A 72,089-nucleotide genomic window follows, 5' to 3' on the forward strand; every position below is an offset into this window, starting at 1 on the left:
TCTCTTATGATGGATGCTTGCAAGTTTCTAGTCTCCTTCTCAATATCTGCCATCCTTTTGTACTGACTAGTCACTAGAAAATGAATGTCAGAGACATCATGCCTCAACTCAGTAATTATCTATGTCAAAAAAAAAAATGAGGCTCCAATCCCTGATCAGTCGGTAGAGTGCCATGTGGTGACTTAGGGGCTTGCTGTCCTCGGTGGCTAGTGAAACCAAAACTCATCAATCCAGCCAGTACTTTCTCAATGACGGACTTCACTAGATCCTTATCCATCTAAAGGTTTAACTTGAGCTGCTCTGTGATATGGAGGCTAAAAATCAAAGGAAGCCATGAAGTCCTCACCTCCAAGCTCCTCTGCTAAGTGCATCTCAATGGGGGAAGGTGGCTCAATGTGCTCATTTGTAGGGGTTGCAGGCTCACTCGGTCCAGCCTCTGTAGCCTTAGCCTCACTAAATCTGTTAGCACCACCTCTTTGTACCCAATAACCGTCAATCTGAGAATAGCCCATTCAATACAGGGACCAGTCATTATAAGTGTCAGTGTGTAGTAGTGCTCTTGAGGTTTTTTCTTCAAGCACTACTCTATATTCCATGAACACTAAGGTCAAAACTAGTCATTATATTATAGTTATCAGGCGCAGAGAGGTTGACTCGCAGATTTCTAAGGTCGACTTGAGATTTTCAAAAGTTGACCCATGATCTTCAAGAATCAACTCAAGCTTGCTTCTGTTTTTATTATGCTCTGTCTTTCGTCATGATGCTTGTGGAGTCAGCTCTCTCGGTTTAGAGGTTGACTCAAGATTTCTAGGAGCTGACTTGTTTATTTCAGGGATTGATTCTTTAACAGACTAACTTTTGTTACTTTTTATCTTTCCACTGTAGCCATTCTAGGGTCGACTCTAGTTTTACTGGAGTTAGCTCGTGAACTTTATGGGTCGACTTGCTGATGCAGTAATTTTCTTAGTTCTTTCTCTCTTCTCTATGGCCATTTTGGGGTCGACTCATCTTTTTATGGGCTCGAGTCGACTCGAGTAGTTCATGGGTCGACTCGTCTATATGATGAATTCTTTGGCTTTCTGTCTATCCTTTAAGACTGTTCTAGGATCGACTTGCAGTCTGTTGGAGTCAGCGACAGTGTGTTGGGGTCAATTTATTGCAGGCTTGGGGTCGACTCTTGATGTAGCTTAGGATGCAACCTTCTGTGCTTATATGTGAGCTTCCAAGAAATATTTTTATGTCCTTTTAGAGTTTGCTTCTTGATGCGGAGCTTTAGATGGATGATCTTTTTTTGTGAGTGGCTGAAGGATTCCTTCTTATTTTATTTCTAAAATTTTATCTTTTAAACTCAAGGCAAATGGTTTAGTCAACTTTTAACTCAACTTTTGCATCATCAAAATCAACTTTTTAGGTTCAATAATCTCCCCCATTTTGATGATGATAAAATTCTTGAGTTCAAAAAGAAAATGATATAAACAATGATAACATCTTTTAGAATAGAGTATATTTACAAAATTTAGATACAAGAGAAAGCACGAATAACATCTGAATTTAAATTCACAAAATTTATAGAGTGAACGAAGAATTTTATACGCTTGATACCATTCACTCTTTATGCTTGATTGAAATTTCACCAAGTAATTTAAAAGATTAATTCATCCCCCTTTTTGATGTAATAATAGGACTATTATTTGCAAAAAAATTAGATTGATCATTCACTTTGTGCTTTGCCTTTTGCATTCCTTTAGATCAATTCTTTCTTTCTTATTTTTCTTTCTCCCCTTTTTTCTTTTCCCTTTTCTTTCTCTCCCTTTTTCTTTATCTTGCTTGCTTCTCTTGTTTTTCCTTTTAAGCTTTCATCAATTCTATCTTTCTCATATTTTCGTTCTCATTTTTCTGTCTCCATGTCTTTCTCCTTCTTTTTCTTTCTTCCCCCTTTTGTCCTTATTAAAAAGTAGGGCATAAAAGATAAGATATCATTAAAAAGTACTTAAACATCTAAATTGAGATATTCATTCCAGTATGCCACATAAATAGATAAGTATTAATCATTTCAACTTAAATATTCATCAAAAAAATTGCAAAAAATGTAAGCACAAGTACTTGAATTTAAACTGAAGATTTTTTGATGCGTTCGCAAAATTGCTCTCCCAAGTGCAGGAGAATCGCACAAGTAATAAAACTCGAAAGTCCGAGATCGAATCCTCAGAAAACGATATATGTACTATTAGCATAATTTCAGATGTAATTTTTAGTTGATTTTTAGAAATTAAGCAGATAATAATAGGTAAATAAACAAAGTTTAATAAAATAGATGGTTAAGGATCCGGAATCCTCCTTGATAATATTGCATTCAAGAAATAAATTCTTCAGTTCTTGATTAAAGATGTCAAATTAGAATAGATCTAATCATGGAATATATTTTATAGATATATGAACTCAAGTTCTAAGCATTCATCGTGCCTATTACATCAACGACAAATCAAATACTAAAGCAGTCCATGCATCAATAAACATAAACCATTAAAGAACTATCTATAAAATAATTATACAAAAATACATAACACATCAAAAATATAAATATATAAGAGTAAAGGTTCAGAATTTACTTCAAAGAAAGCAATACATCAAAGGTTCCTCCATCACCCTTCACCTAAGAAATCAGCCCTCCATTAAAACATTAGCCTCTCCCTCTCTTTTTCTTTTCTTTTCGGAAAACAGGGCATCCCCTGTTTCTTCCTCTCTTTTTTTTGAATAGCAGAGGCTTCTCTGTTTTTTTTTTCGAATGAGAGATGAGCCCCCCTCCCAGCCGAGAGATGGATATCCCTTGGACTTCGATCCCCTCTGGTTGCACGCGGTGGAGACCGGTCGGCTGAGATAAATCCTCGGGAGAAGAGGATGGATGCAGACGGCTGGATGAGGCTGTGGATGCGAAAGAATCGGACACGAAAACTTGAGATCTGGGACTCGGATGATTGCGAATCCGGGAGAGGTGGACGCATGGAACGATCGCAGTGCCTTGGATGCGGGAGAATCGCACACGGATGGCTGGGATGGATGAATCATGAACTCCAGAAGCCTTTGAAACGAGGAAAGAAGAGGATGCGGGATGCTAGGAGATGCACGCGGGCGGATCCAACGTGGAAGAGGCTAGTGGGTCGGAAGGAAGCATGGCGGTTGACACGCGGAATCCTGGATGGTGATCGCGGGAGAGGCGGAATCTGGGAGGCTCGTGGACGCTGGATGGAAGCTAAGACACGGACGGTGAGGTTTGGACGCTGAAGCGCGAGCTCCTTCAAATGGACGCCTGAGATTGTGCAAGGGAGCTGGGATGCGTGGATGAAGTCGGGATGTGCTGTGACCGTGGACGGCTGAAATCTAGAATGCTCTCCACCGTGCCAAGCGTCTGCTGATCTTTCTCTAGGCCATGGGCTGATGATGTGTAATTCTGGGATGATCTTGCCTTAGATGTTTCATTGTTCGTTCCCTCTGGATGGTCGCCAAGTGTTGCTCCAGTATGATTAGGCTTGGCTGCTACTAGTGGTTGTGAGCTTGATGAATGATAGGTTCGACCAAGCCATAGTGAGATTGGGTGCACACGACTTGGGGCTATGCATCTTTCTGAACCCAATTGTACCAAATGTGCATTTTATCTTTAGTTTATGATAACCTGTGCCAAACAAAAATATAATATTAACTCAGCGATTTTATCGTTATATGTTAGCAGTAATACTAATTTAAGCAGTGTGTAGATCGCACTTTTGTGCTTTTATCACACCCCTCAACTAGCTTATTGCTAGTCTCTAGCAATTAACGAACAAACGATAAAATGAGGGCACAAAAAATGTGGTCTAACCTATGACTTTTTATTAAAGCTAAAGATATAAAACTAAGATACGTACCCACTTTCGTAGGGTATCACGATTGCACTTAGCACGTGCAACAAGCCATTAAATCCCTAGGTTACCCTAGTGGACGAGTGTTGTCTCGTGAGGGTTTGCAGAGATGTTACCCACAAACATCATGAATGATATGACATGAGATCCTAATAAAAATGTGAAATAAATTCTAAGCTAAGACACATGTAATTAATTAATATGTATTTTCAAGTATAGCAACTATCAAAGTAAGAAAAATATTAAAGTGCAGTGTGCATAAAATAGTATGACTTTCTCAGAGTACCAATACCTTCACCACAATAGGGCACTGCCTGAGTTTTAGGTGCACTACTCAAGTTCACAAGTGTTTTCTACAATTTGTTAAAACCTGATCCATCAAATTTTCAGAATATCACATGTTGTTTAAATTTGTCTAGAATGGTTTGCATATAAAGAAAAAGCTATCAATCCTAACTAAACAACCCGGGTACACAGAGGTCCAACACAATGGAGTCAAACCAGTCATTACCATATGTCACTAGGTTTAGCCTGACCAACTCATTCATGCTTATTTTTATTTTATTTTATTTTATTTTATTTTTTTCCATTCATTTTTATTTTTTTTTAAACACATATAACGACTACAACTATCCAACCCCATTAGGCTCTAGTAAGGTCCATGTAGCGAGCTTTCAGCCAATGACTTCCGATCCAGTTGGCTCAAGACATTAGGTGAAACACCCTTCGAACTTAATTACTCGAACCAGACTACGCCACGAGGCCAAAATTATCATCATAAGGTTTTTTTTATATATATATTTTTTATTTTTGTATAATAATTATGCAAGAAAAGAGAAGGCAGATTGAACCATATAGGTATTTTTATTATATATGTGACTGCATCGTGACTATAGGTCAACCAAGGTCGGATCATAAGGCACCTATGTAATCTAGTCGGAATATTCAACCTCTATCTTTATATGAAAACCAAATCATGAACCTTATGGTACAAACAAGGATACTCGTACTTCTTTTATGGATAAGGCTAACAAAAATATAGTTAACAAATGTGAACTCCCGAGGCCTTCCTATTGTCATTAAGTACACGTGCGGGGATCTAATAATAGATCACTGATCAGTCATAGTATGCATGTGTTCCTTGCCTTAATAGTTGCACAAACTCTATATGAAAATACATGTGCCTTTGCTCAAAAAAGAAAGTAATAGCATAAATCAAATGCAAAAACAAAATCTTTTTTTTTTGGCAGAATATGTCCCTCCCCCCCAACTTAAACATTGCATTGTCCTCAATGTAATAGATACAAGAAATGATATATGAGAGACAATAAAGAAAATAATATTTGAGAGAAAAGTAATACCTGGAGCTGTTGATATCCAGAAAAGAAGACCTACAAAATAAGAAGAAAACTAGAAATAAAAGAAAAAATTAATTCTAACTAATATACACATACCTTTGCGGTCATGCTCAGTCATAAGAAGGCTCCTCCAAGGAAAAGGAGTCCTCTTCATCTGCAAAAGTCTCAAGAAAAGGTTTTAACCTATGTCCATTTACCTTGAAAGTATTACCATCCCGTGGATTCTCAATCTCAACTGCCCCATGTGAAAAAATAGTTTTTATAATGTAAGGGTCTGTCCATCTCGATAGTAACTTGCTGAGAAACAGATGTAAGCGAGAATCATATAAAAGAACTTTTTGCAAAGGTTCGAAAAACTTTTTTAAAATTGATTTGTCGTGTAAGATCTTTATTCGTTCTTTGCAAATTTTAGCATTATCATAAGCATCTCTGCGAATCTCGTTAAGCTCGTTCAATTGCAATTTTCTAGCTAGACTGGCATCATGTAAATCAAAATTCAATTTTCTAATTGCCCAATACGATTTATGCTCTATTTCTACAGGTAGATGACACGCTTTTCCGTAGACTAGCCGGTAGGAAGACATGCCAAGAATGATTTTGTATGCAATACGATAAGCCCACAATGCATCTGATAGTTTCAAGGACCAATCTTTTCGTGATGGGTTCACCGTTTTCTCTAAAATACGCTTGACCTCTCTATTGGCTAGCTCTACCTGGCCACTAGTTTGCGGATGATATGGGGTAGCAACTCTATGGGTGACACCATACTTTTTCAATAAGATCTCAAAAGGCTTATTACGAAAGTATTTTCCACCATCACTAATTATGATCTTAGGCATCCCAAATCATGAAAAAAATATTTTCTTTCAGAAATTTCAAAACAGGTTTGTGATCATTGGTTCTACAGGCAATAGCTTCTACCCATTTGGACACATACTCAACACCAACTAAAATGTACTCATATCCAAAAGACGGTGGGAATGGGCCCATGAAATCGATGCCCCAACAATCGAAAATTTCGATAATAGTAATGGGTTGAAGAGGCATCATTTGCCTACGAGTTAGACTTCCAATATGTTGACATGGATCACATGTCCTACAGAACTCGTGGGCATCTTTAAACATTGTGCCAATAAAAACCATATTGCAAGATCTTTGCAGCGGTTTTCTTAGAAGCAAAGTGTCCACCACAAGCATCAGTATGGCAAAAAGAGAGTACGCTTTGCATATCATGATCCAATATGCATCGTCTAAAGATTTGATCATTGCAATATTTAAAAAAATAGGGTTCGTCATAGTAATAATTCTTCACTTCGCGCAAGAAAGTTTTTCTATCTGTCAACCCCCAATGCTCCGGCATCCGGTTCGTGACAAGAAAGTTTACAATGTCAGCATACCATGGCATAGTAGAAAGTACAAACAACTGCTCTTTGAGGAATGAGTCCTTGATGAAAAACTGTGACACCGAATCATGAAAAACTAGCCGTGATAAATGGTCAGCAACCACATTCTCTACTCCCTTTTTATCTTTGATAGTGATGTCAAATTCTTGGAGTAAAAGTATCCATCGTATTAAGCGTGGTTTGGCCTCTTTCTTATCCAGCAAATATTTTAGCGTTGCATGGTTCGTGAAGATAACAATAGGAGCACCAAGGATATAAGAGCGAAATTTGTCTAATGCAAATACTACTGCAAGCAATTCCTTCTCGGTGATGGAGTAATTCATTTGAGCATCGTTTAAGATTTTGCTTGCATAGTAAATAACATATAGTTTATTATCCTTACGTTGTCCTAGGACAGCTCATATCGCATAGTCGCTAGTGTCGCACATGATCTCAAAAGGTAATGATCAATCGGGTGGTTGCACGATGGGTGCAGTGCTAAGCATAGACTTTAACTTTTCGAATGCCACTTGACAGGTTTCAGTCCAATTGAATGGTGTATCAAGGGATAAGAGGTTACATAATGATCGAGCTATGACACTAAAGTCCTTGATGAACCTCCTATAAAATCCGGCATGACCCAAAAATAATCTAACATCTCTAACCGTCTTGGGTGCAGGTAGCTTGGCGATTAAGTCAATTTTAGCTCTATCAACTTCCATGCCCTTCGATGAAACAATATGTCCTAGGACAATTTTCTTTGGCACCATGAAGTGGCATTTTTCTCAATTCAGTATCAAATTATTTTCCATACATCGAGCTAAAACTGCTTGTAAATGTGACAAGCAATCATCAAATCAGTCGCCAAAAATGGAGAAGTCGTCCATGAACACTTTCAAAAACTTCTCGTTCATGTCTTCAAAGATGCTGAGCATGCATCTTTGGAATGTTGCAGGCGCATTACACAACCCGAATGGCATCCGTCGGAAAGCAAATGTGCCAAAAGGATAAGTGAAGGTAGTCTTCTCTTGATTTTCTAGTGAAATCTCGATTTGGTAATATCCCGAATAGCCATCGAGAAAACAATAGAAATCGTGCCCTGCAACTCTCTCCAACACTTGGTCTAGGAAAGGTAGAGGAAAATGATCTTTTCTGGTGACCAAATTCAGTTTTCGGTAGTCGAGACACATGCGCCAACTCGTCGGGACACGAGTTGGAACTAGTTCACCTTGTTCATTTTCTACTACCGTCAAACCCGACTTCTTAGGAACAACTTGAGTAGGGCTTACCCACTTGCTATCGGAAATTGGGTAAATAATACCTACGTCAAGAAACTTGAGAACTTCTGCCTTAACCACATCTCTCATCATAGGATTCAACCTTCGTTGCATTTGGCTTGTGGTTTTGTCATTGTCCTCCAAATATATCCGGTGTGTGCAAATTAAAGGGCTAATCCCCTTCAAGTTGGCAATAGACCACACTAAGGCTTCTTTATGATTCTTTAGAACACCAAGTAATTTTCTTTCTTGGGCATGATCAAGATCAGATGAGATGATTATAGGGAAAGTGTCCTCGGGCCCAAGAAAGGCATACTTGAGTTTCTTCGATAAAGGTTTCAACTCGAGCTTAGGTGCTTGTTCATGGGATGGTACTATCTTTGCTTCTCAAGGTGGCAGCTGCTCAAAATCTTCTACTTTTGGCTTCCACCCATTGATCATCATGGCATTCGAAAACTCCACACTAAGTGTGACCAACAAATCATCTTCATCGGTGCCATGAGAACACCAATCAATTAAGCCATCGCCGGATGGGTCGTTAAATGCTTCAGCTAACAAATATTCTTCCGCGACGGTTTCAACCTAATCAACCTCCTTATTCTCTTCGTGATCATTGAGTTGCTTGCACACATTAAAAATGTTCAGTTCTAGGATCATGTTACCAAAGGAAAGCTTCATGATGCCATTCCTACAATTAATCAATGCATTAGAAGTTGCAAGGAATGGACGTCCTAAAATGACCGGAATCTGAGAGTGTGAGTTCGAAGCCGGATGTGTGTCCAATATGATAAAGTCGACAGGGAAGTAGAACTTATCTACTTGGACCAATACATCCTCGATAATCCTCCTCGGAATCTTGATTGATCTGTCAGCTAATTGCAAAGTGACGGAGGTTGGCTTCAACTCACCTAAACCAAGTTGGTCATATACAGAATATGGCAACAAATTCACACTCGCTCCTAAATCTAACAATGCTCGCTCTATCCTAAAGTCGCCTATGATGCATGAGATGGTTGGGCAACCTGGATCCTTATATTTAGGGAGGATATTGTGCTGCAAAATAGCACTCACATTTTCAGTTAAAAATGCCTTCTTCTTAACATTTAATCGGGGCTTGATAGTACACAAGTCCTTCAAAATTTGGCATATGAGGGTACTTGTTTGATTGCATCAAGAAGAGGTATGTTGATCTTTACTTGCTTAAAAAGCTCAAGAATTTTAGAATTAGATTCGAGCTTTTGCAAAGGCTTTAACCGTTGTGGAAAAGGTGGAGGAAAAGAACATTCAACTTTCTCGATAGAAGTTGAGACCTCAACTTCTTCTTTGCCCTTTTCATCAGCTTTGGACACATCAGAGTTAGAAGTGACCTGCGGTCTCAATGTGTCAGTCTGATCAATGACTTTCCCATTACGCAAAGTCATGATGCTCTTTGCATTCTCTGTATGCGAACTAGAAGGAGCCGTATTATTACTACCATGCACTTGTGGGTTAGGTTGGGGTTGAGCTGGAAGCTTATCCTTCTCTTGGGTACTTAGGACGGTAGTCAATATTGACAATTGGTTCCTTATATCTTCAAAATTTCGAGTATTTTGAGCATTAATATTGGCTTGACCTTGCATAAAAGATTGTATAGATTGCAAAGTATCCTCGATATTCAGTGTTGCCCAAGGTTACAACCCAAGAGGGGGGGTGAATTGGGTTTTTCTAAATTTTTAGTGCTTTAAAAACATCCTTAGTTGAGTGCGGTGAATGCTTTCTTAAATTACTTCAATGAATTAAACTATAGCAAAGATGAAAGATAATGCAAGAATAATCACAAGTGAATCCACAACACAAACACCACGATGTATAGTGGTTCAGTGCACCCCAAGGCACCTACATCCACTCTCCAAGCGTCCCCTTGGGAATTTTACTATAATCCCTCATATTACAGTAGGATTGTTTTTCGGGCTCACAATCCAAAACCTTTACAATTTGGTTTTTTGGGATCACCAATAATCTACGTTGGTTTTGCGGGCTCACCAACAACCTAACGTTGGTTTTACGGGCTTATCAACAACCTACGTTGGTTTTGCGGGCTCACCAACAACCTACACCGTTGGTTTTACGGGCTCACCAACAAACTTATACCGTTGGTTTTACGGGCTCACCAACAAACCTATAATGTTGGTTTTACGGGCTTATCAACAAACCTTACAACAAAAATAAAGAACAAGGAATTAAAGCTCCTAAATGAGCAAATAAAACAATTATGAGCTACAAAGAAAAGTTTAGAATATAGTTATCCCTTTAATAAGGCTCTTCTCTTCTTTGTCAAGGTTGCTTCACTCTTCAAGGGTTGGTGGAGCTCTTAATGTCTCTTGGAATCGGCTTAACCACTTTCTTTTGGCTCTTGGAATGAAGTAATTGAATGAAGCTTGCCTTGCTAGGGTTTTCTCTTGAATGCACTTGATGTCTTTTCAAAAGCTTACTTCCTCTGATGAATACTCCCTCTTAAATACTTCTCCAACCTCCAAATAGTCCTTCCTGACCGTTGGATTGAAGAAACTAGCCGTTTATAGCCGTTGGGAGTCCAAAAAGAACTTCTGCACAACTAGCTGTTATGCTTCTGCCCGTGCTTGGGTCGACCCAAACTTTCCTAGGGTCGACCCAAACCACTGTTCATCAGACTTGGGTCAGCTCAAGCTTTTCTTGGGTCGGCCCTCTCAGAAAATACAGAACCTTGTATTTCAGCCTTCCTTCACTTGGGTCGACTCAACTTTTTTTGGGTTGACTCAAGGTTGGGTCGACTCAAGGTTGGGTCGACTCAAGGTGGGGTCGACTCAAGTTCCATTGGGGTCGACCCTCTCAGGGATTTCAGAGACTTGTTTTCTTGAAGCTTGAAGATGGGGTCGACTCAACTTTCACTTGGGTCGACCCAAGTACTGTTCATCCATGCCATAAGTGCTAGAATGTGCCAGAATATTTCTAAAACGTGCCAGGGTCGACTCCATCTCTTCTAGGGTCGACTCCTACTCTGTGCCAAGTGTTCCAAAGGCGTGCCACTTCGTTTCAAGGCGTGCTAAATGTATCGGGGTCGACTCCAAACTAATTGGGGTCGACTCTAACCATGTTTTTCTGCACTTTGAAGGTTAGTTATGCACATTAAAACAACAATATGATATTTCAAGCAAATTACGATGCAAGGCACAATAGAGTTTCATACCCTTAATAGTGAAAATTACCGAATTACCCTTTTAGGTATTTTTAACGTGAAACTTTGCCAAAATGGATTCTTAAGCTTTCTACCATTCTCTATTACAAATTTTATCTCGTTTATCAATTCTTGATAGTGGTTTTGACCATATAGTCTTAATGTATCATGAGTGTATCAAGGGTGTGCCATTTATCAATGATGTATCGAGTTAATTTGCATTTCTAATTTGATATGGCCTCAATGGTTGTGTTAATCATCAAAATAACATTATCATCCTCAATCTCCCCCTTTTTGATGATTACAAAATATTGAGTGTAAGCAAATTGGCATTCATATGAAAAGTTAGATTTAATATTTATAAAGTACTTTTGGTTCAAGAGTTTCAAAGTAGTCTTATTTAGAGTTTGTATAAATGAACCAAGAGCTCCCCCTATCCTATCCAAATGGATGCCAAATGAGTTTTAGCTTTGCTCCCCCTTACTCTTGTATTTCATTAAGACAAAATTTTCAAAAGTTTGTGTCAAAGCAAGAGTTTCAAGTCATGTATCGAAGCAAGAAAAATTTCTATGATTATGTGCCAGAATTTAGATTTTCTTTTTGTCACATGTCTCCTCCTTAAGTATATAATATATACCTTTTATATTTTCTCCCCTATTATATTTTCTCCCTTATACTGTTTTTCTTATAGAATTTGCTTCTAGTTTCTCCCTTATATTTTCTCCCCCTTTTTGTTATCATCAAAAAGAATGAATAACAATGAAATGGATAGCATTGTAATGACAATCACAAAGATCATAACTCAAGAGAAACATTGTCTATGCCAAAAGCACTATGTTTTAGAGAAGAAATACAAACTACCACAAAGAGCAAATATAAGTCAAAACAAATACAAAGTCTGGGAGATACTTTAAGAACATACTTCATGATAATGCTTTAGAGTTAATCAGCTTTAACATAATCAACATATTTCAATCTAAGCTGATTTATATTCAATTCAAAACATAAAGCATTATGAGCATATACTCAGATATTTCTTTTTTTTTTGACAATATCAAAAAGATTGCAAAATAATGAAATATTAAGCACAAGGCAATATTTCATTCAATGTATGTCAAATTATTGCAAGCATATGAATCACGTAACTCAAGGCAATAATGTCAGGACAAGATAATGAGCATAGATTAGTGCCAATTAAGATAGTTTCAAAATTATGATGAGATCACATCAAATTTGATGATTTTAACATTCTTTTAAAGTTCTTTTACCTTTCTTTGAAAAAGAGTAAACCTGAAACAATTTCAGGGGTAACAGTTATCATCAAAATCAAGGATGAAAAGTTTAGCTTTAAGAATGAGACATTTAGGATGTGAGCCAGAAGTGATCTCTAAATGTAGATTCCAAAGATAGTTTTCAAATCAAGCATAGATGAAATCTTTTTCAAGTTATTTCAAAGAGTATCAAGAATAATATTCAAAGAAAGCACGAATGAAAATCCAATACCCTTTTTTTTTAAATATTAAGTATATAGCAATATGAGAGCAATCTAATTAATTTTCAGAGTATAGTATAAGAGCAGATAAAGATCAAAACTTATATACTCGAAAAACATAAGATTATGTTGAATCCTTAATTCTTAATGACTTCAAAGTTCTTTCATGATATAAAAGTATTGGGGCATAGATACCAAAATATGAATTTATGCAATGTAGGATACATAAAATTCAGGGCTTTGAAAGTTCTTTTAAAGCTCTCTTAAAGACTTTCTTTTACTCCTTTAAAGATCATAGCATCAAAATCAATTACAATGAATTGGCTCAAGATTGAAACACTAAAGTGCAAGCTAATAAGAGCTCATTAGTAGATTCCAAAGTAAATTTTCAATACTAAGACAAATGGAATCTTTTTCACTTAGTTTTCAAAACAAGTGATTTACCAATTAAGTACAGATGAAAATCCAACTTTCAAAAGATATTCAATGAAGCACAAAGTCTAATACCAAAATATGCTTCAATTGATATCAGTTTGAAACCAATTAGATATTAAAAGCATGCTAAAAGTCTTTTGCCAAATTTACATAGAGTAATCTTTAATGATTTAGCTTTAAGAAATTCATGTCTCTTTCTTGTATGTAAGGCTCTTGATATCAATTCATGCTTTGTAAGTAAAACAGTTAAATTCAGAAATTAACAAGAATGATCATGAATCAAATATGAAACATTCAAGGTATGCATCAAATGTAAGTGACTTTTGAATAAGATACAGCATGCAAAGATGTAGAATATCTAAAGCTCCCCCTCAAAAGATGCATTCTTCTTTAAACATTCTTTTCTTTTATTGAATTTCAGATTTTAATGATAAGCGTGAATAAAACTGAAATTTTGTGATATCAAGTGAGGATGATAGTGGTATTTTGATGATTAATATAATAATTAAGAGTATGTTACAAGTTAATTCGATACATCATTAATAAGTCTGTCACTCTCGATACATTAGTATAATGAGATTAAGATGTATTTCAATGATTATTAATGAGATAAAATTTGTGATAGGAAAGGGATAGTGAATTCTAAATTCTAATTTGGCAAAGTTTCAAGTGAAACATACTCTTAAGTGGACAATAGTAATTTTCATTGTTTGGAGTATGTAGCACTACCATGACATATATTCAAAATTGTTTAAAGGTTATTTCATTGATTATATGGATGAATCTAACCTTAAGTTGCAGCAAAGTGTGGATTGAGTCGACCCCAAGATTGATTGAGTCGACCCCGGTACATCAAGAAACCATCTGGCACACTTCTGCAAAAATGGCACGGATGAACAGTACTTGGGTCGACCCAAGAAAAGGATGAGTCGACCCAATCCTCAAGCCTCAAGAAAACAGTTCTCTGGAAATCCTGAGAGGGTCGACCCAAACTTGAGTCGACCCCAAGTTAACATGAGTCGACCCAAAGGCAATGACATTCAAAAATAGGTTCTCTGGAAACCCTGAGAGGGTCGACCCAAGTGGAAGTTGAGTCGACCCAAAAAGGTGTTGAGTCGACCCAAGTGAAGGAAGGCTGAAATGCAAGGTTCTGTGGTTCTGAGAGGGTCGACCCCAGTAAAAGTTGAGTCGACCCAAGTGAAAGTTGGGTCGACCCCAGTAAAAGTTGAGTCGACCCAAGCACGGGCAGAAGCATAACGGCTAGTTCTGCAGAAGTACTTTTTGACCTTCCAACAGTGAGTAATTGCTAGTTTTTGAATTCTAACCATTAAGGCTTGTCCAATGGATGAAGGAAACTATTTAAAGTGACACTATTCATCAGAGGAAACATCATTTTGCAAAAACATCAAAGCTTACACAAGAAATACAAGTGCCCTAATCTTCTTCATCCAAGTGCTTCATTCAAGAGTCAAAAAGGAAGTGGTTGAGCAGACTCCAAGAGATATCAAAAGCTCCATCTACCCTTGAAGAGTGAAGCATACTTGACAAAGAAGAGAGAAGTCTCATCAAGCGATAACTATTATCTAAACTCTTCTTTGTGGCTTATAAATGTTATATTTGCTCATCTAGGAGCTTCAACTTTCTTCTTTCTTTTTATTAATTACCTTGTAAAGGTTTGTTGGTGAGCCCGCAAAACCAACAGTGTAGGTTTATTGATGAACCCGTAAAACCAATTGTGAAGGTTCGTTGGTGAGCCCGTAAAACCAACATAGGTTTTTGGTGATCCCGAAAAACCAAAGTGTAAAGGTTTTTGGATTGTGAGCCCGGAAAACAATCCAACTGTAATCCGTGGGATTATAGTAAATTCCCAAGGGGTCGCTTGGGGAGTGGACGTAGGTGCTTAGGAGAGCACCGAACCACTATACTTCTTGTGTGTTTGTAGTGTGCATTGTTCTAATTTCACTCATTCATCAATTGACTAAAGTAAGATAGTAAAAATTAAGAGAAACCAATTCACCCCCCCTCCTCTTGGCTTGTCACCTTGGGCAACATCAAGAATATAGGGTTTTTCAAAATATATAGCAATCACTCCATTTAAACTTTCAAGAACAAATTATGCTTCCTTTTAATTTTTGAGAATATGCACTGAAGTATTAATCAGAAAATAATTCTTTTGAAGCTCAAATTTCTTTCAAAAGTAATTATATTTTCTTTCCTTTAAAAATTATTTTAGTAAGATGAAATATTTCAAGCTTTAGGATCATTCACTCTCTTCTTAAAAATAGCTTTTTCTTTTAATGATAGAAGCAATTAACTATGCAAGAAAAATATATAGAAGATCATTCAAGTGTATATTTATAAATTTCAATTTCTTAGTCATAGTTTCTCAGCAATGTATACATGAAGCACAATAAATCTTTTTAATATCAAAATAAAATCATATGTTTAGAAACATTTGTTCGCAATCAAGATTATTGAAAAATACATCATTTAGACCAATTTTAATAAACTTATAAGATAGAAAATGATATGTTTCAGATGCGTATCGGAGCAAACAATCAAGGCATCAAAATTAATTCTATTTTTCTTAAACCATAGTTTTTATCTAGGAATCATATTGAGTTATTCTCCAAAATGATGCAATCATTGAAGCATATAATGAAAGTTACAAAGATGCAACGATAGAAGCATTTTTAAATTAAGTTTAAGCTTTTATACAAAATCAGATTCTGAATTTCATAAAAATTTTCAAGAAAGCTTTTAGGATTATAATTTGAGATATGCATCTTCTACATTGTAGCTCATCTTAAATTATTAAGATTGAAAACATATATTTCAAAAACCTTAGAGCACATCCAGAATCTTTGTAATTCATATTGAGTTTTGGTACAAATTGGAGGACATTATGTACTAATGTTAGGCAAGTTGAAAGATAAATTATAATCAATTCATTCTGCCTAATTTTTTAATTTCTTTCTTTAACCACTCAATGAACATTTTGATTATCTTCATTTGTTTTTCGGTTTAACTTTTCTATGCTCTATATTCTATTTGCTCCCTATCCGATGGAGTTGGAAGGGGCACGAGGTACTACCACTAGCCTCCCTCTTGTGCCGTTCCTAATATACCCTACACCGAATAGTTGGGTCAAATAGTGTCGGGTACTACCACTAGCCTCCCCATTGGCACCATCCCTGTGATGAGCAATATAGAAAGGTTAAAATGTTCACTTCAAACTCCCCCTGTTTAAATGTAATTAATTACGGATTTTATCTCTTCCAAAAGAATGCTCACACAAGTCTCACAAATGTGCCGAATATATTATGCTTGTTTTGCTTTTTCTTAAGATTGGAGTATTTGCTTTTACTTAGCTTTTACTTCCTTTGAATAATGTTCATTTTTTTTCTTTATCTCTCTCTCTTTTTATTATTCTTAAGTAATTTACATGAAAGAGCAGAATAAAGAAATAATTTAATGTATCATATAGATGTATATCATGCAAACAACATTTTCATTATGCTCAAGAATTCATAGTTTATCACAAGTTATTTTAAATCAAAATTCAAAGCATTAACTTGTGTATTTCATGGTTATGCATTACATAGGCAAAGGTATATTTCAATTTAGGCAAACCATAAAACAATTTCCAAAAGCATAAGTTAGTCAATACATATGCAGGCATGATATCAAGAAATTAGTAATTAAAGACTTTAATCATGCCACACTCAGATTTAAGTTATTGACTTTGCTCAGTTAATTTATAAGAGAGGTATCTAAAGTTAGCAATTCATTCTGCATTCTTCAAGTCAAATACCTACTAGATTTTTTATATGTAAATTTTTGGCTGAAGAAGATCCTCTCTCTTGTTTACATGTGAATGTTTATTGTACCTTACGTAGAGGTATCCTTCAAGTTGAAATCTCTCATTTCTTGCTCATAGATCCTGCATTATTAGCAAAATCTTTTTCTTTCTTGAAGGAAAGTCATTAGTTTCTTCAAGATATAAAACATTCATACAACATATTTCTTAACTAGATGACTCAACATAAATCATGACAATAATTGAATATTGAGTCACTCTACCTAAATATACGCAAGCACATGTCACTTGAACTAAGGAGATAGCTTCATTAAGCAAAATGGTTCAAGGACAAACATATGAGGCAATAGAAGGATTCATCAAGGTCAAATCAATTTTTTTTTTGTTTTCAAAATCAATTTAGCTTAGATTCTATTTGCTTAAGATAATTATCAATAAGATATACAAGTTGAGTTTTAATCAAATTATCTTAAACAGTTGTTTCTATCAAAAAATTTGATTATGATTTAGTTTTCAACACAAATAATCATGTTTTAGAGAGATAAGCAATCTTCTTTTAGAGCAGATAAGATTTTATTTTTGACTTATGAGAGATAGTTCAAAGGAATTAATATTCATGCTTTAAAAAATTTTTATGCTCAGATTAAACATGATAGGTTAAAAATAATCAGCAGAGTTCGAGATAATTTTAGAGAAAGATATTAATCATGGATACAATGATTATGCTCAATGAAATATTTTAGTGATCAGATTTATTTATTTTGAATTTTAGAATAGTCTTGAGCCTTACTAGTAAGAGGGAAGATGATTTGTTATTATAAAAACGTTTAAGTAAGTTTCTTATTATGATCATAACACATTAATCATTTATGATTGAACCAATTTGAGATGATTATGGTTTAACCTATGATGCATATATGAGACTTATAAAACAAATCATAATACATTTCGGATAATCATATAAGGAATGAATGGTATAATAATAACATGATGAATTACATTCATACCTTCACAAAAGATAACATAAGATTTCATAAGTATTATGCTCAATAAAGTTTTAGCATGAATCAGCATCAAACATTTATACTAGAGAAGAAATTTAGATTTTGAAAAAATTAAAGAGGAAGGTTATACATATTCATTCATTGTTTTCTTATTATCATGCAAGCACTAGAAAAATTTTATGCTAAGATTGTTGAGATAAAAATTTAACATACATATAAGGCATTTAAAGCTTTGATGCAGAGAGTATCATAATTTTAATATATGATGTAGAATGTTAAACCTGATACTAGATTTAATGAATAAGTTGAGACTTATTTTAAATTATGTGTCAACGCACCCATTTGTATGAGAGTTCCATTTATTCCATGCGTAACTTGGCACACCTATATCTACACCCTCATATTTTCATTTTAGGTACCCAAACTTGCTTGGGTCCTTGATGGTTAGTGCATATGGTTCCTTTTGGAACCCAAATTTGTTTAATAGTAACAACTTTACCATTTGTTTTAATAGTATTGGAACTATAGGCAAAGTTGTTATACCCAATCTTTTCATGTTTGAAATAAGTTATCTTATTTGATGGTTTGCTTGGTGAATTGATAACTCTTTTATTTAGAGATTTAAGTAAAGAAGTCCAGCCAAGTCTTGATTTATCAAAAATAGCATGTTGGCTTTCAAACATCGTTTTTAATCTTTCTGAACTTACAGTGAATTTGTTAATAAAGAATTTTAGTTGGTTAACTTTTTCACTTAAGTTTTGATTTTCTTCAATTAAATTCTGATTTTTCTGAATCAATTCTTCTGAATTTAACCTTAAGTGTTCATTCTCAGAATTTAATTTGTCTTTCATTTCAGCAGTAGAATTTCTTTCTTCTGACATTTTCAGATGTAGCTTTTTATTCCTTAAACTAAGCTTCTTATTCTTTAAATTAAGCTTCTTGTATTCTAAGTATAAATCAGAAAATGCATCATGAAGTTCATCAAATGTAAAATCAGATTGAGCTTCAGTATGTACTTGATTTTTGAATAAGAAATCACTTTGTATTCGAGTACATACCTCATCTTCATATGCCACAAAGTATAGATTTTCAATTTCAGTTTGCTGCTCTTCTTCTTCGGAGCTAGTTTCAAATTCACTAGAAATGTTAGTGCATTCATATTTAACTTCAAGCATACTCCATATTTCCTTAGCAGTTATGCAAAAAGATATGTTATTAAGTTCACTATCATCCAATGCACAATATAGAATATTCATGGCTTTTGCATTTTGCTGAGCCATTTCCTTATCATGATTAATATTTGTGTGTAGCCCATTGACTATGATACTCCATAAATCGTAGTCATGTGCTTGAATGAAAATGCGCATGCGTACTTTCCAATGTGTGTAGTTTATACCATTAAATAGTGGAGGTCTATCAATTAATTGTCCCTCTTCTAGAAAACTATCTATTTGAGTTGTCATGATCTTTGGCTCTTTGACGGTTAGGTCAAAAGGCTCTGGGAGAACATTACCTATAGCTAACCTAGAGAGCTTTACTTTAAGATAGCTCGGGCAGGCACTCTTCTTCGGAAAGAGGAGTTGCTTGCCTTACCACACCAACCACCTTAGCTTAAAGAGAATCTCTCTCTAAAAGAAATGGAATGGCTAGTTTCACTTTCAGTGACGTTGTGCTTGGGCTTCTTTCAGGGGAAGCAGCTTAGAAGCTTCAAAACGGGCTTCACAAGGCAAGAAATTATAGAGTACCTGCTCTGATACCACTTGTTGCCCAAGGTGACAACCCAAGAGGGGGGGGGGTGAATTGGGTTTTTCTAAATTTTTAATGCTTTAAAAACATCCTTAGTTGAGTGCGGTGAATGCTTTCTTAAATTACTTCAATGAATTAAACTATAGCAAAGATGAAAGATAATGCAAGAATAATCACAAGTGAATCCACAACACAAACACCACGATGTATAGTGGTTCGGTGTACCCCAAGGCACCTACGTCCACTCCCCAAGCGTCCCCTTGGGAATTTTACTATAATCCCTCAGATTACAGTAGGATTGTTTTTCGGGCTCACAATCTAAAACCTTTACAATTTGGTTTTTCGGGATCACTAATAACCTACGTTGGTTTTGCGGGCTCACCAACAACCTAACATTGGTTTTACGGGCTTACCAACAACCTACGTTGGTTCTGCGGGCTCACCAACAACCTACACCGTTGGTTTTACGGGCTCACCAACAAACCTATACCGTTGGTTTTACGGGCTCACCAACAAACCTATAATGTTGGTTTTACGGGCTTACCAACAAACCTTACAACAAGAATAAAGAACAAGAAACTAAAGCTCCTAAATAAGCAAATAAAACAATTATGAGCTACAAAGAAGAGTTTAGAATATAGTTATCCCTTTAATAAGACTCTTCTCTTCTTTGTCAAGATTGCTTCACTCTTCAAGAGTTGGTGGAGCTCTTAATGTCTCTTGGAATCTGCTCAACCACTTTCTTTTGGCTCTTGGAATGAAGCAATTGAATGAAGCTTGCCTTGCTAGGGTTTTTTCTTGAATGCACTTGATGTCTTTTCAAAAGCTTACTTCCTCTGATGAATACTCCCTCTTAAATACTTCTCCAATCTCCAAATAGTCCTTCCTGACCGTTGGATTGAAGAAACTAGCCGTTTATAGTCGTTGGGAGTCCAAAAAGCACTTCTGCACAACTAGCCGTTATGCTTCTGCCCGTGCTTGGGTCGACCCAAACTTTTCTGGGGTCAACCCAAACCACTGTTCATCAGACTTGGGTCAGCTCAAGCTTTTCTTGGGTCGGCCCTCTCAGAAAATACAGAACCTTGTATTTCAGCCTTCCTTCACTTGGGTCGACTCAACTCTTTTTGGGTCGACTCAAGGTTGGGTCGACTCAAGGTGGGGTCGACTCAAGTTCCATTGGGGTCGACCCTCTCAGGAATTCCAGAGACTTGTTTTCTTGAGGCTTGAAGATGGGGTCGACTCAACTTTCACTTGGGTCGACCCAAGTACTGTTCATCCATGCCATAAGTGCTAGAATGTGCCAGAATATTTCTAAAACGTGCCAAGGTCGACTCCATCTCTTCTAGGGTCGACTCCTACTCTGTGCCAAGTGTTCCAAAGGCGTGCCACTTCGTTTCAAGGCATGCCAAATGTATCGGGGTCGACTCCAAACTAATTGGGGTCGACTCTAACCATATTTTTCTGTACTTTGAAGGTTAGTTATGCACATTGAAACAACAATATGATATTTCAAGCAAATTACGATGCAAGGCACAATAGAGTTTCATACCCTTAATAGTGGAAATTACCGAATTGCCCTTTTAGGTATTTTTAACATGAAACTTTGCCAAAATGGATTCTTAAGCTTTCTACCATTCTCTATTACAAATTTTATCTCGTTTATCAATTCTTGATAGTGGTTTGACCATATAGTCCTAATGTATCATGAGTGTATCAAGGGTGTGCCATTTATCAATGATGTATCGAGTTAATTTGCATTTCTAATTTGATATGGCCTCAATGGTTGTGTTAATCATCAAAATAACATTATCATCCTCATTCAGCTTCTGAGAGGGTGGTGATGCAAAAGTAGGATGTGCAGGTGGAGGAGCTGAATGGTATGACTGTTGAGGATGATCGTTTCTCCACCTAAAATTTGGATGATTTTTCCAACCAGGATTATAGGTATTCGAGAATGGATCGTTATAAAGCTTTTGGTAGGAGTTCATAGCATTTGCTTGATCATGCAAGACTTTCTTGAATGCCGATATGGTGGGAAAATCTGTAGTGGTATGACCAGACATGTCGCAGATCCCACAACACTCGTTTCTGAGCTCTATGGTCTTAACAGGCTCAACCTTTCTAAGTTCAATTTCTTCTACCTTCCTAATGAAGGCTGCCATTTTAGCATGAAGATCATCCTCAGTTCTGAGGTTGTAAAGGCCTCCCAGTACAGAGCTAGCAGGCTTGGGCAAAGACTTGTTGTTTCTATCCCCGTTATCCCAAAGTTGGGCAGTCTCAGCAAGGGAATCCAAATACTTCCATGCCTCATCAGGTTGTTTTTCTAAAAAAAGGACCATTGCACATGGTCTCTACAAACTGTTTTAATTGTGGAGATAAACCTTCATAAAAGAAGCTAATAGTTCTCTAAGTTTCGAACCCGTGATGAGGGCATGAGAGAAGAAAGTTTTTAAATCTCTCCCAACATTCATAAAAAGTTTCATTGTCATTTTGTTGGAAATTGCTGATGTGCCTTTTTAGAAAGTTTGTCCTTTGTGCGAGAAAGAACTTTTTCAAAAATTCTTTTTGCATATCTTGCCAAGTTCTTATTGATTTAGGTCGCAAGGAGTTTAGCCATGTTTTGGCCTTATCCTTTAGAAAGAAAGAGAACAACGTCAGCTTGAGGACATCCTCGGTGACGTTCGACACTCTAAATGTGATGCTCAATTCTTCAAAGTCTTTCAGATGAAGGTAAGGACTCTCATACTCTAAACCATGAAATTTTGGTAGCAATTGAATTATCCCTGGTTTGATGTCAAAATGTCCTACATTATCAGGAAAAATCATGCATGAAGGCTGACTTATTCTAGTAGGTTGTAGGTATTGTCTCAAAGTCATAACAGGGGGTTCACCATCGTGGTGACTTCCTGCATCTTCATTAAAATCCGCCATCTCACAGGGTGTGAAATACTGCGAAGGAATCTTAAGAATGTGTTCTAAGGGATTGTCAAAAGATGTACGACTTAATCGACCACTATCGTCCCTATTCCACTTTAGCATGCATTTTTTTTAATTATTTTTTTATATTTTTTTTTTAAAAAAGCTGAAATTTACCTAAACTAAATCTCTAATTAAATCTGAAAATATACTAATAATTTAGCCGTTTTCCAACAACAGCGCCAAAAACTTGATGCATTCACAAAACTGCTCTCCCAGGTGCAGGAGAATTACACAAGTAGTAAAACTCGGAAGTCCGAGATCGAATCCTCAGGGAACGATATATGTATTATTAGCGTAATTTCTGATGTAATTTTCAGTTGATTTTCAGAAATTAAAAGCAGAGAATAATAGGTAAATAAACAAAGTTTAATAAAATAGAGATGGTTAGGGATCCGGAATCCTCCTTGATAATAATATTGCATTCAAGAAATAAATTCTTCGGTTCTTGATTAAAGATGTAAAAGTAGAATAGATCTAATCATGGAATATATTTTATGGACATATTAACTCAAGTTCTAAGCATTCATTGTGCCTATTACATCAACGATAAATCAAATACTAAAGCAATCCATGCATCAATAAACATAAACCATTAAAAAACTATCTACAGAATAATTATGCAAGAATCCATAACACATCAAAAGTATAAATCTATAAGAGCAAAGGTTCAGAATTTACTTCAAAGAAAGCAATACATCAAATGTTCCTCCATCACCCTTCATCTAAGAAATCAGCCCTCCATTAAAACATTAGCCTCTCCCTCTCTTTTTCTTTTCTTTTCGGAAAACAGGGCATTCCCTGTTTCTTCCTTCTTTTTTTTGAATAGCAGAGGCTTCTCTATTTTTTTTTCGAATGAGAGATGAGCCCCCCTCCCAGCCGAGAGAGGGATATCCCTTGGACTTCGATCCCCCTCTGGTTGCACGCGGTGGAGACTGGTCGGCTGAGTTGAATCCCCAGGAGAAGAGGATGGACGTGGATGGCTGGATGAGGCTGTGGATGCGGAAGAATCGGACGCGGAAACCTGAGATCTGGGACTCGAATGATTGTGAATCTGGGAGAGGTGGACGCACGGAACGATCACAGTGCCTTGGATGCGGGAGAATAGCACACGGATGGCTGGGATGGATGAATCATGAACTCCAGAAGCCTTTGAAACGAGGAAAGAAGAGGATGCAGGATGCTAGGAGATGCACGCGGGCGGATCCAACGCGGAAGAGGCTAGTGGGTCGGAAGGAAGCACAGAGGTTGACGCGCAGAATACTGGGTGGTGATCGCGGGAGAGGCGGAATCTGGGAGGCTCGTGGACGCTAGGTAGAAGTTGGGATACAGACGGATGAGGTTTGGACGCTGAAGCGCGAGCTCCTTCAAATGGACGCTTGAGATTGTGCACGGGAGCTGGGATGCGTGGATGAAGTCGGGACACGCTGTGACCGTGGACGGCTGAAATCTAGAATGCTCTCCACCGTGCCAAGCATCTGCTGATCTTTCTCTAGGCCATGGGTTGATGATGTGTAGTTCTGGGATGGTCTTGCCTTAGATGTTTCATTGTTCGTTCCCTCTGGATGGTCGCCAAGTGTTGCTCCAGTGTGATTAGGCTTAGGTCCATAATATACCAAAGCTTTTGGTGTTCTATGATTCACCTCTGAATAATGAGTAGGTAGTTCGATCCTTTTGATTCTTATCTTCCTAGTAAACGGGGATCCGGAGCAATAGGTCGAATTATTGGCTGCTACTCGTGGTTGTGAGCTTGATTAATGATAGGTTCGACCAAGCCATAGTGAGATTGGGTACGCACAACTTGGGGCTATGCATCTTTCTGAACCCAATTGTACCAAATATGCATTTTATCTCTAGTTTACGATAACCTGTGCCAAACAAAAATATAATATTAACTCAGTGATTTTATCGTTATATGTTAGCAGTAATACTAATTTAAGCAGCTTGCAGATCGCACTTTTGTGCTCTCATCATTTTTCATTAACAGTTCAAGTACATAATAGAAAGATTTAAACATTGATCAAAAATAATCATGAAAAATTGTCTGGTCTTCATCATCAGAAGAAGAGACATTCAAATGAGTAGGTATGCTAGAGGATGCACCAGCTTCGTGACTTCCAGTCCCAATAAAAGGTCCTAGTGAAGAATTGAAAGGGTCTAGATAAAGAAGGTTGGCTAGATTGTGCAGGGGGTTTGGCTGAGGTGGAGGCTCTAGGGATGGAGAAGTTTTCAAGTTGCCCGATTAATCTCCTTTGTACAAGAGACATCTCTCTAGAGAAAACAGTAGTTGAAGTCCCATGAATCTCTTCTCCTACTTGTTGGATTCTAGACTCAATTTTTTCTTTAAATCTTTAGCTTCCAGAGCTAGTTCAGAAATTTCATATGGTGTTTATTTGAAGCTTGACTCATTCTGCAATTTTTTTTTTTTTTTTTTTGATACACCGGCTCCTCACACCAAACTTAGATGAACAACCTTTTCTTCTAATGTTAGTTCCGCACATAGGTTTTTTTGTAAATATCTGATTGTTTTTTTGGTTTTAACGACTGTCCAGTGAAGCTTAAAGACGAATTATCCTTGTATTTTCACCCGGTAAGTACCATCTTCGTGAGGGGGTACAAAAGCTGGGAACGGCCAGCCTGGTAGAAGCCCACGATGGGCTCCTCCACGAACACAGATATCGGGGCAAGGCAGGCCGTGGAACCAAGTAAATTTATCATCGCGTAAAACCCCCCAAACCCTCCGTCCTTTTTTTCTCTCTACTCCACTCTCTCTCTCTCGCTCGGGATGCCCTGATCGGTTTCTTGATTGATCCGTCGCTTTCTGTTCTGCCTTTATCTCCAATTCCTCCTCTTCCTCCTCGATCATTCCCCTCTCGGATCGATTATCTTGGAGCCGTGAAGCGGCGCCGTGATAGGGGTGGGTGATCGATCTCCAGTTGTTTGATTCTTTCTCGCTTTTTTGCTTTGCTTTGCTTGGATCAAATAAGAAGAAGGGCGATCGATGGAGTCGGGCGGCGGGCTGGAACAGAGCCGTCCACTGACGGTGGAGGAGGAGGCCCTGAAGAGGAACACCGATTGCGTCTACTTTCTGGCGTCCCCATTGACATGCAAAAAGGTACATTTTCTTCTCTTCGTTTATCGTATTTGGTCATGTGAATTTAGGGTTTTGGCTTGCCACTTTCGATACAATTTTTTCCTGGATCTATATCGAATTTTTTTGATGATCTAGAATAGATTTAATTTCTTCTGAAGTCCATTGATTCTTTCGTTTCATTTAATTTCTTTTCTAATTGGAATCTTTTGCATTATGCTTGAGGGATGTCTATTTGTAGGTTGGTGGTGGAAAGTTAACAAGTGGTGGCGAAAAGTTAGGTTTCTGTGGTGCAAAATTGGTTCAAGTCGATACTTTGTTTAATTTAACTTAGAGTTTACTTTTGATATTATGACCTAGGTTCTCAGGGATTAACTTGAGTTGTCAGGATTATTTTTCTTTGATTTGGAAAATCCAGATGCCTGACTTGATGTTGGACTGATTAATTGGTTTAAATATTTTGTGATGATAATTAATTCTCTGGGTGATCTTACCATGGAGCGATCAATTATTCTGAGATTCTTGGAGTGCCTTGGTTTTGTAATCAGTGCTTACTTGAATGACTAATTGATTCTAGGGTCAGGTCTGCAAGGAAGAGTGCTCGTAGCCTTTTGGAAGAGAGTATTAGGGTTTTAAACATATTTCTGTATGTCTTCAAGAAAATTCAGCACACACCAAAAGATGAAAATATGTGGCTTCTTTTTGTTGATTAGGTCTTTAATACGACACCTTGTCTTAATTCAAGAAGCTAGTAGTGGGCGGTTTTAACATGGAGAGAGAGATCGTTGATTGCATACTGCTTTTTGTTCAGTTATTTAAAACCTTCCACGTACCCAATATGTAGAAAATCCCTACAATTTAAGCCGCACTGAATTTAGTGCTGTCTGAGTCTTGTTCTTGCATGAGTTATGTGTAATGGGCAGGTGATTTTTGTGTAACATAAGACAGAAGCTAAAACATTTTTATTGCTTTGAACTATCTTGGTTATACAGAAAGACCAAGGAGTAATCCCTTTATTATAATGTGAAAACTTTCATGTGCTGTTGCACGGCCACTGACCGTGCATGGTGATGGATTTTGGCAGTTGAATAGCCAATTGCCTTGCATGTTCCATGATTTAGTTGACTTCAATGGCTTGGTCATGTAGACTGTGATTGCATTAGAGATTATTTTTTAGCAGACAACGATAATTTGGAAATCTTCTTTTCAGATTTCCTCTATTTTTATCTTTTTCATGGAGATGTTTGCCAATAACTTTTATAACTTTTCCTGGGAATGGATGTTTGCTCAGTTGAGCAGAATGCAGCATTTGCTAAATGATTGGTTTTCTGAAGGATAAAAAAAACTTTACTTAACTCTTCTTGTTATGGCTTTCAATAAATGAAGAATCATACAGTGCTCAGTTTGAGGTACATATTGCAATTATGTTTGTGGCATACTCTAAAGAGAAGCTAAATCCATATACTTTTGATGGCTTAGTACTGGCTTTTCCTCTCTAAAGCATGGAGAGAATTAACATGCCATAAATCTTGGATTTTTTTAAATAAAAAATGTCTCTTGTTTGGTAAAATTCTCTACTTTAAACTCATATTTTTATTGATGGAAGCTGTCATTTTCAATCTGCTTATCATTTTGTTGTGTGTGTGTGTGAGGTAAAATGAGGAGATCAGCAATTTCCTGGCCTATTTAGTTGTTGAGGTGACTATGTGGAAGCAAAATTAAATATAAACTGCACACATTTTTGAAGAAATGTAGAAATTATTATTAAAAGAGGGATGTAAAGGATGGAACAAATGCTAAAGCTTCCACTCTCCATCTTAACATATTACAAAACATTATGCAAATTCATACACAAGGGACTGGTAATCTAAGATTAAATGAGAAACGAAATACCCAGGAGAGAATGCAGCCACAGCTACTAGATCTTTACCATTATCTTGCCGGTCTTCTTATTTTGTGACAAATTTCCTTCCAAATAAGGCGGCTCAGATTTATTAGATACTTATTCTCTCTACCCTCTCTAAAAGCAAGATGAACTTAATTTTTTGCTCTAATTTTTCTCTTTTAGTATTATTAGTTTTTATGTTAAACTTATCCCTCTTTTTTCATACAAAACTAGTTTCTCGCACCATTCTCTTGGATTTTGATGCAGTCTAGGTGGAAATTAACTATTGACAGTAAAGAAATATAGAAATGAAAATTGAATTTTTGATTAAAGTTAGCTTTAGAGAGCAATATTCTTTATTTCCTTCCAGAGGTTGACTATTAAGTACTATCAACCTTTGGATTAGGTTATTAAACCTCTGATGCTATGGTTGGTTTAGGGGAACAAATATAATGCTATTGTTCTCCAAGCATGGTTCTTACATATAATCTTATTTGCTATATAATGCAAACTCTTGGGGATTTAATTCCACCACCTCAAGCTCGACTACATCTCATGGTTTCCTTTCTTCTTTTCTTATTATTTCTTACATGTTTCCCTCGTTCACCGGACTCCACCATAGGGCTCAGTGGACAATGCAAATCCCATTTCTTTTTCTTCTGCTATGAGCTCCATAAACTCGTGCATTGATCAATGGCCAAAGGAACTCGTGCATGGATAAGTAGTAGGGGTGTATCTGTTCACTTGCATATGCATTGTAGGCGCTAGATTATTTTGATAGAAAGCTAACTGTAAAGTGGAGTTTCCTACACTTATTTGGATTTGAGAGAGTAGAGCGAAGCCGTTCATTTAGGAGACAAAAAATTTTAAGGAAGTAGATTGGATATTGCTTAGATGATTTTTATGCTGTGGGCCAATGAGCCCTCTCAACCCCAAATCCCCCTGTCAATGTGATCATGTAGCTTTTAATGTAACCCACATCACTGAAAGATGCTGTAAGTGATTTCATATAATGCTAAATAAAGAGTACTGGCTGCAATCTTTACCATTAGCTCCTAATGCATAGATAATCGCAGGCGAGTTCTGCTATTTCTTATATTTAACAAAATTGTAAAATCATTGCTAACCTTCTGTTCTTTTTAAAGTGGAAAAGAGAGAGGGTTGAAAATATGTCCAATTTTGCAGTGTATCTGGTCATTATCTTACACGATATCACTCTTGGACTTTCGCATTATAGATCTGATCATGATGTCCTGCATTTTGGTAGTCACTATTATATATTTGACCCTAATCCCTGATCCCCTAATCATATTACTTTTTGTGGCCTTTCTAGGTTCTAAAACATCCAAACTTTATCTTCTCTTCAAATCTCAAGAAGACACTGTTAATCTGTTTAGTAACTGATGTATCTAGTAATTTTTTTGATGTTTGTAAAGCCCGTAGATTGTGATCAGAACTAGTGATCACATGTTTGCCCTTTCTTTTCACTACTATTTCAAATTTCTCATACAATTTTCTGTCTTTCCTTGAAAGGGAATTGTTTCATCCCACAAACTTTCTGTCTAATAGATGGATACTTAAATGTTCAATTGTACTTGTACTTGATTGATCAAATTATTTGTTCTGCTATATGATGTCAGAGGGAATTCTATAGGGAGTGCATTGGTGAAGCATCACTGCTATGTGGTTGTCAATAATTTCATCTTTGTGGATTTTCGAACAATATTACTTCTTTTTTTTGCTGTTTCCTTCATGCTTAGTGTTTGGAATATTTTCATTCGACAGTAAAGCGGTTAAAGAACAGATGAAACAAATAAAGTAGTGTAAGGTCCTTGAGAGAGGCAGTGGCATGAGATCACTAAGTTCTAAAAATAATGTTAAATTAAATTTTAATTGGGAAATTCTAACTGGATATATTGGTCATTATCAATTTCTTTTACTAGTTACTTTTCTAATGCATAAATGAAAGATTTTTTGGTTACCTTCATGGCTGGAGAACTCATGCGAAAGAATTTTCCTCAATCCCTTGCTTTCTTTCATTCCAAAATAATAAACATTACTAACTTTCTGCTTGATTTATAGATCTACTCATGTGCCTTACAGTAGTTCCACTTGTATAAAATTTTAATTGTTACTCGACGCGATTCTTCTACTCTGCTTCATATCGTATGTTTTATGTTTTAACATGTGAAATATGATGTTTCAGTTGAAGATTGCATAATGTGGCCTCCAAACCTTCATAATTTGAATAAAGTATGGGTAAATTGTGCTATTGGTTGTTCTTTCAAATTTTATTAGGTTGGTGCTAGTCATGGAGCCCTTACTGTAGAGGGACCTTAGTGTGTTGTTTAGAATGGTATACATGCCATCCTTTTCAAACTCAGTTTTACTTTTGGTTTTGGTTTCTTGGACAGAGTTTTGGTTTCTGTAGTTTAAATGGTTTTGACAGTTTCATTCTGTGTTTGGAGTTTCTCAGAAAAGTCAAAAAAATTCAAAAAAGGAAATATAAGAAAATATATAAATCAAGCAATTTATTTTATATCATTTTATTATGTTTTAAGTTATTTAGGATCATAATTTATATAGTTTGGGTAAATTCAAGCTGAATTTAGAATTATAAAATGCACGCATATACACTAGATATAACATATGAGTATACTAATCTTTTGAGTAAAATGTCAGACATATTCAAACAAGCATAAATTAACAACACAAGTACACATGAGAATAAAATTGTACATAAATTGTTCTCCAAAATAATAAAAGCCCATAGACATACACATGCATCTTTAATTCTACATATTTTTTCTATTTGTAACTTAAATATACATTGAGTATCTCTTACCCACCACAACAACAAATGTTAGATAAAATAAGAAAGATTAGATTAATGAACAGCAGTTGAAAACTAAATATAAAAAGATACTTAGTAACTCTATTTTTAACAGTCTTGCTTGATGTGTCACAACTATAAAACTGTCTATCGATTGTCCATCTTTTGGATATATGATGCCAGCTCTAGGGGGTGCATCTCCACCCTCCAAGTTCCACTGCTGTATCTTGGATTCCACATTGTGCAGCACTATCGGGGATGATTTCCCTTTTCTACCACATCTGCATTGCATGTGTAGACTATAGAGATCTAATGCTTGATAAGCATACATAATTCTTGACTCCCTAGTTATGCAAAAATATAACCATTTTAACAACCCTACAACTAAGGTCGGTGGAACCATCCTGAATCAAGCGGTTCCGTCCGTTTTGAGCCGTACCGGTTGTTCATCGGTACGATTTTGGAAATGGAAACGAGATGCGTTGCCGAAGCTGGAGAAGGAGAAGGAAAAAGAGAGCGAGCAGGGGAGGGACGGAGAGGGAGAGGTGGCAGATGCTGGCGGAGGGCCGTGGTGGGCTGGCGGAGGCTGCAGGGGGCGATGCCGCGGCCGGTTCTCCTATTTCGAAAGAAACAGGGGTCCGACCACGGCTAAAAAATTTAGGAATTTGTAAGTGAAGTGGGCAAGCGATTTGCCGACTTCACTTTAAAAATTTCGAAATTTTTTTGCCACGACCGGACCTCTGTTTCGTTCGAAACAGGAGAACCGGCCACGGCCTCTGCCGCCCCCCTGCGGTCCTCCGCCGCCCTCCGCCGGTGTCCGCCAGCCTCTCCCTGTCCCCATTCTCTCTCTCTCTCTCTCTCTCTCTTTTTCTATCTCCCACGATATCGTGCTCTTGTCCGTATAGGCCCGACATGGTCCGTACCGACTCGAGCTGCTGGAAAACTGGTGCTTGGTACTGGTTCCTCCGACCTTGCCTACAACAATGCTTCCTTATGATAGAAGAACTTCCAACTTGCCAATAATGACTCTAGAACTTTAACTTAGACAATTTGACTTAGACTCCTAATCTACCTAAAATTTCAAGATATCAAAAATTTCCCCTTTCCTCACAAAGGATAACTAAAGACATCCCAAATAAATAAATTCATAATTCACTAGCATCCCATGTAAAAGTCTAAGGAAAATCTTTTCAAATCAAGATCATAATAATTTTAAAACTTTCTAGCCCAACCTAGACAAAAATTAGGTCCTTTAGATGATAGTCCTGAGCATATTAGGACTTGAAAACCCAATAATAAAATAATCCTAAAGATTAATATGAAAACTGTAGGAAAAACAGAAATGGAAACCTAAACTATGAAAATATCGACCATCTAGATCACTAATTCCATATTGAATCATTTCTTTTTTGTTGTGAGCTAGGACTGCAATATAGATGTGAGCTAGATTTTCCATATGTAATTGAGATGGGAATGTGGAGTGTGACGTAGTCTAAGCCTGTAGCGGTGCATCCTGACTGTGCATTTAGCCATCAAATTCACAATTCTGTAAGGTAAAAACCTACCATTTGACAAACTTTAGTCAGAGTTTTTCATGGAAACAACACTAAGATAGCCTTCTTTTTATACTTGGCTAAGAAGGTTATTGTAGAAAATTTATACAATTAGCATATTGACCAACTTAATATAACTTTGACTAGACTAGCTTGTCTGAGTATGATGCAAGCAAATTTTCTTGTCACGCGGGTATATTAATTTTATATCCATGTACTACCCTTACAAACTTCCATAAAAGATATTAGCTGCAAAATATAGAAGACTCTGAACACAATTTACTCTCTACGGGGCCTTATTTTACTCCTGGATAATGCACTTTTATATTGGACTACTACTTGGAAAAAAAATAATAAATCCCCCTTTAGAACATTGGGTAGTATCTTGAAAATGCAAAATTTTTACATCCACCATCTAGATAGGCTTGTTGGGCACACGCAGAGACATTCATCCGAATGGCTGATTTGCTGAGAGGAAGAAAAAAATTTACTCGGGCACATATGGAAAAAATATAATATTAATAAAATTATATTTTATATTAATATTTATGTTTGAAAATGTCAAAAGATAATATTTATTAAGGTGTGTTCCATATTCCTTGTAAAATTTGTTGGACGGTTGTTAAGCGCTAAACTATCTCGCGATGATAAGTCCATAAGGTCATGTGATTTCAGGTATTCTAATTATTATGACTTTTTTTATGTGTATAGTGATTGCCATTTTAAAATAAGAAACTTCTTATACCTGTCAGCCAGATAGGCCCACCGGGCACATGAAGTCTTGCGTCCAAGTTTCTGATTTGCCAATAGGAAGAAACAGGGATTAAAAATTTGCATAGAAATGGGAAAAATAGTGTTTATTAAGTTACATTTATACATGGTCTGTTGTGCTGGTACCGAATCTCGGACTAGTTGTCCGGTGGCACGGGTTGGTACGGGCTCGTGCCGTGTCGGGCCCGTACCGATATAGTAGAGGAGGTGGGGGAGAGGGCGAATAGGAAAGGGGAAAATAGAGGAGAGACGGAGGGAGAGAGGTGGGTGGCGGAGGCCGGCGACCCGGGCAGGAGGCGGAGGAAGGCTCCGCGGTCGGAAAACAGGCTGAATCCCCTATTTTGTTCGAAATAGGGATCCGACCCCTTCTTTAATTTTGCGATTTTTAAGTGAAGTTGGCAAATCAAGGGGCCTGACCTGTTTTTTAGCCGTGAAGACCGGAGGAGCGTCCTCCATACGGCTCGCTAGCCTCTGCCGACCAGCCTCCTCCTTCATCTCTTTCTTTCTCTCTCTCTCTCACGCTCGCTCTCTTTTTCTCACTTTTCTTCTCCTCTCTCTTTGGCAACGGATTTCGTTTCTGTTACTGGAACCGTCCCGGTTCGCCGTTGGGATAGCTTGGTATGATCGGAACCGCTCGGTTCAGGACAATTTCACCGACATTGCATTTATATATAATTTTATAATTGAAAATATCAAAGATAACATTCACTAAGGTGTTTCATCTTTCATGTAAAATCAATTATGTGCTTCTTTGTTGCTAAATTCAGTATACCCTATTAAATCTATGTTTGAATCTTTTGAAAACCATAAGCCTACATTGTTTGTTTCAATTAAATATCTATTTTTTTTTTTAACAGCAAGCGAGATTCTTTAAGATCAGACTGATATCTAGCACACATGTAAACACTAAACATGATATCAGGTCTGTTAGCAGTAAGGTAGAGAACTGATCCAACCATACCTCTGTATAGCTTTTGATCAACCTTCTTACCTGATTCATCTTTGTCCAATTTACATGAGGGGCTCATAGGTGTACCAAGTGGTTTGCTTGTCTCCATTTCAAAATTTTTGAGTATCTCTTTGATGTACTTTGCTTGGTTGATGAAGATTCCCTCTTTTAGTTGCTTGATATGGAGTCCGAGAAAAAAATTGAGTTCACCCATCATGCTAATCTCGAACCCTCCCTGCATTAGCTTAGCAAAGTTTTGACAAAGAGTATTGTTAGTAGCACCGAATATAATGTCATCTACATAAATTTGCACTATGAATAAGTCTTTATCTTTTCTTTTCAAAAACAATGTTGTATCTACATGTCCTCTAGTAAAATCATGTTCTAATAAAAACTTGCTAAGTCTCTCATACCAAGGCCTAGGGCTTGCTTTAAACTATAAAGTGCTTTGTTTGATTTGAAAACATGATCAGGATATGTATGACTTTCAAAATCTGGAGGTTATTCTACATAAACCTTCTCAGTTATATATCCATTTAAAAATGCACTTTTAACATCCATTTGAAATAATTTGAAATCCATAAAACATGCAAAAGCAAGTAGTAATCTAATTGCTTCAAGTCTAGTTACAGGTGCAAAAGTCTCATCAAAATCGATACCTTTTTCTTGATTATAACCTTTTGCAACTAGTCTAGCCTTGTTCCTTACTATAATGCCATTTTCATCCAATTTATTTTTAAATACTTATTTAGTTCCTATAATTGAATAATCTTTAGGTCTTTCAATTATAGTTCCAAATATTATTTCTTCTGAATTGATTTAATTTTTCTTGCATAGCAACCATCCAATTAGCGCCAATTTCAGCTTCTTCTATAGTTTTAGGTTCAATTTGAGAAACAAAAGCTAAATGATTACTCAAATTTCTGAGAGAAGCTCTAGTTCTTATCTGTTGCGATGGATCACCAATTATTAACTCTTTTGGGTGACATATGCATACCTCCAAGCCTTTGGTAGATCTTGATCTGCCCTTTCTTCATTGCTATCTCCATTTTCTTCAGGTTCCTTTGATTTTTCTTCATGGATGTTCACTCTTTCCATCTTATCTTCAAGAATACCTGTATCATCATCAGAAGCAACTTTCTTGCTAGAGGAAGTACTGTTAGATTCATCAAAAATAACATGAATATATTCTTTAACAAGAAGAGTTATCTTGTTGAAGACTCTATATGCCCTGCTAGATAAAGAGTATCCCAAAAAGATGCCTTCATCTGACTTGGCATCAAACTCACCAAGGTTATCGTTGCCATTATTATGAATGAAACATTTACATACAGCCAAAAACATGAAAATAACTTAAGTTTGGTTTTCTATCCTTCCAAAGCTCATAAGGTGTTTTCTTCAAGATTGGTCTCATCAAAGCTCTATTTAAGTTGTAACATGCTGTGTTAACAGCTTCAGCCCACAAGTACTTTGGGAGGTTGCTTTCACATAGCATGGTACGGGCCATTTCTTCTAATGTCCTTTTCTTTCTTTCTACTACCCTATTTTCTTGAGGTGTCCTAGGTACTGAAAAATTATGTTCAATTTTATTTTCATTACAAAAACTTTCAAAATATTGATTTTCAAATTTAGTATCATGGTCACTTCTAATTGAAATAACAATAGTATTTTTCTCATTTAAAACCTTTCTATAGAACTTTTTAAATAGGGAGAAGGCTTCATCTTTATGTGCCAAAAATAATATCCATGTGAACTTAGAAAAATCATCTACTATCACAAGGCCATATTTCTTTCCTCCTAAACTTGTGGTTCTTGTAGGTCCGAAGAGATCCATGTGAAGTAGTTCTAGTGGCCTAGTAGTTGAAAACATGTTTTTAGATTTGAAAGAATTTCTGGTTTGTTTTTCAAGTTGGCATGCATCACAAATTTTTTCTTTTTCAAAATTCAGTTTTGGCAATCCTTTTACTAAATCTCTTTTGATTAATTTAGATAAAAGATCCATGCTTGCATGACCTAATCTACGGTGCCAAAACCAACTAGCCTCATTAACTTTAGCATTGGTGGCAACTAAACAGAGGTTACTCGTGGAAAGATCATCTAGATCTATCATGTAAACATTGCCACGTCTTAGTCCCACAAATACAATGCTATTGTCAATAGGGTTAGTTACAATACAAAGTGATGATTTAAAAGAAACATTGTAACCCTTATCACATAATTGACTAATGCTAATAAGATTATTCTTTAAACCACTATCATACAATACATTATCTACAAAAGTAGGAGTAATTTGAATTTTACCAATACCAATTATATGACCTTGGCCATTATCACCAAAAATCACTACTCCTTCCTTTGCTTCAAGGGTGAAGAATTGCTCTTTGTCACCCGTTATGTGCCTTGAGCAGCCACTATCAAGATACCTGCTCCTTTTAGTTCTCTTGGCCGCAAAACACACCTACAAACACAAATCAAGTAGATTTAGGTACCCAAGTCTTCTTGGGTCCTTTTAGGTTAGTTAAGATGGTTCCTTTTGGAACCCAAATCTTTTTTTTACTTTCTTATTTTTAAGAGTTTTTCTGAAGTTACAAGTATATGATTTGTGTCTAGATTTTCCATAACAAAAACATGTTACTTCTTCAGATTTAGTTTCAGTTGCTTTGACAAAGAAGTTCTTAAGAAGTTTCTGTTTACTGTTTGGCCTATATTCTAATCCAGCTTTATTGAATAGCTCTTTGATTATTAAGTATCATTTGTAATTTTTCAGAGCTATAAGTGAACTTTTCTACTAGGCTTATATTTTTCAACTTCTTTGCTTAGTTTCTGATTTTTATTAATCAGTGAATCTTTGTCTTTAATCAAGCTTTCTTTTAACATTTGATTAGAGGTTTTCAGTTCAGAAATTTCTTTGGTTAAACTCTCTTTTTCTTTGGTTAATTTTTCTGTTTGATGCATAAGTGTTTGATTAGTTGATTTAAGTTCTTTGTTCTTCAATCCAAGTTTTCTACAATCATCCATTAATTCACTAAAAGCATCATATAATTCATCAAAAGTAAAATTTAAAGGAATTTGAGAGGATACTTCACTACCATCTGCCATTAAGCAGATATCTGCATTTTCTTGGGGTTCTTCCTCTGATGAAAACTCCTCACTGTCGCTCCACGTTGTGACAAAAGCCTTCTTCCTTGACATTTTCTTCAATTGGGGGCAATCCATTCTAAAATGTCTAGGTTTTCTGCACTCATAGCAGATTTTCGGTTCCTTTTTCTTTTCCTTTTCTCTCTCTATCTTTTTCTGATTCTTTGGCAGCAAGCTTCTTCTTGAAGAATGGCTTCTTCTTCCTCATGAACTGCTTGAATTTCCTTATAAGAAGAGCCACATCATCATCTTTTTCTTCTTCATTGCTGTCCTCATATTCTTTTTGAGCGGTGGCCTTCAAGGCTATAACCTTCTTTCTTGGGGTCTCATCCTCACTGTGTTGCTTCATGGTTAGCTCGTATGTCATTAGGGATCCAAGAAGCTCTTCTAGTGGAAGCGTATTGAGGTCTTTTGCCTCTTCAATCGCTATCACCTTGGCTTCCAATGACCTTGGAAGGGACCTAAGAATTTTTTCTGACAAGATCAGTGTCAGCATATGATTTACCTAAACTTTTCAAACCATTAACAATTTCAGTAAATCTAGTAAACATAGCAGTGATGGATTCACTTGGTTCTATTTTAAACAATTCATACTTATGCACTAACATGTTAATTTTGGATTCCTTAACTTGATTGGTACCTTCATGGGTAACCTCAAGTCTATCCTATATTTTTTTTGATAGAAATGCAGGTTGAAATCTTATTAAATTCATTAGGATCTAATGCACAATATAAAACATTCAGTGCTTTGGCATTCAATTGTGCTAACTTTCTATCATTGTCATCCCAATTTCTTTCAGATTTGGGGACAACTACATTATCAACTATGTGTGTGGGAATGTGTGGTCCATTGATGATTATGCTCCAAATGTTATAATCAAGAGCTTGAATAAAAATTCTCATTCTAGCATTCCAATAGGTAAAATTTGTTCCATTGAACAAAGGAGGCCTATTGGTAGACTGTCCTTCAGCTAGAGAGGAGCCAAAGGGGGTTGCCATCAGATCTTTGGCTCTTTAACGGTTAGGTCAAAATCAAAAGACAAGAAATTATAGAGCACTTGCTCTGATACTACTTGTTACCCATAAGACAACCCAAGAGGGGGGGTGAATTGGGTTCTTTAAAACTTTTTAGCAGTTAATTTGTTTAACAATTGAAAGCTTTCTTGATTATTAAGTAAAGAGCTAATGCAGATAAAGCAAAGCTGAAAAGTAAGTAAAGAGAATGAACCACAATACAAATAGAAATTTTATAGTGGTTCAGAGCTAACTCTTCCTCCTATGTCCACTCCCCAAGCAGCACTTGGGAGTTTAATATAATCCTCAAATTATAGCGTGGTTGTTTTCTGAGTTCACAACCCAACTCGTTGTTTTACCGGGATCACAACGAACCCTGTTGGTTCACTGAATCACCAACTAAACCAAAACCCCAAGCCAACCTTGGCTTGTACAGTGTCCAATTCACAGGGTTGGACAATGCCTTAACTCCTTGATTCAATTCCCTGATTGAATCAAGTTATAAAGTATGAAAGAGATTGCATACAGTTTACAAGCTTCTCAAGATAATCAAATATAGCAATTATGAACTATAAAATAAGAGAAGCCTGAAAGAAGGCTGCTGAAGAACTTGGCTTCTTTCTCTTTTGATCCTCCTTAGATGGCTTGAATTGCTTGAGGATCACAAAGCTTGCAGATTGAGAAGAGCAAAGGAATCATTCTTTGAAAAACTTTTCTTCTCTCTTGACTTGGAATGTCACTTGATTGCACAAAGAAATGTTCTTCTTTTTAATGCACTTTAATGCTCATTAACCTCCTTTTTTTTAAAGAACAAACCACCTTCTTATAGTCCTTTTTCATGAAAAATAGCCGTTAGAAGGAAAAATAGAGCTGTTCAAATCCTTAAAAACTAGCCGTTGGAGGTGTTAGCAGACTTGGAGTCGACTCGGCTATTTTGGAAGACGGCTCGCCTGAGATAGGAGACGTCTCGCGCTTGTTGGGAGTCGGCTCGAGATCGGGCTCTTCAAAAATAACATTCTGTCATTCTCTGCGGGAGACGGCTACGTAAGTCGGGAGTCGACTCGCGCACTGTTCTTTCAAAAGTGTGTTTCTGCTTCTACTGTAGGAGACGGCTCGCGCATCGGGGAGTCGACTCGCACACTAGCATATTCAAACTGATTTCTGTCTTCTTGCTGGAGATTACTCGTCTCAGCAGGGAGTCGACTCGGGAGCGTGCCAAATGAACCTCTTAGTGCCAGAGATGTCTCGTGACCTGTGGGAGACGTCTCGTGGATAATCCATTTGCAAAATATGGTTCAACACTTCTCCCAAACCAACTCAAAACCTCTGAAACATTTCCTAGAAGAAGCCGGGACCCTGAACCCACTCTCCGGCTCAGGGCCCGATCTCCGCAATCGAATGACCTTGCGGGCCCTTCGAGTTCTGCTACCAGGCGCTGCGGCCGCCTGTTCCATTGTGGCCCCTCCTTGACCTCCTTCAGTCAGTGGGGGCAGCTCGGCCTCATGAAGGGGCTCGCCTTGCGTGACACCGAAGGAAGATGCGGCCCTCGGTTTCTTCGACCTCGGCTCAGGCCGAGCTCCATTCGAGGCGGCCGCCCGCTTATTATATTTGGCCATTAAAGTCTTGTTGCTGAAGATCATTCCTGCAATTTCTGACAGCAGGAATCCTAATGAAAATCAAGTATGAGGAGAAAAGAAAAAGAAAGAAAAATGACCGCGTCACCCTTACCCTTGGGATGCGCCGAGCTAAGGCCGACGTTTACCAAGGCCTCCTTGTTAAGCAGCTTGGAAAGCTTCAAAGTTTCTCCCAGCCCGAGCAACCTGTCCAGAATCTCCTGCTCGGACTGTGACAACTTGGGGGCTTTATTGTTCACCGTGGTCAGCGGCGAGCCCTAGGTTGGGTCGAACCCCCACGACCGCTCGGAAGTAAGGAAGAATTTATTCTTCCACCCATGAATGGAGGAAGGAGCACCTTGGAAGAGTATGCGGCTGACGCAGGATGGAGGTGGGATGGTTGCTGTGATACCAAACTGGCATAGTGGGAGATGGGTTGCAGAATTTCTCCCTCCTTTGGCAATGGTGGCTAGGGTTCTTTGTGGGTGGAAGGCTGCTACCAGCCGAGCTGGGGTCGACTCGAGATCTGGGGAGTCGGCTCTCGCAGAGTTTCTAGAGAACAAGCTTTCTGTCTTTCAGCTGGGGTCGACTCGAGTATCCTTGGAGTCGACTCGACTAGACTTGGAGTCGACTCGAAATCTCAAGAGTCGACTCTTTCAGAGAATCCAGAAGACTTGGAGTGGAGATTCTAAAGAAAACGAGGAGGGTTTGGGTGTGAGGAGTTGGCTGGATGCTGATGTGGCAATCTAAGAAGGCATGAGCAAAGGGAGGCTTGAATTAAGGAAGGGATAAGGATGAGTTGGTTGTGGGAGTCTCACCCAAACCAATCTCATCAACGCGTGAGAGGAAGAGGCGTCTCACCCCTTTTCTTCAGCCTAGTAGTGTCACACCGAAGAAGGGGAGAGTCTCTCTCACGTAGGCAAGGATTTCCTTTCAAAAACAACTCTCAAGAATTCTAATTTTTATTCTTCATACCTTCCTTTATATAGAAAGGGAGGTTGGAAGGACTACAACCAGAATTTAGTTGGACTCCTAACCACATGAGGACTTTTTTAAAATTTAAATCTCCTAATTGACCAATCAAACACCTTATCACCTAACTCTTGACACCCATGAATCCTTATCTTGAGCGTGTGGATTGGAACTCCACTAGGCACAACTCAACCACATGCCATGACTCCTTCCATGTGCATGGGATCAAGTCCAAATTTCCTAGAACTCTCTCCCATATGACATGTGACTAATCCTAATTAATCAAAGACCCATTCAACGCCTTGGCTCAATCTGATTAGGCATTGAAGACAGTAACCCATTGTGAATTAAATCATTTATTATATGGACTCAATCACACAACTTTGGACTTAATTTTCCTCACACACCTTGACCCAATGTTCCATGGCCTAAGGTATGAGGGTGATGCTCCTGCATCAATTCCTCCGGCTGGGAAAAGACTCGACTCTGTTGAGTTTTGCGACTGGTATAGCTCATAGAGATCCGGGTCCAGCCGTTGGACTTCCTCCATCTTCAACCATGAGCAATCTGAAATTGGTCTGCCCTTCCATTTAACCAAAAATTTCTGATATCCTCCTCAGCATGTGGACACGATCTGATCATCCAAGATGTCTTCAATTGTATCTTTTGGGGCTGATTGTCGTGGGAGTGTAGGTGGTACGGCTAGAGGTTCTTCAGCATAACCTTCGTAGAGCTGCAGGTCTTCAACGTTAAAGATTGGGCTAACCTGCAAATCTTCATGCAAATCAAGCACATATGCATTAGGTCCCAATCGTTTCAGCACCTTGAAAGGGCCGGCGCGACAAGGATGAAGCTTCTGAAAATTTCTACGGGAAAAACGATCAGCACTCAACCGTATCAGCACAAGATCTCCTTAAATTCCAAGGGACGCCCTTTCAAGTCTGCTTGCTGTTTATAAATCTCGGTGTTGGTGACCAAACGACGTTGAATTTCAGCATGGATGTTTTGTATGTGCCTACCAAAATCCTCACCACCTTCGCTGGTCCTCGTGTTGATGGGAAGTGGAATGAGATCAATGGGCTGCCGCGGCTTCAACTCAAGAACAATCTCGAAATGTGACAATCCTGTGGTCCAGTTGACATTGCTGTTGTAGGCAAACTCGACATGGGGCAAAATCAGATCCCATGACTTCACATGATCCCAGACTAAGCATTGAAGAAGATTTCTAAGACTGCGGTTGACCACCTCGGTCAGTCCATCGGTTTGGAGATGATAGGCGTTGGAGAAAGATAGACGTGTGCCAAGCTTCGTCCAAAGTGTCTTCCAAAAATAGCTAACGAACTTGACATCACGATCAGATACAATAGTCTTCGGTAGCCCCTGTAAGCGAACCACCTTTTTTAGGAACAAATCAGCAACTCGGGATGCATCATAAGTCTTTGCACATGGCACAAAATGAGCCATCTTGGAAAACTTGTCAACAATCACATAGATCAAATCGTGGCCTCGAACTGTCTTTGGCAAACCCAAGACGAAATCCATACTGAGATTTTCCCATGGTGAACTTGGCAAGGGCAGGGGAGAATAAAGACCGGCATTAGTCTTGGATCCTTTGGCAAGTTGGCAAGTGCGACACTGCTTGATGATTCGATTAACGTCCTTTCGTAATGTCGGCCAATAGAATTGATTTTCCACCATGCTGATAGTCTTATCACGGCCAAAATGTCCTGCAAGACCTCCACCATGAACCTTTCTAATGATGTGATCTCGAAGTGAAGACTTCAGGACGCATAGGCGAGTGCCATGAAAGAGAAAACCGTCATGCACTGAAAATTCTGGATGCTGCTGCCGGTCTCCTGCTGAAACCTCCGCAAATATGGACTGAAATTGGGCATTAGTAGGGTATAAAATTTTCAGATCATCAAACCCTATTACCTCAGTTTTCAGTAGAGTTAGAATATGTGACTTTCGGCTGAGAGCATCGGCAACACAGTTCTCTGCACCCGGCCTATGTTTCAGCACAAACGTAAACTGTTGCAGCACCTCTTCCCATCTAGCATGCCGTGCACTCAACTTCTTTTGGGAGTTGATGTGCTTCAGAGAGTCGTGGTCGGTGTACATGACGAACTCCCGGTGTAGGAGGTAGTGCCTCTAATGTTTTAGGGTCTGGACCACTGCGTAGAACTCAATGTCATATGTGGAGTACCGGCGCTTCGCGTCATTGGGCTTCTCACTGTAGAAGGCGATGGGATGACCTTCTTGGCTTAGAACTCCACCAATTTCGATGTGGGATGCGTCACAAGCAATCTTAAATACCTGATCAAAATCTGGAAGTCGAAGAATTGGGGCTTGTGCTAGGATTACCTTAATGTCTTCAAATGCTTTGGTGGCCGCCGGAGTCTAATGAAAGAAATCAGCCCGCATACAGTTTGTGATTGGGGCCATTCTGCTGCTGAAGTTCCTTATGAATTTTCGGTAGAAGGATGCCAGACCATAGAAGCTCCTCACTTTATGAATGTTGTGGGGTATAGGCCACTCTCGATAGCTTTAACCTTTTCTGGATTGGCAGAGACTCCATTGGCTGAAATTATGAAACCGAAGGGAACTTGTGGTTCGGCAAAGAAGCACTTCTTCAAGTTGACATAAAGCTTTTCTGATCTGAGGGTGTGAAGCACTTGGCGAAGATGTTGCTAGTGTTCCACACGGCTTTGATTGAAAATCAATATGTCATCAAAATAAACAACTACAAAGCGCCTAGTGTATGGTTTCAGCACTTGATTCATGACTCGCATGAAGGTGCTTGGCGCATTAGAGAGACCAAAAGGCATAACCATCCATTCAAAGAGTCCATCCTTGGTCTTGAACGCTGTTTTTCACTCGTCCCCATGTCTGATTCTAATCTGGTGGTAGCCGCTTCGAAGGTCTAACTTCGAGAAGATGATGGCTCCATGCAACAAATCCAGCATGTCGTCAAGCCGCGGGATCGGAAAACGGTACTTCAGTATAATCTTGTTGATTGCCCTACTGTCCACGCACATCCTCCATGAACCATCCTTCTTGGGAGTAAGTAGAGCCGGGACGGCACATGGGCTGAGGCTCTCTTGGATGAATCCCTTATCCAAAAGTTCTTGGACTTGGCGGTGAAGCTTTTCGTGTTCTTTAGGATTCAGCTGGTTTGCAGGAAGATTCCATAAGTTTGAACTGGGCACCAAATCTATGGCATGTTGGATATCCATCATCGGTGGAAGCTCCTTAGAAAGGTCCTCAAGGGTTACATCAGAAAAATCATCCAATATGGACTTGTAATCAGGAGGAACAACTTCTGAAATTTCAGCCCCAACTTTTCTAGATACTAGTGCATACATGACTCCAATCTCTCGGCTACAAGCTTCAAACTTTCTCATGGTTAAAATCCGTTGGATTATCAAATTTTCAGAGGTAAAATCAGTGATCCGAAGGGGCTTTAATCCATTTTTTTTGTTGGCACAATATAGAGAATAACAATTAGATCGACCGTCATACTCGACACTACGATCATAGAACCATGGTTTTCTTAGAAGAAGATGGCACGCCTTCATGGGCAGAACATCGCACCATACTTCATCTCGGAAGTCCTTACCAAGTGAAAAACTGATCAAGCATCTTTGTTTAATAGGTATGGAGGAATCTTCGATCCAACTTACCCGATACGGCTTTAGATGCGGTACCGATTTCAGATTCAGATTTTTTAGCACATCTTCGGATATGATATTCATGCAGCTTCCATTGTCGATAATAAGATTTAGAGATTTGTTGGCATGCTCGACGTGAGTGTGGAAGATATTGGTGCGCCTCCAATCTTCCTCTACGTTCTCTTGTTTACAACCCGTAAGAATCCGTCGCACGATGCACATGGGTAGATCCGAAGCTTCTAACTCCATTGCATGGGCTTCTTCCTCATGTTCTTCGCTCCCTTCATTTTCTTCATCAGCGGGCTGAGAGGAGGGAGGAACTTTAGAAGGCCCTATGATCTCGTCTTTCTCACATACCAACGCAAAACGTTGGTCTCGGGTGGGGCAAACGACTCAAAATGGCCTCGCCCGCCGCACTTATAGCATTCAACAGAGTTTTTTTCTTCCGGCGTAGGTTGTGGCATAGGTCCTTTACCCTTTTCATTGGTCCTTGTGGCACCTCTATCTTGATATGTACTTCGATTAACAGAAGTTTCAAATCTGAAAACAGGGTCGTTACCTCGAGAAAAAGGAACTCCTCGGTTGGTGCTGCATTCGGAAAACCGTCGTGCAACCGGTGCTTGCGCAGGGCGCCTTTGTCGCAGCTGTGATTCAACTCAAATGGCGAGTTGGTATGCCTCCTCTAGGCTGAAGATGCGCGTCGTCATCAACTTCCTTTTAATATCATCCCTTAGACCGGTTCGGTACCGAGTTAGGGACTGTCGCTCCGTCTCCGTGAGGTTGCTGGAGATCATCAACTCATGAAACCGGGCCGTATACTCCTCTACGGAAGAGCTTTCTTGATAATATTTCGGAAGTTCTTCGAAGAGTGTCTCCTCATAGTCGAGGGGAAGAAATTTTTTCTTCAGACGAAGTTTCATCTCCTCCCAATCATTGATAGGGGCTGTCGGAGTCAATGAAGCTTCTCTTCAACGCTATGCCACCATACACGTGCTTGGCACTTTAGCTTCATCTGTACGAATCGCACCTTGGTTTCATTGGACATGCTGAATTATTCAAAGTAATCTTCGAGGGACATCAGCCAATCCTGGAAGTGGGTTGGGTCCATGCTTCCACTGTAATCAGCAACTTTTACGCGAACCCGCTTCATGGCTTCGTCGGAATCATTGCGCTCCCGCTGATTTTGGTGAACATAGGGGTTCCTGAAATTATTCCCCATACAAGAAAATTTGAAGGTAGCATCCGCTGACCCCTAGGTGGTCTTTGGGGTGATAGATCCTTTGGGGAGAAAGCCTCAATGTTAGGTTCTCCGAACGGCACTTCTGGATTTTCAGGGTGTGCAGGAACGCCATGATCATCTTCAAGATTGTTTGGCTCGGGGAAGAGGTGATCCCAAACGGTGTCCACCTTTTGATTCAAGGTAGCCACTTGCTGGGTGAGTTAATGCACGGCTTCAGCAAGTTGTCTCTCCAGATTGTAGGGGCGTCTGCTGCGAGTACTCATGATGATCTTCACTCTGATACCAATTGACGCAGGACGGAGGTGGGATGGTTGCTCTGAGACCAAACTGGCGCAGTGGGAGATGGGTTGCAGAATTTCTCCCTCCTTTGGCAATGGTGGCTAGGGTTCTTTGTGGGTGGAAGGGAGGAGGATGGAGCCTTCAAAGGTACTTCTGCAAAATAGTCGTTTGCTGTCAGCCGAGCTGAGGTCGACTCGAACTGAGCTGGGGTTGACTCGACCAATGTTGGAGTCGACTCGAGATCTGGGGAGTCGTTTCTCGCAGAGTTTTCAGAGAACAAGCTTTCTGACTTTCAGCTGGGGTCGACTCGAGTATCCTTGGAGTCGACTCGAAATCTGGGGAGTCGACTCTTTCAGAGAATCCAGAAGACTTGGAGTGGAGATTTTAAAATAAACGAGGAGGATTTGGGCATGTGGAGTTGGCTGGATGCTGATGTGACAATCTAAAAAGGCGTGAGCAAAGGGAGGCTTGAATTAAGGAAGGGATAAGGATGAGTTGGTTGTGGGAGTCTCACCCAAACCAATCTCATCAAGGCGTGAGAGGAAGAGGCGTCTCACCCCTTTCCTTCAGCCTAGTGGCGTCACATCGAAGAAGGGGTGAGTCTCTCTCACGTAGGCAAGGATTTTCTTTCAAAAATAACACTCAAGAATTCTAATTTTTATTCTTCATATCTTCCTTTATGTAGAAAGGAAGGTTGGATAAGATAAGGACTACAACTAGAATTTAGTTGGACTCCTAACCACATGAGGACTTTTTTAAAATTTAAATCTCCTAATTGACCAATCAAACACCTTATCACCTAACTCTTGACACCCATAAATCCTTATCTTGGGCGTGTGAATTGGAACTCCACTAGGCACAACTCAACCACATGCCATGACTCCTTCCATGCGCATAGGATCGAGTCCAAATTTCCTAGAACTCTCTCCCATTTGACATGTGACCAATCCTAATTAATCAAAGACCCATTCAATGCCTTGGACTCAATCTGATTAGGCATTGAAAACACTAACCCATTGTGAATTAAATCACTTATTACATGGACTCAATCACACAACTTTGGGCTTAATTTTCCTCACACACCTTGACCCAATGTTCTATGGCCTAAGGTATAAGGGTGATGCTTCTGCATCAGCGGCCTTTCCGAAAAGAGAAGTATCACCACCCTTTGTCTGCAGGGCTAGCTTTTAACATAAAGCAAGCCAGGAAGACATTTAACGAAGTGGGGAGACCGTGAGCAAGGCAAAGGGAGAGGAAGCCGATGATCATTTTCCACGAATTCTGAGCGAGCTGCGCAGGAGCGAGGTGATAAGTCGTTAGAAGCTCGTTTACGAATTCATGAAGAGGGAAACTCAGCCCAGCTCGGAGAGTCTCCACATACACTCCGATCCGATCTTGAGGAGGATCGGTGACTCGAGCCCTAGGCCCCGGAAGTTCAAGAATAAACTCGCGCGGAAAGAAGAACCGGGCCCGAACCAGGTCCAGCTTCTCAGCCAAATTCGAGCTAATCTCACTAGGACCGTGATCCAGCCCGAGCTCGGCCTCCCCCACATCCGAAGAAGCCCGAGCTCGGGATGGACCCGTGCTGGGCTCAGGAGCTCTCACGGGTGAGGCCATTGCAATCAAGGACTTCGCCTCGCTTACAGAAAACCCAAAAAAAGAGAAGGCGAAGGAAAAGATGGAAAAGAGGAATAACCCTCCGAGCGATTGAGAAGGAAGAAGGCACCACCCAAGGCTTCATCGGAGAAGACAACTGGAAAAGGAGAATAATCGCCGAAAATCGAAGATAAAGGAAAGAAATCCGCTGCGAAACTCACCGAAAAACCTCAAGATGCTGATGATGGCGGCCGGAAAGAAGAAAAGTGAGAGCAATGGAGGTCATATAGGGGCCTTAGGGCCTCCCCAAGGCCTTATATAGCCTTCCTCAACAGCTCTGATCGGCCTGCCCAGGCGGCCGAGCAGCCAGATCATGCCACGTGGCCAATCCAGAAGCTTTCTCAGCAAATCTTTCTGGATCGCGGTGTTGAAGACAGAGGTCATCATAGTAGCTGCCTCGGGGGACGGGGCATTAATGATTGGCACCTCGCGTTCCATCAGGTAACGCCTCGAAAAAGAGGGCGCACACAATGCATTGAAGTGCCCCCTCAACCATTTCCACTTGGAATGACCTAGCAGCTTAAACCATCCAAGCTCGGCCTGAAGCCATTAGCTCCAATGATATGAGAGATGCACCCTACTCGGCATACACACCTTCATGAACATTTGTCTGTAGCGCAGGACGATCGACAACTCGGTTACTTCCTTCGCTCGAGCCAAAGAACGACTCGAACTCGGAAGTCAGGGGGCAAATGTTGGAAGGCAAAATGGATCGTCCTACCCCAGCGTGGAGCCACCCAGTTTCGGCCGAGCATACCTCATAGCCGAGCAAGCCAGATCTCGGTCCTGCTAAGAGCTAGGTCGACCTCGGACGTCGTCGAAGGCCGAGCCGACCTCGGCACAAGGCCGATTTTGTTTGAAGATGCGATCGGTGCCAACACCACGCCAATGATGCCCCGACTCGAGCTTAGGGCGTCCTGCAGTGTCGACCGTGAGCCTAAGAGGCTCCCTCGACCACAGGTACAATGACGCCCGAGCCAACCTCGGCACAAGGCCGAGTTGACCTCGCCAAGCACATGCCGCAGCCTCCAAGCTTGCCCAACCTCGCCCACGCCCGTACATGCGGCCGAATGTGCCAACTAAGGACCATGCCTTGCTGCCAAGAGCCATATCCTGCCACACTTGCCAACGTCATGCTGTGAGGACTTTCGCTTATGACGTGACGGGTCCTCAGAACAAATCTGGAAAGATATCTCCCGCATCCTCCACTCGCGAGATTGATCTCCATGATTCACGCCGCCTCCAGCTAATGGCTAGCCAATCACAAACTGGCCCGAGACTTCAGGTAACGGCCGAAACCCTCAGCCTATAAAAAGGGGTAGGAAAAGACCCTCGGTAAGCTTTCTAAAGCTTCTTCAAGCAATTATAAGCTTTTTCAAGTTATTTCAAGCCATTCTAAGCCATTAGAGGCAATTAAAAACACTTAGAAACCTCTTAAAAGGCCCGACTAACTTAGCCATCGGAGGGCCTTCGCTGGAATCTCTGGTCAAGGCTTTGTGCCTTCAGAGCGTAGGAGGTGGCTCGTTTTCTCCGTCGCGGCCGGCGTCTTCTCGGCTTCCTCCGGCGTGGTCACCCTCAGGCCAAATTTCAACCACAACAAGTTTAATTGGAGTTATTGTAATTCGAGCTCCGTGCAGACAAATGTAATTGAATTTTCACTTTACCTTTCCTGGTTTCTATACTAGTTGCTGCTGAGCTGCAAATTCCAACAACTCTTTTCTCCCCCCCCTCCTTAAGTGAGTTTTGACATAGAAGCTATTGAAATTCAGGTTACTTCATATTGTGCTATGTTGATTGTCTGCGATTAGGGGTATAAACTATCCAAATGGGAGGCTGCTCAGGCTTGGCTTGCTATATGAAAGGTTTAATGGAGTTCAAGCTGAGCTTAACAAAAGGTATTCAAGCTTGCATATGGGATGGAGCTGAGCTTGAACGAGCTTCTTACCAAGTTGAGGCGATCTCCTATTTATTTTTCCAAGTCTATAGGGCTGAAGCTTTAAGATCTGTCATGGCTCATTTCTTTGTTGAGCTGAGAACAAACAAAGCTTTGTCGCCTAGCCGATCCCAAGCTACTCATGAACAGTGGTTTGTTTGCAGCCTTAGAGATAGGATCGGGTTTGGGCTGGGTGGGTAGGGTTCGGTGTGTTGAGGTTGCCATGATTCAAGTCAGGTGGAGTCCAATTAGGTTTGCTGTTGTTACACTGGACATGAATAGGAGGGCTTGCTTTTGATGCTCATCTTCCTTTACAATGCTAAAGACAAAATGGAGAGGCTTGGAAAGCCTGGTTTCCGGCCGTAGTCTCTGCTAAAAATGAAATGACACTTGGTAATGGTCGTTTTTGTTAGACTTCTATCCTGGTGCTCGACCTACATTGGGAAATATTGCCCCTAGGGTTTGTTTACGACAATCTAAACTTACATGTGATCAAAAATGTTTTTATATTCAATTTTATTAACTACCTCTAGAAATAATTTGTAGTAATTCCTATTGACCATTCTTATTAGCTAAAAGGTTGTGCCCCTTGGAGCAGAAGAAATAAAGTAGAACTTCTTAAAAAAGGATTGTGTTCCTGGCACATACGGTTTTGTTTGGTTCTCTGTTACTTATCTTCTGTTAGTATGGGTTACTCCTATATTATGAGACATCTACCTGATCATTCAGATTTCATGTGCTGTAACTTCAGTCTTTGGAAAATATTCCTGTTTGAATTAGTAAATACTAAAGCATTTATGAGAATTTATTCTTTTTCTGTGCAACCAAGAATAACTAATTGAAGTGTAGTTACTATGTTGCCAACAGTATACGTGTGGTTTATTACTGATGGCCTGGCTTCTGTATGGAAATGTATTTACTTGAAATCCTTTTGCTGCTTCCACTAGTTCGCCGTAATATCTTCATTAGTTTCAAATACAGATTGCAATTCTAAGATTAGCATCTTCATAACTTTATTTCTTTAATCATCTTTTGTCCTAAAGAATTTCTCATATGCTCCTTTATTTTAATTATAATTGTAATTGTATAACAGATGTAAGGAGATGAACTACTTTCTGTCATAGTATTTCTCTTAGATATTGTGCTCGACTTTAAACATAACTAACATAGCGTTTTCCCATTCAGGGAACTGAGTGTGAATATCGCCACAGCGAGGGTGCCAGGGTTAACCCCAGAGATTGCTGGTACTGGTTAAATGGTAACTGCTTGAATCCAAAGTGCACGTTCCGGCATCCGGTGAGTCTCTCTTTGTTTTTTGATCTACAAGCATGCAACTTTGTATTATAATGATTGATTTCTTTGACAATCACATCTGTTGTCCTTTTATCTCATCCATGTGACATGATGGGAAATATCTTGCTCATCTTCTTGCATGAGTTTGCTTGAAATGAGCCTGGAATTAAATTGCTTATGGGTTCAGAAATCATCACATTTGGTCAAAAAAAAAAAAAAGAATACTCTTTCAATCATTGTACATTGATGCCGCATATTCCATAAATGCTGTTTAATATCTGGATGCTAATACTTTTTTCTTTTATTCAGCCGCTTGATGGTCTGCTTGGAATGCTGGGGACTACTTCAGAATTAGCACCACCTCCCTCACAAACTGTGGCATTAACACATGTTCCTGCAGCACATGGTCCTGCTGGTTTTAACTTAAATAAGCAAAATGTTCCTTGCTATTATTTTCAAAAGGGGCATTGCTTGAAAGGTGATAGATGCCCTTTCATGCATGGACCACAACAAAGAGATAATCCTGTTCCGCAGCAGTATTCATCTCCTCCTGATGCTGTGTCACCCCTCAAGAAAGAATCATGGTGTCTTAAGGAACGTACCTCTCAGCAAAGCATAAGTAAATCAGATTTTGACAAGCCAATTGAAGTGCCACTTGCCCCTGTTAAACCAGCTGGAAAATCTGAAAATGTACTCAATAATGGTTTTGCAATTAAGGAAACTGCGTCACCTTATCCATCAGAAGATGGGCTTCCCATGTTCCAGCAAAGCAATGTTCCTGTCGGCAGTGGTATTGCTCTGGGCTGGCCACGAAGTCGGCAGTCTCAGCCTATAGATGATTACCTCCAGAATGCTAGAGAAGCCGATGAGTTCTTGCGAGAGTCATCTCCTGGTTTTGACGTTCTTGTAAATAATATGGAAGACTCTGAATACTTCTGCGATGAAGGTGACTTTGAAAGAGTGCCTGTTCAAGATGCAAGGAATCTGAACCATGTCAGTGACTTCGATTATCACCATTCTGACTATGAGTCTGTTCCTAGTTTAGAGAGAGACCAGGATAATGGGGTGGGTGTGCATGACAGGCATGGACAATTAGATAATCACTATGGTCGGGAACAGCAAAGGACTTCCTCTGAGAGGATTCTAGAAAGAGCATCAATGCATGAAAAAAGAATGCTGCAGGGGCAGGAGAGCTCTCATGACATAGATGGGTCGGATTTGCGCCATCGGTTATTGAAGCAAAGAAAGCTAAATGGTTCGAAATCGATTTTCAGTCCTGATCATTGTGGCAAACTCTATCAGAGGCATAACTACTTTGTTGATAAGGAGAGGTACCGTGCTCATCATGCCTGCAGGGGTCCCCGACTTTTTCCCATGGAAAGCTCTGTAAACAGTCGTCTGCAAGGTAGAATAACTCTTCCTACCAGATCGTCAGCAGATCGGCCTATTGATCTGCAGTCAGAGGGAAACCGAGAAAAAGGAAGACACCAAGAAAGATCATCACCTGCGAGGCCTGTAAATTACAAGGGAAGGCACCACGATAAAATAAAGAGGCCTGTTGTCTCAGATGTGAGGAATCCTGTTGTTCAGCCCATCAGAAGAGAAGAAGTGGATCCTCTAAACTTCGCAGGTCCAAAAAGTCTTGCAGAGCTCAAAGGAGCAAAACTTTCAGAGAAGTTACAAGACCAGAAAAAAATCAAGATAGGGAAACCTTTGGGCCATCAAGAATCGGATGATTTTCTTTCATTCGGGGGTCCAAAGTCTCTGAGTGTCATTCTGAAGAGGAAAAGAGAGAATGCTTTTGGAAATGGTGCAAATTGCTGCAATGGGGATAAAAATACTGAGAGAGACAATGTAGGTGGGATTGGTTCTTCTATCTTGGTAGCAACAGAGAGAGAAGATGATTTTACTGCCAACTGCTGTAAAGAATCCAAGGTTGCAGGAGTTGATGAAGAGAAAGAAGTAGGTATCATCCCTATGGAAGGGGAAGAATTACCTAATGATGACCAAGCTTCAGCTGGAGGACATACACATGAAGTGGAAGATGGCATGATAGCGGGTGCTACAGATGATCAGGAGCTGGAAAATTATGGCCAGAGAGATGGAGAGTCTGACTATGAGGAAGTTGATGATGAGGAATTCAAACCAGAAGATCATGAGAACTCATACCAGGAGGATGAAGAGGATGATGAAGATGACTTTGCTAAGAAGGTTGGTGTCATGTTCTCTTGAAGAGTGTGTATTGGAGGTTCATTTCTTTGAGTGAATGAAGAGGCACCAGAGTCCAAAGATATCATCTTTGGATCTCTTGGAGAAGTGTAATGGCACCACAAGTGGTTGCCCTTTTTATTCTATCAGGCTGGTTGTTAGAATAGCTCCGGATGGAAAGCTAGGGTTGTTTGAAGGTTGACCATATGAGTTGTAATTTTTGTGGCCCTGTAGTTTTCTTAACGGGGTTCTTTGGGCACTTGAATTGTATTAGATGCCTAACAGATATTTATTTGCTCTACATTTTAACCAGATTTATAAGGTTATGAATCACCGTTAAAGGATTTGCTCCAGACTTTGGTTGAGTTTCATTCTGGTGTCTCAATGGTTCATTCTTTATGTTCTTTAAATGGAAAAACAGATATCAAAGTAGTGCAGCAAATGAGCTGACAACAAAAGCGGAGTGATCTGTAAATGGTACGGTAAAAAGTGAACCACAATAGGATGATATATTCGTATCTGATTTTACCATTCTTTCATATGATAAGGTTGGCTGAAAGCCTATTTTAACGTGCTGTATTTGGTAGCTGGAAGTATATCGTCATTCACCATGTGAGCCAGAATCTTTTCACAATTAGCATTCCTGCAAATCATTTCGGCCTTTGACGGTATCATACAAGTAGAACAGCCTCATCTCGCTTGAAACATAGTCCCTGGTAAATTGAATAGCGCCGTCAAGGTATGGGTCATTTAATCAAGTGGTTATACAAATCAATAGAAACGCAACCATTGCAAAAGGAGAAATTCTAACCGCTATTACCATCTAGAAATTGATAGCTCCTTTAATACAGGTGCAGGTGCATGCAACGTATCTTTTAAAAGCTAACAACAATCATCTAGAAACTTAAGATCAATATCCTTGGGACTTTTCCATTTGCACCAAATTCTCTTCATTAGCATCTTTTAGCTCCTGGAACACCTACAAGTTTTAGATATATGTATAGTGGATTCAAAGTCCACTCATGAGGAGTTAAATATTTTCAAGACTTGTCATATTACTTGGGCAATTTCCTATAAATGTTCTTGGATTTTGCTATCAAATAAATTGAGTAGCCTAAGTTTTAGGACTATCAAATGAACTGAGTAGCATGAGCTCAATTCTAGAAAATCTTGAATCAAACTGGCTTGATATGGATTGAATATATTTACACTATGTATTATACATTATGTATATTATATATTATACATTTTGTTGTCCAAATATGCAACCCAAGAGGGGTGTGAATTAGGTCTTTTAAAAAAAATTTGCAAGATGTGTGGTGAAAACTAAGAGTACAGTTTCTCTGCAATGGTTACATTTGTGTGCGGCCAACTCAGAGCAGCATGGGAGGGCGTCACCTATGCGAGATGGGTATTGGACGTGGATTGCATCCTTCTAGAGGGGGACTTGACCATGGTGATCGAGTAGGTCTGGGGCCGAGGGTGCTCTGCTAAGAGAAGCCATTGCTCCAAGACATCCGCCGACTTCTTGGAGAGTGAGTCCTACCTAGCCACCCATGTTTATAGGGAGGCAAATTGTATTGCTAACTGGGTTGCTTCCTTTATTGTACATCACTCAGGAGGCTTTATCTGGATGAACCATGCGTCTGCACTGGCATTTTCTATGTAGTCATCTGTTTTCTGATTTTGTTGGTCGCATTCACACCCATCGGGTGTGAGTAGTCGTTGTACCAAAAAAAAAAAAACTAAGAGTACATGATGGAAATCAAGAGTTCCACTCAACTTGGGACTCTCCAAGTGGCGCCAACCAGCAGCTTGGTTTCACGGCATTTGGGGTTTTCCAGGGGCGTCAATGCAGCAACCCAAGGGCGCCAATGTAAGGGAGCAATTTTACTCCTTGAAGGAATCCTTAGGGGCATGCGTGGCATTTGGAGGCGCCAATGTAAGGGAGCAATTTCACTCCTTGAAGGACTCCTTAGGGGCATGCGTGGCATTTGGAGGCGCCAATGCAAGGGAGCAATTTCACTCCCAGAAGGACTCCTCAAGGGCGTCCGTGCCAATTGGGGGCGCCAATGCAAGGGAGCAATTTCACTCCCATAAGGACTTCTCAGGGGGGCGTGCGTGAAGCCCAACTAGAGTCACATTTTTCTCTGCCATTAGTTAGCGAGTCTTTTGTTGTTTGACTTATTCAAAGTCTGAATCTGTTAGCAAGTCCTTTTATTTAAAATAATTAGGTGTGCGTGAAGCTAACCAGAGTCACGAGAGTCCTTCTATTTTACTTTGTTTGTTTGACTCATTCAAAGTGAGTGTTAGCGAGTCCTTGTTTAAAGGAGTTTAATTTATTTTAAACTCCTTATCTCTAGTAGATAAGAGCTAATTGTTGTTGTTTGTTTCTAACCTCCTACTCTATAAAAGAAGGGATGATGAATAAATCGACAGATTAGAGTTTAGAAAATTCTAAGTTGAATCTATTATTTTTTCCTTGAAGTGCGATGTGTTTTTCTCTGGGTGAGACACCAACTTGGGAAGAGTTTGAGTGAAGTGGGATTCTTCACCCATTCTCATGCCCCAGCTCTTTGAGAGTTTGAGTGGAAGTAGGACTCTACCACCCATCATCTTATTTATCTTAGCCTTCCCACGCCATTATACCTTAGAGTTTGAGTACTATTATGACTCATCAATCTAGCCACGCCTCATCCACTTTAATCACACCACATCAAACCCAATCAAATCCCATTCTACCTACCTACGTCACACCCAATCTAAACTTGCCCACACCCAATCTAGCCATATCCTCACCCAAATTAACAAACACTCTCTGCTCATCCCTACTCAAGCCACATTTGCATGAAAGAAAAAAGAGAAAAATTGTCACGCCTTTCTCCACCTCCAAATTCATCCTCCTCCATCCCGTTCCCTCATCAATTTTGGTATCAGAGCGGTGGTTCCATGGGATGGCTGTTATCATGAGTACAAAGAGTGGTCGTACTTACAACACTGGCCGTCTATCATAATGAGAATAATAGTGTTATTTCGATGATTAACACAACCATTGAGGAAATATCAAATTAATAATACAATTTAATGTGATACATCCCTAATGAATACGACACCCTCGATACATTAAGAGAATGAGATCAAGATGTCTTCCAATGATTAACAACGAGATAAAATTTGCAAAAGAGAAGGGATAGAGAACTCTTAAGGGCAAAACAGTGATTTTCATTGTTAAGGGTATGCAGCTCTATCGTAGCATACACTCATAATTGTTTGAAATATATTTCTTTGATTATATGAATTAGTCTAACCTTAAGATGCAGCAAAGTGTGGATTGAGTCGACCCCAACATAAGTGGAGTCGACCCTGGCATACCATGGAACCATCTCGCACACCCTTGCAAAAATGGCACAAATGAACAGTAAGTGGAGTCGACCCCATGTATGCTTGAGTCGACCCCAGGAGTGGAGCCGACCCCAAAGAACCTTGAGTCGACCCCAGTTTCAAGCCTCAAGAAAACAACTCTCTGAAATTTACTGAGAGGGCCGACCCCAAGCTTCTTTGAGCCGACCCCAGCTGGAGTCGACCCTAGGAATACTTGAGACGACCCCAATAGAGCCGACCCCAACTGAACATGAGCCGACCCCAAGGATATATGCTCAAAAATCATGTCTCTGGAATCCCTGAGAGGGTCGACCCCAATGGAGTTTGAGTCGACCCCACTGTAGCATGGGTCGACCCCAAGATAGGTTGAGTCGACCCCAGTGAAAACTGCCGAAAATCCAAGGTTTTGTGATTCCTGAGAAGGCCGACACCAATGTAGCAGGGGTCGACCCCAGTGAAGGTTGAGTCGACCCCAGAGTAAGTTGGGTCGAGCCCAAGCCCAATGAACAGTAAGTTGAATCGACCCTAGAAAAGTTTGGGTCGACCCCAGCATGGGCAGAGGCATAACGACTAGTTCTGCAGAAGTACTTTTTGACCTTCCAACGGCTAGTAACGAATCGTTTTTCAAATCTAACCAATGGGGAGCGACCAAAAGATGTGGAAAAGTATTTAAAGTGACACTATTCATCAGAGTAAGGTATCTTTTGCAAACAAATCAAAGTTCATTCAAGAAAAAGCAAGTCCTAGCATTCTTCAATCAAGTGCTTCATTCAAAGAGCTAAAAGAAAGTGGTTGAGCAGATTCTAAGAGGCACTAAGAGCTCCACCAACCCTTGAAGAGTGAAGCAATCTTGACAAAGAAGAGAAGAGCCTTATCAAAGCGATAACTATATTCTAAACTTGTGGAGTGATTGATTAAAACCCTATTTGATTTTGATGAGATCAAAGCAATTGAGTATATTTCTTGTTTACTAATGAATTCAATTAAGTGTTTCAGTGAAAATCTTGTCTAAGTGTCTCAAGACTTGGTTCATAATTTTTGGATAAGTTAAGAAGTCAGCTTGAACCAAAGTCTGAGACTCGAGTCGACTCCAGAGTATCACGAGTCGACTCCAAGCGTATCAAGTTTACTGGCACGGGCTCGAGTCGACTCCAGATCTGTACGAGTCGACTCCGACTGAGAACAGACAGAAGAACAGAAAGCTTCAACTCAGAACCTGTCAACGAGTCGACTCCCAAAGTGCGCGAGTCGACTCCGATGTTCACCGAGTCGACTCCAGGATAGTAAGAGTCGACTCCAAGAGGAGCACAAAGAAAAAGTCAGAGAGCAGTTTTCGGGTCTGAGATTCGAGTCGACTCCCAGACAGCTCGAGTCGACTCCAAGACAGCTTCACATCAAAAAGGCAGAAGACCAAGTTTCGGAAACTGAGAGCCGAGTCGACTCCGAGGAAGTTCGAGTCGACTCCAAGACTGGACGAGCCAAAAGACAGAGAATCGAGAGTTCGGGCTCTGAGATTCGAGTCGACTCCCAGGACAGTCGAGTCGACTCGAGTAGATCAAATTCAAAATTGGATCCACGGACTTCAGTGGATGAGCCGACTCCAAAATTGCCAAGTCAGCTCCAGAAGTTGGCGAGTCGACTCCAGGTCAAGACGAGTCGACTCCCAGTCGTGAAGGCAACTTTAATTCAAATTTGGAACAGTTGCCGAGTCGACTCCAGAAAAGCTTGAGTCGACTCCCGCTACAGCCGAGTCGACTCCTGATCGCGCGAGTCGACTCTAACCCACCAACGGACACATTGTCAGGCTGCGCAGAGTGTGCAGAACGGGCAGAAAAAGCTCTCTAACGGCTAGTTTCCGTGGGGGTTGGTTTAAATAGCCACAGAAGACTGTAGCAAGGAAGAGAACAACCATTCCACTCCAAGTATTCAAGCATTCAACTCTGCAACTTGTTCTTCAACGAGAAAAAGGGAAGATCTGCATTTACTGCATCCACCTACATCTTCCCAGCAATTAAAGAAGCTCCTCCTGCATTCAAGTCGACTACACATTCAAGAGGAGACCGAAGTTTATGAAGCCATTCCTCTTCTCCAACTTAAAAGCGTTTGAGGGCTTCCAAACTCCTTTTAGATTATATTGTCTTTAATCTGCTTTTGAGAAGCTTGTTTTTCTGTTTGTCTATTTTATTTACAACTTGTATTTGCTTGATTCAATCGGGAGATTGAATCAAGGGTATAGAGGTTAGTTGGTGAGCCTAGTTATTAAAACCAACGTGTGTAAGGGTTCGATTGTGATCCCGGGAAAACAATCGGGGTTGGTTCTAGTCGGTGAGCCTGGGAAAACCGACCGAGTTCGTTGTGAGCTCGTAAAACAACAAGTTTGGTTGTGAGCTTGGAAAACAACCGGCTGTAATCCAAGGGGTTATAGTGAATTCCCAAGAGAGACTTGGGGAGTGGACGTAGGAGCAAGGGTTAGCTCCGAACCACTATAAAAGCTTTGTGTTTGTGATTGCTTGTCTCTTACCATTACTCTTATTTCATACACATCACAGCAACTAATTAATCATCTTGTAAAAAGCATTAATTAGTCACCCACAAACGATTTAATAGTTAAAATTATTTTAAAATCCAATTCACCCCCCCTCTTGGGTTGTCTATCTGGGCAACAAGTGGTATCAGAGCCTAAACTTTTCCATCCAAGAGTTAAAAGATCAAAATGACAACCCCATTTGGATCTTCCCACATTGAGGGTCAGTCCACCCAAAGACCCCCTTTCTTTAATGGATCCGACTACTCATACTGGAAGGCTAGGATGAGAATATTCATCCAAGCCCAAGACTATGAGATGTGGACCATTGTAGTAAATGGCCCATACATCCCATCCACATATGTAGAGGGTATCACGGTACCCAAATTAGAAAAGGATTGGGATGAACATGACATGAGAAAGGCACAACTAAATTCTAAAGCTATGAATGTGTTTTACTGTGCCTTAGACAGAAATGAATTCAATAGGGTCTCTACTTGCAACTCTGCAAAAGAGATCTGGGATAGACTTGAAGTGACCCATGAGGGCACAAATCAAGTTAAAGAATCCAAAATTAATATATTGGTTCATAAGTATGAACTATTTAAAATGGATTCTAATGAGACAATCACTAGCATGTTCACTAGGTTTACTGACATTGTCAATGGCCTAAAAAGCCTTGGCAAGAACTATACTAACAGTGAGCTTGTCAGGAAAATCCTTCGGTGTCTACCAAGGTCGTGGGAAGCTAAAGTGACGGCAATCCAAGAAGCCAAGGACTTGAACAAATTACCACTCGAGGAGCTTCTTGGATCCTTAATGACGCACGAGCTAACCATGAAGCAACACAACGAGGAAGAGTCCTCCCACAAGAAAAAGGTAATAGCTCTGAAATCTACTTCATCTAACAAGGAATTATCTTGCAGTAGCAGCAGTGAAGGAGAAGAACATGAGGAAGATGATGGTGAGGCACTTCTTGTGCGCAAGTTCAAAAAATTCATCAACCACAAGAAGGCTTATCATCAAAGGAGAGGCCCCTCAAATTTCTACCGCAAGGACAAAGATAAGGAAAGGGAAAATGAGGGGATTGGGTGCTATGAGTGCAAAAAGCCGGGACACATCAGAGCTGAGTGTCCCTTACTAAAGAAGGGTAGCAAGTACAAGAAGAAGAAAGCCCTTGTCACCACCCTATCGGACTCCGACACATCATCTTCATCATCGGATGAAGAACAAGAAGAGAAGGCCAATTTCTACTTCATGGCCAATGAAAATGAGGTAACTTCCGAAACACAGCTTGATTTTACATTTGATGAACTTTATGATGCTTTTAATGAATTAATGATAGAATATAAGGCAATAAATCTTAAGAATAAAGAACTAAAAATAACTAATCAATCATACCTACATAAATACGATAAATTAGTTAAGGATAAGGATTTAATCACCAAAGAAAATATAGAACTTAAGACAAGCAACCAACTTTTATTTCAAAAGACTAATACCTTAACTAAAGATAATGAAAACTAACTAAGAAATTTTCAGAATTTAAAAACCATAAACAAATCTTAAACAAGGATCTAACAAACAAACTAAATGATCTAAAAACAGAAAATCAAACACTAACTAAAGAACTTAACAAATACAAACCCTTAGTTGAAAAATTTACATATAGTTCTGAAAAGTTAAATATGATACTCAATAGTCAACGAGCAGTATTTAATAAAGCGGGTTTAGGATATAAACCAAGAAATAAACAAAAACTTCTTAGTAACTTCTTTGTTAAAGCTGGGAAAACTAAAACTAAGAAAATAACCTGCTTTTGTTGTGGAACTATAGGTCATAAAGCAAATGTGTGTAATTTTAGGAAAGGTAAATCAAGAAGGAAAATTAAAAGGGTATGGGTTCCAAAAGGAACCAACTTGACTAACCATGAAGGATCCAAGAAAACTTGGGTACCTAAGTTGACATGATTTGCTTGTGTAGGAGTGTCTTGCAGCCAAGGTCAACAAAAACTGCTGGTATTTGGATAGTGGCTGCTCAAGACACATGACGGGTGATAAGGATCAATTTTTCACCCTTGAAGCTAAGAAGGGAGGTGCTGTGACTTTTGGAGACAACAACCAAGGTCACATCATTGGTATTGGTAAAGTTCAAATCACCCCTTCTACTTTTATTGATAATGTTAGATATGTTGATGGTCTTAAGCATAACTTGTTAAGCATTAGTCAATTATGTGATAAAGGGTATGATGTTATGTTTAAACCATCACTATGCATTATAACAAACCCTAATGACAATAGTTTAGTCTTTAAAGGAATTAGACGTGGAAATGTATATGTTGTAGACCTAGAAGATCTTGCAAAACATAACCAATGTTTAGTTGTTAATGAAACTAAAGATAATGATGCTAGTTGGTTATGGCACCGTAAGTTAGGTTATGCAATCATGGACACAATAACTAAACTAGTTAAAAGAGATTCCGTGATAGGTTTGCCAAAATTAAAATTTGAAAAGAACAAAATATGTGAAGCATGTCAATTTGGCAAACAATCTAGGAACTCATTTAAATCCATAAAATGTGTCTCTACCTCTAGACCTCTAGAATTATTACACATGGACCTATTCGGACCAACTAGAACAACAAGCCTAGGTGGAAATAAATATGGTCTAGTTATTGTAGATGATTATTCTAGGTACACTTGGGTTATGTTCTTAGCACATAAAGATCAAGCTTTTTCAGTATTTAAAAAGTTTCATAAGGAAGTAACCAATGCTAGAGATACTTCAGTAATAGCCATTAGAAGTGACCATGGTACCGAATTTGAAAATCAGTTATTCAATGAGTTTTGTAGTAAAAAGGGAATAACTCATAATTTTTCTGCACCTAGGACACCACAACAAAATGGAGTTGTGGAGAGAAAAAATAGAACTCTAGAGGAAATGGCTAGAACTATGTTGTGTGAAAGTAACCTCCCTAAGTACTTTTGGGGAGAAGCCATTAATACTTCTTGTCATATATTAAATAGAGTTTTATTAAGACCCATTATAAAGAAAACACCTTATGAACTTTGGAAAAACAGAAAATCAAAGGTAAACTACTTTCATGTTTTTGGATGTAGGTGTTTTGTTCATAATAATGAAAAAGATAATCTAGGTAAATTTGACTCTAAATCTGATGAGGGCATATTCTTAGGTTACTCTACGACTAGTAAAGCCTATAGAGTCTTTAATAAAAGAACCCTAGTTATAGAAGAATCTATACATGTTGTATTTGATGATTCTAGTGACATTTCCTCTAGTAAGAAAGTTAACCTTGATGATGATGCTGAAATTCTTGAAGAAAAGATAGATGAAATGACATTACAAGATGATAATCAAAAATTGATTGAAGGAGCATCATCAAGCCAAGAGGCTATTGTGGATCATGGGCTAACTAAAGCTTGGAGGTATGCTCACGGGCATCCTAAGGAACTAATTCTAGATGACCCATCTCAACCGGTTAGGACTAGAGCATCCCTTAGGAATTTAAATAACCATCTAGCGTTTGTCTCACACTTTGAGCCCAAACATATAGAAGAAGCCGAAAATGATGTAAATTGGATAAATGCAATGCAAGAAGAATTAAACCAATTTACTAGAAACAAAGTGTGGAATCTAGTTGAGAGACCTTCTGAATATCCAATTATAGGTACAAAATGGATTTATAAAAATAAACTAGATGGAATCGTAATAAGGAATAAGGCTAGACTAGTAGCAAAGGGGTATAATCAAGAAGAAGGTATAGATTTTGATGAAACCTTTGCTCCTGTAGCTAGACTTGAGGCTATTAGATTATTATTAGCATATGCATGCTCTAAGAACTTCAAACTATTTCAAATGGATGTAAAGAGTGCATTTTTAAATGGGTATATTAATGAGGAGGTATATGTAGAACAACCTCCTGGTTTTGAAAATCATCAATACCCTAATCATGTTTATAAATTGAACAAAGCACTTTATGGTTTGAAACAAGCACCTAGAGCATGGTATGAGAAACTTAGCAAATTCCTATTAGAACATGAGTTCTCTAGGGGTAATATAGATACAACTCTTTTTCTGAAAAAGAAAAACCAAGATATGCTGTTAGTACAGATTTATGTTGATGATATTATTTTCGGTGCTACTAACAATCGTCTCTGCGAAGAATTTGCTAACTTGATGCAGAGTGAATTTGAGATGAGCATGATGGGAGAGCTGACTTACTTCCTTGGACTCCAAATCAAACAATCTGAAGGAGGCATCTTCATCAATCAAGCCAAATATATCAAGGAGATGCTCAAGAAGTTTGATATGGAGGGAAACAAATCAATCAGCACCCCCATGAGTTCATCATGCAAATTAGACCAAGATGAATCAGGTAAATCTGTAGATCAGAAACTGTATCGAGGTATGATAGGATCCTTATTGTATCTTACTGCAAGTAGACCTGATATTATGTTTAGTGTTTGCATGTGTGCTAGATATCAGGCTAATCCTAAAGAATCACATCTAGTTGCAGTTAAGAGAATTTTTAAATATTTAATAGGAACTAAGAATATAGGGCTATGGTACTCTAAAGAATCTAGCCTAAACTTAATAGGATACACAGATTCAGACTTCGCTGGATGTAAGCTTGATAGAAAAAGTACCAGCGGGTCGTGTCAATTTCTAGGAGAAAACCTTATCTCATGGTTTAGCAAGAAACAAAACTCGGTTGCATTATCTACTGCTGAAGCTGAATATGTTGCAGCCGGGAGTTGTTGTGCTCAAATCTTGTGGATTAAACAACAATTAGAAGATTATGGCATTAAACAAGATAAAATTCCCATTAATTAAGCAGACCAATCATGATGACATGTATTCAATCAGACAAGGACTTTTATCTAATTGTTACTCCCACTATTTTTATCGAATATCATAACCCTCAAGTATGATGAACGAGAAAATACTAATTTTCTTAGTGGGGTTGAGATCCAAATTTCTTATAAAAGACCTTGTGGGAATCACAACAAGCCCTTATAAGTTCAAAGGTAGGAAACTTTTTCCAATTACATCCCATGCAATTCCCAACTTTATCCTATCCTCTAGCACACATATAGTCTTGTGAGAATCACAACAAACTATTGTGTCTAGTTAAGTCAAACCCTTCATTTTTATACAGTCATATTTGAATAATGCTGCCCTTGTAGGAATCACAACAAGGCAACATATTAAAATATGCCATATGCATTATATACACCAAGATATTACAATATCAATCCCTAATACTAGCCTTGTGGGAATCACAACAAGCTAGCGTAGATATTGACATAATAATATCTAAGCATGAAGGAAGGACCTTTATAGTGTTATATCAGCAATTAGCTTTTCCATGGAGGTCAATCAAATAGTTGGCCAGGTAAGCAGATGGGAGGCTCTCCTTACTTAGTAAGGTCCTAATTAAATAACCACCTGTAGCCTCTTTCCTAGACACCAACTTAGTCAATTGATTCAGAATGGCTCAGCTTAAAGCAATTAACACTACGACTTAATTATGAATTTAGTGAGGGCTTTCAAATAGTAGTATCTTACTAACATTAAGCTCAACCATAAAGGACAATCAAATAATTGGCCAGAAAAGCAGGTGGGAGGCACCCCTCTCTCAGAGAGTGAGGTCCTAATTAAGTAACCACCAGTGGCTTCCTTCCTAGACACCAACTGAGTCGATTGTTCCAGAATGGGTCAGCCCAAAGTTTTCATACTACTATATTGGTCTCATTGCACATTCTATAATTTAGCACTAGCAATTATACTGTGCTACAACATGAATATAACACTATCTCATGGCATAAACTAATCATGCATACAAATAACCTAGCTATCTCATAGCATCAAGATAATAGCATGTATTATCATTTGGTTAAACTGATTAAGGGTGGCTCTGATACCACTGTTGGGTTTCCCAGTGCCCTAGGATGCAGCAGAAGATACGGGATTATAAAATTTTCTTATAAAACCCATTATATGAAACCCTAATAAGCCAAGATCACCTTAATAGTATAACCAAATAATGTAGAAAATATAATCTTGGTATAGAAGAATACCTATCATGCTATATCCAATATGTCTGAAGATGTCCTAAGGTGCCCAAATGTTCACCCTCCGATGTTGATCCACACAGGAATAGGTTCAAGACTCTAGCTCCACCAAAACTTGATTCTAATTGTTCAATCCTTCCAAAGGATTTAATTGGCTGATTTTTCTTCACTTCCTTCTTCCTTTCTACCTCTAAAACATTCACTAGCCTTTTTGTCCTAAAGAAAACCCTCTTGTCTTGGGTTAGGACAAAAGAGAGAGGCTTGTAAGAAAGAAGGGATAAGGGAGAGAGAAGGAGAGACTTTTTCTTTGATGATCTTTAGAACCCTAAGGCACCTCCTTATTTATAAGAGATGGAGGGATGCATCATAAAGGGATGCATCCCATCCACACACCTCATCATGATGAGGCATGTGCCAAGAGAGGCATCCCATCATGATGGGGTGCTAAGGAGAAGGGTGTATCAACTTCTTTCTCATGTCTCCCTCTTAAATCCTGATGATCCAAGGGCCCAAATGCAGTGAACCAAAGCCAATGGTCCAGATCTAGGCGCCATCTAATGGTCCAGATCAAGACATCATCATCCAGGGTGCCATCCAATGGTCCAAAAGCAAAATGCCATCACCGATGGTCCAGATTCAGGCGCTGAGCAACGGTCCAGATCTTTCGTCCAGAGAGCCATCCAGTGGTCCAGATTCAGGCGTTGATCAATGGTCCAGATCCTTCATCCAGGAATCCATCCAATGGTCCAGATAAAGGCGCCAACTAGTGGACCAGATCCTTCATCCAGGAAGCCATCCAATGGTCCAGATGAAGGCGCCAACCAGTGGACCAGATCCTTCATCCAGGGAGTGATCCAATGGTCCAGAAGTGAAGGCCCTATCAAACCCAATCCAATTGGGTTTAACGAACTTAAAGAAAACATTAAACCTAATCAAATCAGGTCTAATTAAAGCCAAATGGGTTCCAACTCTTGGCTAACCCATATTAGGTCATGATCTAATCATATTAGATCAACCTAATCTAAGAATCAGATTCGAATTTAATTTGAATCAGGAGCTAGGGTTTGCAACACGTGCTAGCATGTTCATCTTGCAAACATGATCTAATCCAATTAGACCCTTGATCAATTCTCTTGTGTGTGACCCATTGGGTTCCTTATCTTAGCCAGCAATAGGTGCAGGTGCAAGTTGACCTAGCCTGATTAGAATACCTCTAATCCAATTTAGGTTCAATTTAGTGCTAAACCTGACTTAGCAATCAGAACCTTTCTGATGCTTTGATCTAATCAAACTCTTTGATCCGATCAACCCACAAGACATGATTGACGTCTAGCAACGTATCATGTCTACCCGGAAGATGAGGAATGTATTGGATAAATCCAAACATACCCTTCAGTGGCAAGTTATCGTGCAATTCAATCCCTCAGTCATACTACATCCTGAATAAGTGCATGAGTATGGATCAATATCAAACTCAATCACTTATTCATGTCTCTCTGAATCTTTTATATGATAATTCAAACAATGAAACATTAGAAATTCTTTCTAATATTCATTTTGCTTTGATCAAAGGCTTCTTGAATCATCATAAGATTAGAGTAAGTAGGATGTTACCTTCTCTTACTAGAAGTGACTGATTCCTTGTTGACCTACTCACAACCTTCGTACAAAATCCACCATATCCAGAATACCCCGTACACAACGCAATGTCGTGAATGAGGGTAAACCAAAACATAGCTTCAAGTGCACAAGGTACCATGGTGATCTCAGATCTAAGGATCACTTGCACAACTCCCACTATGAGAACCATCTTTTGATAATTAAGTAAGAATCCATAAGATGTTCTCATGGCTGGTCATTTCAGTGAACTCATTCCTCTAATGAGCACCCACATCTTTGTATTAGTGTCTCACACAAGTGATTGTGAGATCAATCACCCTCTACATCGAGCATACATAAGATGTGCCAGTCTTTCCGGTAATATTGATCCCCGACTCAACATACCAATTTGACTGGAAATATTCTAAATTAGGATTTTAGGATTTTAGGATTTTAGGTCTCACTGGTATGATCTCATCATAATCCTAAAACCAATGTCCTAATTTATGGGGTTCATCATCCAATAATAAAACAGATAATCATCAAATGATGAAACACAATGCCTTTATTGATATATATCGAGTGTCAAAGTACATGATTTAGAGGATTACAAAGAGAAACCCATCAAATGATTGGCTTATAGGGCATCTACTCTTTCATTCTCCCACAGGGATAGGGACCTCTAACTCCCTAAAGATAAGATTGAATAGCATTCCATATGCGAGACTCAACCTAGGTTTGTCTAGGGGTTCACAGAGATACTTGTAGATGAGTTTAGGGAAGTTGATAGGAGTGTCTTGGAGTCTGTGGAACATCAAAGCTAGGTCTCTCTCTGAGATGAAGTCAAACCTACCAGTTTTGGGAAAGAGAGTCTTAGAAATGATACTTAGGAGAAGCCGCATTTCAGCCGAAAGCTGATTTGCGAACACCTCGTCTATGGGGGACTGAGGTGGTGATGAGAGCATAAAAATGCGATTTACACATCACTTAAATTAGTATTATTGCTAATAAATAATGATAAAAGTATTGCATTTATATTATATTTTTGTGGGGTGCAGGTGATTGTAAATCAAAACAAAAATGTGCATTAGGTCCAAAAAGATGCACCACCGCGGATGACCAGCCAACCGTATAGGTCAACCCCAGTTGCACACTAGAAAGAGGCTAAGTTCAGCCGTCCAGTTCACTGCAACCGATTTTCAGTAGCCCGTGCATCTCATTTCGATGGAGCCCGCGTGCAACCCATCCTAGCGTGCGTCCATATCTCACGCGTTGGAGCGCCTCCCAGCCATCCGCTCATCCTGAGCGTGAACCATGGCGTCCGCAATCAGCTCCCGATCCGTCCGCGCCTCCCAGCCTCTACCCAGCGTCCAAAGATCCGTCCACCTCCTCCACAGCATCCCGTGAATGGTCCCAGCCAGCCATGAAGCATCGCGATGTCCGCAAGCCCATGATCCCATGCCTGCCGTCCGCCTCCTCCATAGCCAACCACCTCCTCCATCACGTCCGAGCTTTCCATATCTTGCAGCTAGCTGGGATTTGCTTCATTCCGTGCGTTCCTTCCGAATTAGCTTCCGGATTAGCACTCCATCAGTCCGCTTCCTCCCGCGTCCGGATACTCCGCAACCTTCTTCTTCAATCAGCTCCGGCATCCGTCCCATCTACGTTTACAGCACCTCCCAGCTCCATCCCGTGCACAAGTTCGGGGTCAACATTCACAGCGTGGAGACTTTCCATCTTCACCAGGACAATCCTGTTATCAACGAGTCTCCTCCACGACGTTCGAGCTTCTTCTCCCACGTGAATCTCATTCTGATGGAGCTCGCGTCCCAGCCATCCGCTCATCCCGCGATCGCCGCACCCGTGATCAACCACCCTTTCCGCATCCGTTCCCAGCGTTGAATCTGCCCGCGTGCATATCCAGCATCATCCCAGCCGCGATCAACGTTTGAGATTCCTCTCCATCCGCCCATCTCCACCGCGTGTGCTCAGGGGGGATCGGATACTAACTATATGAAGCTCCTCTCTCGGCTGGGGCAGGCATCTCTCATTTTTTTTGAAGGAGGAGACAGCCGTTCGGTTGAAGAGGAGAAAGGGGGAGAGAAACAGAGAGAGAAACAGAGCATGTTCTGTTTCAGAAAATAAAAGAAAAAAAAATATATGGGAGGTGAACGTTTTTTTTTAATGGAGGGCTGATTTTTTTTGGCAAAGGGTGATGGATGAACCCTTGTCATGTTGCTTTCATCAAGTACATTCTAAACCTTTATTCTAAATGTTTTATATCCATTGGTATGTTTTAGATTCTTGCATATTTATTTATTAGATAGATCTTGTATGGTTTATATATATTGATGCATGGATTGTTTCAATGCTTAATTTATCGTAGATGTAACCGGCACGATAAATACTTGGATGTTAAATTCATGTTTTCAGATTATATACTCCATGATTAGAACTATTCTATCAAATTAATCCTTAATCAAGAAATCGCCGAGTTTATTTGTTGAAAGTAATATTGTCAAGGGAAATTCCGGATCTCTAGCCTTCTTTATATTCTTGAACGTTGTTTAATTACCTATTATTCTCTGCTTTTAATTTCTGAAGATCAACTAAAAAATTCATCTAAAAATTACGCTAATAATTTATAGATCGTTCCCTGAGGAATCGACCTCGGACCTCCGAGTTATACTACTTGTGCGATTCTCCTACACTTGGGAGAACAGTTTTTCGAACGCACCAAGTTTTTGGCGCCGTTGCCGAGGAACGACTGAGTTATTAGTATAATTTTAGATTTAATTTTTACCTTAGTAGTTAGTATTTTTCTTTTGAAAAAAAAAAATTTAAATCTTTACTACTATTTTTAATTCCCTGCACAGTCTGCATCAAACTCTGATATCATAGAAATTAGCCGTCTGATTTGACTCAAATTTGGTCAGCTAGTGCAAGACACATTGCTCAATAATCCGAACGGTCTGATTAACATTCGGAGACTTTTCAGACCATTAGATTAAAATAAAATCTTGCTGATTTCTGTTTTGAATTTTCTGCATTTAATTTTTTTAGAATCAGAGTTTATTGTTGTTATATCTCATTAACCCTTCTTGCTAATTGAAAATTTAAGAAAAAAAAAACTTTAAGAAAAGATCAAGGGTGATTATTCAAAAATTTAAAAAAAAAAGAAGAGGAAAACCTAAAATTTCAAATTTCAAATTTCAAATTTCAGAATTCAAATTTCAAACTTCAACTCATAAAATTTAAGAAAAATAAATAAATAATTTGCTTGATCACCTATTCAATGAAATTTAATGTCTTGTCATAAAATATTAAGAAAAAAATCTCTTGATTGTTGCATATAGTATAAGGCATCAGCATAAAATATTCTAAGAGCTGAACCCATTTAAAAAGATAAGGTCGGGATTTCATCACTCGTCCTTAGCCCAAAAATCACCCCAGTGCATAGATATCCTAAGCTTAACTAAAATCAACTAGACGTCGGCCCCTAAGAACATTCGAGCTCAATAGGAGGAAGACCACCGAAAGTTGCACCAATTTCGCTCTGTGGCTTAGTTGATGTCTAGGCAAGCTTTGTCCCTATAAGAGAGACAGTTCATCTGTTCGAGGCAAGTGGGTTTTAAGTGGGACCTTTGCGAACGCATCGTGACCCCTCCACTTACCTGGGAGCTTACCTGGTCAACTCGGTTCATTAGACCGGATTGGAGGCTTAGGTGCCCTCTTCAAACCAGTTAGGAGCTGTCTAGAAATTTAAGAAAAATATTAGAAATTGAGGTGTAATGTTTTGTTGCATGTTTGATTGTGAATAGATTTTTGTTTTAGGGTGTCGTTTTAGGTTATCTTTAGTTGGTACTTATATTTTAAAAAAAAAAAAAAAAAGAGAGGAAAATATTTTGCATGCTAAAGTGGAATAGGGACGATACTGGTCGATTAAGTCGTACAACTTTAGATCATCCCTTAGGACATACCCCTGAAATTCCTTCTCAATATCTCACACCTTGTGAGATGGCTGATTTAAATGAAGATGCGGGAAGCCACCACGATCGAGAACATGAACCCCATGTTATGACTCTAAGACAATACCAACAACCGACTAGGACTAGTCAGCCTTCATGCATAATTTTTCCTGATAATGTAGGACATTTTGAAATCAAACCAGGGGTAATCCAATTGCAACCCAAGTTTCACGGGTTAGAGTCAGAGAGTCCGTATCTTCATTTAAAAGATTTTGAAGAATTGAGCATTACATTTAGAGTGCCGAACGTCACCGAGAATGTCCTCAAGTTGACATTGTTTCCTTTCTCTCTAAAGGATAAGGCCAAAACATGGCTAAACTCTTTGCGACCTAGATCAATAAGAACTTGGCAAGATATGCAGAGAGAATTTTTAAAGAAGTTCTTTCCCACACAAAGGACCAACTTTTTGAAAAGACATATCAGCAATTTCTAACAAAAAGATAATGAAACATTTTATGAATGTTGGGAAAGATTTAAAGACCTTCTTCTCTCATGCCCTCATCACGGGTTTGAAACTTGGAGAACCATTAGTTTCTTTTATGAAGGTTTATCTCCACAGTTGAAACAGTTTGTAGAGACCATGTGTAATGGTAGATTTTTAGAAAAACAACCTGATGAGGCATGGGAGTATTTGGATTCCCTTGCTGAGACTGCCCAACTTTGGGATAACGGGGATAGAAACAACAAGTCTTTGCCTAAGCCTACTAGCTCTGTACAGGGAGGCCTTTACAACCTCAGAACTGAGGATGATCTTCATGCTAACATGGCAGCCCTCACTAGGAAGGTAGAAGAAATTGAGCTTAGGAAGATTGAGCCTATCAAGACTATAGAACTTAGAAATGAGTGTTGTGGTATCTGCGATATGTCGGGTCATACTACTACAGATTGTCCCACCATACCGGCATTCAAAGAAGTCTTGCACGATCAAGCAAATGCTATGAACTCCTCCCAAAAGCCTTATAACGATCCATACTCGAATACCTATAACCCTGGTTGGAAGAATCATCCAAATTTTAGGTGGAGAAATGATCATCCTCAACAGTCACACCGTTCAGCTCCTCCACCTGCACATCCTACTTTTGCATCACCACCCTCTCAAAAGCCAAATATTGAAGATGCCTTGCAATCCATACAAACTTTTCTACAAGGTCAAGCTAATATCAATGCTCAAAATACTCAAAATTTTGAAGATATAAGGAACCAATTGTCAATGTTGACTACCGTCCTAAGTACCCAAGAGAAGGGTAAGCTTCCAGCTCAACCCCAACCTAACCCACAAGTGCACGGTAGTAATAATACAGCTCCTTCTAGTTCGCATACAGAACATGCAAAGAGCATCATGACTTTGCGTAATGGAAAAGTCATTAATCAGACCATCCCATTGAGACCGCAGGTCACTTCTAATTCTGATGCTCCCAACGCCGATGAAAGGAACAAAGAAGAAGTTGAGGTCCCAACTTCTACCAAGAAAGCTGAATGTCCTTTTCCTCCACCTTTTCCACAACGGTTAAAGCCGTTGCAAAAGCTCGAACCTAATTCTGAAATTCTTGAGCTTTTTAAGCAAGTAAAGATCAACATACCTCTTCTTGATGCAATTAAACAAGTACCCTCATATGCCAAATTTTTGAAGGACTTGTGTACTGTCAAACGCCGATTAAATGTTAAGAAGAAGGCATTTTTAACGGAAAAATGTGAGTGCTATTTTGCAGCACCACATTCTCCCTAAATATAAAGATCCAGGTTGCCCAACCATCTCGTGCATCATAGGTGACTTTAGGATAGAG

General features: G+C 39.2%; 1 protein-coding gene, 1 non-coding gene and 1 pseudogene across 2 annotated transcripts; 2 read left to right on the plus strand and 1 right to left on the minus strand.

Moving 5' to 3' along the window:
• The first annotated feature begins 22,019 nt into the window (after positions 1 to 22,019).
• LOC113462839 lies at positions 22,020 to 22,117 on the plus strand (annotated as a pseudogene).
• Positions 22,118 to 25,181: 3,064 nt separating this feature from the next.
• On the plus strand, positions 25,182 to 53,049 carry LOC103708771 (zinc finger CCCH domain-containing protein 32-like). Its single transcript, XM_008793843.4, has 3 exons — positions 25,182 to 25,694; positions 50,363 to 50,473; positions 50,780 to 53,049. The coding sequence occupies exons 1-3, from the start codon at positions 25,581 to 25,583 to the stop codon at positions 52,700 to 52,702; spliced, it is 2,148 nt and encodes a 715-aa protein (XP_008792065.2). The 5' UTR covers positions 25,182 to 25,580; the 3' UTR covers positions 52,703 to 53,049.
• A 17,657-nt stretch (positions 53,050 to 70,706) lies between these two features.
• Positions 70,707 to 70,815, minus strand: LOC120106830. The gene has a single exon (XR_005508845.1). It is a non-coding gene; the product is annotated as a small nucleolar RNA R71 (small nucleolar RNA).
• Between the last annotated feature and the right edge of the window lie 1,274 nt (positions 70,816 to 72,089).

Source organism: Phoenix dactylifera, unplaced genomic scaffold (assembly GCF_009389715.1).
Source record: "Phoenix dactylifera cultivar Barhee BC4 unplaced genomic scaffold, palm_55x_up_171113_PBpolish2nd_filt_p 000654F, whole genome shotgun sequence".
NCBI classification, from domain to species: domain Eukaryota; kingdom Viridiplantae; phylum Streptophyta; class Magnoliopsida; order Arecales; family Arecaceae; genus Phoenix; species Phoenix dactylifera.

What these genes read in the sequence shown, in the direction of transcription:
- LOC103708771 (XM_008793843.4), top strand. Translation starts at nt 25,581, where the DNA reads ATGGAGTCGGGCGGCGGGCTGGAACAGAGCCGTCCACTGACGGTGGAG. An exon ending in CCCCATTGACATGCAAAAAG is followed by an intron (nt 25,695 to 50,362) that starts GTACATTTTCTT and finishes TTTCCCATTCAG; the next exon opens with GGAACTGAGTGTGAATATCG. An exon ending in AGTGCACGTTCCGGCATCCG is followed by an intron (nt 50,474 to 50,779) that starts GTGAGTCTCTCT and finishes TCTTTTATTCAG; the next exon opens with CCGCTTGATGGTCTGCTTGG.